Source organism: Amborella trichopoda, chromosome 3 (assembly GCF_054954075.1).
Source record: "Amborella trichopoda isolate Santa Cruz 75 chromosome 3, AtrichopodaSantaCruz75HAP2 v2.0, whole genome shotgun sequence".
NCBI classification, from domain to species: Eukaryota; Viridiplantae; Streptophyta; class Magnoliopsida; order Amborellales; family Amborellaceae; genus Amborella; species Amborella trichopoda.
In genome coordinates, this window is record NC_142338.1 from 55,005,380 (window position 1) to 55,076,409 (window position 71,030).

General features: G+C 34.9%; 6 protein-coding genes across 34 annotated transcripts in view; 3 read left to right on the top strand and 3 right to left on the bottom strand.

Annotated features, from left to right (window-relative positions):
- Positions 1-7,457: 7,457 nt before the first annotated feature.
- LOC18429429 (Eukaryotic aspartyl protease family protein) lies at positions 7,458-15,665 on the bottom strand. 4 transcript variants are annotated; one of them, XM_088861430.1, is made up of 11 exons: positions 15,368-15,665; positions 14,261-14,390; positions 13,677-13,924; positions 13,343-13,564; positions 12,687-12,786; positions 11,696-11,858; positions 11,247-11,320; positions 11,058-11,151; positions 10,860-10,926; positions 8,343-8,414; positions 7,458-7,957 (listed from the first exon to the last, which is right to left on the bottom strand). In XM_088861430.1, exons 5-11 carry the CDS (start codon positions 12,767-12,769, stop codon positions 7,782-7,784), a joined length of 729 nt encoding a protein of 242 aa, XP_088717556.1. In that variant the 5' UTR covers positions 12,770-12,786; positions 13,343-13,564; positions 13,677-13,924; positions 14,261-14,390; positions 15,368-15,665; the 3' UTR covers positions 7,458-7,781. The 4 variants fall into 4 exon arrangements, 3 of the variants coding, with proteins under 3 accessions (XP_088717556.1, XP_011621574.1, XP_088717555.1); XM_011623272.3 differs by lacking the exon at positions 12,687-12,786; XM_088861429.1 differs by lacking the exons at positions 7,458-7,957; positions 8,343-8,414; positions 12,687-12,786 and having other exon boundaries at positions 10,855-10,926.
- A 3,592-nt stretch (positions 15,666-19,257) lies between these two features.
- On the bottom strand, positions 19,258-37,767 carry LOC18429430 (ribosomal protein L30 family protein). Of its 19 annotated transcripts, none has more exons than XM_088861446.1 (7): positions 37,714-37,767; positions 35,780-35,873; positions 27,293-27,385; positions 27,017-27,204; positions 21,611-21,838; positions 21,175-21,333; positions 19,258-19,748 (listed from the first exon to the last, which is right to left on the bottom strand). In XM_088861446.1, the coding sequence occupies exons 5-6, from the start codon at positions 21,806-21,808 to the stop codon at positions 21,217-21,219; spliced, it is 315 nt and encodes a 104-aa protein (XP_088717572.1). In that variant the 5' UTR covers positions 21,809-21,838; positions 27,017-27,204; positions 27,293-27,385; positions 35,780-35,873; positions 37,714-37,767; the 3' UTR covers positions 19,258-19,748; positions 21,175-21,216. The 19 variants fall into 19 exon arrangements, with proteins under 19 accessions (XP_088717572.1, XP_088717557.1, XP_088717563.1 ...); XM_088861438.1 differs by lacking the exon at positions 19,258-19,748 and adding an exon at positions 20,568-21,033; XM_088861439.1 differs by lacking the exon at positions 19,258-19,748 and having other exon boundaries at positions 20,568-21,333; positions 27,017-27,196.
- An 11,827-nt stretch (positions 37,768-49,594) lies between these two features.
- Positions 49,595-52,609, bottom strand: LOC18429431 (serine carboxypeptidase-like 45). 2 transcript variants are annotated; one of them, XR_016051773.1, is made up of 10 exons: positions 52,277-52,609; positions 52,093-52,197; positions 51,915-52,010; positions 51,688-51,780; positions 51,240-51,325; positions 50,850-51,149; positions 50,604-50,702; positions 50,397-50,489; positions 50,181-50,298; positions 49,595-50,082 (listed from the first exon to the last, which is right to left on the bottom strand). XR_016051773.1 is itself a non-coding variant. In XM_006838717.4 (10 exons), the coding sequence occupies exons 1-10, from the start codon at positions 52,524-52,526 to the stop codon at positions 49,924-49,926; spliced, it is 1,437 nt and encodes a 478-aa protein (XP_006838780.1). In that variant the 5' UTR covers positions 52,527-52,609; the 3' UTR covers positions 49,595-49,923. The 2 variants fall into 2 exon arrangements, 1 of the variants encoding a protein (XP_006838780.1); XM_006838717.4 differs by having other exon boundaries at positions 50,604-50,740.
- Positions 52,610-56,152: 3,543 nt separating this feature from the next.
- LOC18429432 (protein MALE DISCOVERER 2) lies at positions 56,153-59,037 on the top strand. The gene is made up of 7 exons (XM_020664427.2): positions 56,153-56,606; positions 56,734-56,924; positions 57,194-57,267; positions 57,357-57,409; positions 57,780-57,931; positions 58,010-58,195; positions 58,448-59,037. The coding sequence occupies exons 1-7, from the start codon at positions 56,453-56,455 to the stop codon at positions 58,694-58,696; spliced, it is 1,059 nt and encodes a 352-aa protein (XP_020520086.1). The 5' UTR covers positions 56,153-56,452; the 3' UTR covers positions 58,697-59,037.
- A 2,376-nt stretch (positions 59,038-61,413) lies between these two features.
- On the top strand, positions 61,414-64,254 carry LOC18424716 (serine carboxypeptidase-like 45). Of its 4 annotated transcripts, XM_088861448.1 has the most exons (10): positions 61,414-61,833; positions 61,902-62,006; positions 62,096-62,191; positions 62,351-62,443; positions 62,622-62,707; positions 62,972-63,274; positions 63,371-63,504; positions 63,568-63,660; positions 63,756-63,873; positions 63,943-64,254. In XM_088861448.1, the coding sequence occupies exons 1-10, from the start codon at positions 61,599-61,601 to the stop codon at positions 64,114-64,116; spliced, it is 1,437 nt and encodes a 478-aa protein (XP_088717574.1). In that variant the 5' UTR covers positions 61,414-61,598; the 3' UTR covers positions 64,117-64,254. The 4 variants fall into 4 exon arrangements, with proteins under 4 accessions (XP_088717574.1, XP_088717573.1, XP_088717575.1 ...); XM_088861447.1 differs by having other exon boundaries at positions 61,452-61,833; positions 63,371-63,660; XM_088861449.1 differs by lacking the exon at positions 63,371-63,504 and having other exon boundaries at positions 61,454-61,833.
- A 2,500-nt stretch (positions 64,255-66,754) lies between these two features.
- The window catches only part of LOC18429433 (Regulator of chromosome condensation (RCC1) family protein), a 6,334-nt gene continuing 2,058 nt past the window's right edge, over positions 66,755-71,030 (top strand). For 2 of the 4 annotated variants that reach the window (XR_016051774.1, XM_006838719.4), the window contains exons 1-4: positions 66,761-67,323; positions 68,509-68,664; positions 69,794-69,952; positions 70,870-71,030. The exon at positions 70,870-71,030 is cut by the window's right edge and continues 10 nt beyond it. Coding sequence is in view for 3 of the 4 variants with exons in the window: in XM_006838719.4 (XP_006838782.1) it covers positions 67,149-67,323; positions 68,509-68,664; positions 69,794-69,952; positions 70,870-71,030 (651 nt within the window). In the remaining variant the exon portion in view is untranslated. Of the gene's footprint in view, positions 67,324-68,508; positions 68,665-69,793; positions 69,953-70,869 lie in introns of all 4 variants that reach the window. The other 2 variants (XM_088861452.1, XM_088861451.1) reach the window with 2 other exon arrangements.

Consider the following 71,030-nt stretch of genomic DNA (forward strand, 5'->3'; position numbering starts at 1 on the left):
AAATAATGTTCAAACATGATATTACTATTGAAGTCATCTCAGCTGTCCATTCAAATCGGATGGTTGGAACATAGAAAGGCCTTGCGTATACAAAACTTTTTCTTTAACAAATTATATGCATTGAATTATTAAACAGGTTCTTTTGAGAAGGGAAAAAAGTCTTACGCCCATTGCAATGCGCCCTATCTTCTTAAACCAACTTAATACAATCCAAAAAAAAAAAAAAATGCTTGGCTTAGAGCATGCCTTAGCTTTGAGATGCCTTTAAATAGTAAAACCAAACCATTGATATACTAAAAAAATAATAATCTAAGAATACTTCCAAAACCCTGTGAGCTTTGAACTATCATTTATTTCATTTTCCAATAAATATATCGTCTCCTCTCCCCTATGATATCTTATCATATTTCATTGTCGATGACTGTGAATTTGTGAAACATGAGCTCACTTAATTGACTTCATACTCCCTCATGCACTTCAAGGTATTTTCTTATGGTAATAAGAATTGAAATTGACATGTATTGTTGCAATCCTCAATTTATCAAACAATTAAGACCAAGCCCGTCTCTATAAAATATTTCTCTTTCTTTTATTTGATTTTTTAGATTAGTTTATTTTATTTGATTTTTTAGATTAGTTTACACTTGGTTCCGTATTCTTTATAGTGACGTACTGCTCTAATCATTTATCTTTATAGTTTTTGGAGTAGGTAGGCTAGGATTTCAACTTTGAACCTTGGTAACATTAGTAATAAGATATCTACAAAAACATACAAAAACAAAAAACGAGGAAGAGAAAGAGAGATTGTATTTATGAAGAATCATTTTATTATAAAAAATTAAAAATAATCATATATTTTATATTTTATGCTTAAGTACCACTTTTTGAGGGCATGTATTGTATTTTTAAATTTTAAATTCTCTATTCTATGCATCGGGTTGAGCTCAAATTTGAGGTGATACTCATCACTCTCACACTTTTGTAGAAATACTAAAAAATCTATGAAAATGAATAATGATCAAATACTGGTAAAATTTTGAAATTTTAGGGGTATTTTGGTCATTTCTATCAAGCTTAATCATATTTCCTTACCATTTATACTGAAAAAAGATATGGGGATTTATGGTCTCACTAAAGGTATGGTCTTTAATAGAGCAGAATGACGCATTAAAATTCGTATAATTGACTCTAATTAATTGAAAAAAAGCTTGAACGATGATGATGATAGTTTCTTATACTTTCATTTTTTATAATTTTTACATCTGCTTTATGATGAGAATTATGGATTTTTTCAAAATTTGAATTTAATCAGATATATAGAAAAATAAAATTGAAATACAATATCTGATATATATAAAAAAGTGAAACTAAAATATAATTGAAATATATGAGACTATTTTTTAACCTTTTTTTTTAACCCCTCTATTTCTTCCTCTTGTCTCTTTTTTTTTTTTTTTTTTTTAACATTAAAAAAAATATGCATAAAAAAGGAAATTTTTTGTAATTTCTAGAAAAAATCCACAAATATTATACCCAAATTAAAAAATGGAGGTATTTCATTTATGAAGGGGGGGGGGGGGGGGGGTAATCGGGAAACATTCTCCTTTTCTCTATTTACTAATAATATTTAAAACAAATGACATTGAAAGATTTGGAATTTAGAATTAGATTCGTGGTCCTCATGAGTGAGGAGTATCCAAGAAAAAATATTCAAAATGAGTATATCAAGAACGAAGCGGTTTCAAAACTCAAAAGCAAGTGGTGACCTGATGATGATCACTTTGCACATTCTATTCAATACTTTTGGTGCTCTTATTTCCTTACTTCTTTTCAATTTCAATTTATTACTTTTGGTGCTCTTATTTCCTTACTTCTTTTCAATTTCAATTTAGGGGACGGTACCTAGAAATATATTGTCAGTGAATTACATTACTAGTGTAATATATTATTTGGAAATAGATTGTTGTTATTTGGGTAGCATCTAGATTCAACCCCATAATACAGTGCTACTGTTTGGCTACGTCTAGAAGAAATCTAAAAAATGCATTATCATTATTTTGTCTTGAAAATACTGCATGAATGTTATCTATAGTAATGTGATTTTTTGTTTTACCGTTCCTTTTTTTCCCTTTTTTTAGGATAAAATATCAATTTAGTCTACTTTGTATTCAAACATGCGAAGGCAATATCCACATGGGTTTGGAGCCAAAGAGAAGAGAGAGAGGGAATGATGCATGATAAACTTTTCAAGATCCTTCATAATTCAAGTAAAGGAGTCTCTAGACAATATCGATCACAACCCGAAATAAGTACCGATAACAGCAATTGTACAAGTTCAGGAGATCTTTCTGAACATTACAATTATGAAGATGAAAAAGACGAGTACAACAACAACATTAGTTACACATAGGACAAACGAAATATGTCTCAATTGTTGAAAGTCAACAAGGCTAGATTGTTGTATTGGAAGTGGTTCTTGATTTATCGGTCCATGTTCTTGTGATTCTTGTGAGCAAGTCCACTGTGGTGCATTCCAGTGCGAAAGAAGAGTGAGCCCACTGGGGTGCAATCTGGCGCCTGAAATAGAAAGGTAAAAAATATTCTATTAGAGAATGTTTCCTTAAATTCATTCCTTTCAATATGAAAAACAAGGAGATCATTTGTCACAAGATATATCTCAACAGACAAAGAAGCCACACAGCCACCCTTAATAAGTCATATTGTCGCTTCAGATAAGCTCCATATATTCAGACATTATTTACAGCAATTGTTTTAGCAGGAAATCTAACATCCATTTTATAGTAATAGCCATTAAGAGTAAAACATCCATTTTTTTAAATCAGTCCTAGAAGGAAATCCAAATAATTTGCTATGCTGCTGAAACATTTTCCATACCAACAACTTCTACAACTGACCAGTATGATGGAGAGAAATGAAGCAAACAAGGGTGACCTTGAAGCAAAAAAGGATTGAAAGACTGATACGTGTGATTTAACATGAGTATATAATATATTTTTTCTTTGTTTTTCAATTCTTTTCTTTTCTTCACGGTCTAAATCTCTCACAAGAAGTCTTTTTACAATATAACAATTTCAAATAAAGCAAAAGAAAAGAATACAATAACATCTCAAAAACTTGAAGCCATTTAAAACCACACTTTTCATCAACATAGAAAAGACACAGCATATGTTTGAAAATAAAAGATATAATAAATAAATATGAAAGAAACAAAAGATGGTGCCGAAGATTCTGGGTTTCTTACACCCCACACTGAGTCACTACCTTCCGATGACGAGGGGTCTAATGGTAGACCTTTTTTAATTTGGAAAAGAAGTTTGGACAAGCTATACCAATGGAACATATACCCATTTGATCACAAAACTCAAACCTCAGATGAATCCCCTTAGCAACTTAGTTTGAAAGAGATGCTTCTATTTTTTACCATAACCCTACAGTTTAAAACCCCAAAGAGAGATGAGAGATCATGAGAAAGACATCATGAGAGAGATGACAACTCTCAATAGCCTAAACCCCTTAGGTTCTTTAACAATGTGGGAGAGAGAGAGATCTCGAAGATAAGAGAGTGGGGTGTACCCCCTTTGGGTTTTCATGAGAGAGAGAAAGAAACTTTCTTAAGAGATAAAGATATTCTAAGTGGGGTGTGCCCCTTTGGTAGGTTAAGAGAGAGAGATAGAAAGATAAAGTATAGAGATTTTGGGTAGAGACAATCCCGTTTTTATAGTGCTCGATCAAGATTGAGATTTTTTAGAGTTTTCATTGGCTTGCCACTCATGTGAGATTGAATATGCATAATTGATCTTGGGTGACTTGTGGGGTGAGAGATTTGAGCTCTTCATTCCATAGATGAGCAATCAACATTCATGCTAGACCATTATTTCTCGCTGTCTAACTATTTTCTCAATAATTAATTCAAATAAAAAATTAATATATCAAAAGATTATCTTTTCAATCTATTCTTATTTTATGCATAAGCTTTTTCATATATACCAAAATATCATTCAAAATTTCCTCAAGGCTTAAGCTTACTTAAAACGGCACAAAGTTATATCTCAATATTAAAGCTTCATTTCTGCAAAATAAAAGGTTGGTGGGGCGTGCCAACTATTTGGTCACATAATAGGTCCCCTCCCAGTATGCAATGGTGGGCCTACAAGAACATTTGGACTTCCCATGCAATTATAATATTTTTATAACTTTAGAAAAACAGAAAATCATTATTTGAATATTTAAATCATTATAAAATCAATATCTCCGTTTTTATAAATCCAACCACGAATTATGAACTACATATGCTTTCTCAAATCGACCCAGCATTGCCCATAGCTCACAGTCCATGCAGGATCATTAGTGGGTCACCAAAGTCTAGCCAATAGGCAAGGGATCGCAGTCCCAGTATATGCATTCTTTAGTGGTCGGCATGGCCACTAATCAGGCAGATTGGACAATAGCTTTTAGGCATGGGCCTGATTTTAGGCCGCCCTATTAGGCTTGTGGACCAAACTTGGGCGAGGTCGGTAATATGATTCTAGGTCCAAGCTCTATCCAAGCTGAGCTTGAGCTTACGTACAAGAACTCGTACCAGACCCGGACAAACACTAGACCGGTGTGAACTTAGCTTATTATATGGCTAGGAATTTACTCGGACCCGACTACTCAAACCAATCCAGGTACGAGTATTGGTTTAAGATTTGCACCAGGCGGGTCGGGTCTGGGTCTAGGTGGACCCACTCCGATTATTTTAAAATATTATATTATATTTTATATATAAAGTTATAAAGATTAATAGAGTAATATATACTTACTCTTTTATCTTCTTTCGGCACTCTTCTTTTTATAGACTTACCCACCCTATCTATATATATAAAAATATTTCAAGGATAAATTATAATGAAAATCCATTGTAATGAATAAAAATAAATAAATTGAAATAAGAAAACATATGAATCTTCAAGTCTAAACAATATGCTAACTGCTCCCTCCCTCTGACGCTTAACACAAAGAAGCAAAGCTAAATAAGAGTCATAGGCATTAGAACAACCTTAATACCAATCAGCAAAGGTAAATAAAAGTCATAGGCATTAGAACAACCTGAAAACCAATCAAACACGTCGAGTGATCCACTTGCACTAATTTTGCATTTACTAAAGATTCTTGTAAACCATTGGACAAAATAATTTCCAGGACAAAAAGAAAGGTAGATAGATATTGTTATTCACCAAAAGTTTGAATTGCAAGTAAAACAAAATAACTGCAGCTTCTACATAGCTGTAGAGACAATAGGGGCAACATTTGGAGGATTAAATTGGGGTAAAAAGTTTGGTTTGGTCATAGGGGGGAAAGTGTAGATGCCATTAACAAGGTCATCGTTGTCTCAAGCGACTCACTCCTCCCCTCACAAAAATTGTTGGTCCCTCGAGAAATCATCAAAATCTCTATACACCACGCTCATCCATAAACCACGTCCTCGTTATATACTGAAAACAAACCTATGGAAAGAGTGAAGGGGTGGGTGGAGAGAAATTCCAACAATGCTCCCATAACATAATGAAAACAACCTATAGAGAGAGAGAGAGAGAGCCAGCCCCATAGAACAGAGAGAGAGGTAGACCGAGAAAGAGAGGGGGAGAGAGGGCTGTAAAGAGAGAGCGAGAGACACTTGATATTGTGAGATTTCTGTGTCTCTGCTTTGCCATGGTCTTATTCTTGGGGCCCATGAAAGCTTGTTGGGGCTTGTGGGAGTGGTTTCAATGGAGGTGAGGGTGGGAGGAAGAAGAGGGTTGTAGATAGGGGGTGAGGAAGGGAAAACGAGCCAGCGTTGGGACGCCACCATACACTCTCTTTCGATATAAGCTATCAGAGCTTCTTCTCCTTTCCCTCATAATCAATCTTTCATGGTGCATAGAGAAGGCGCGAAAGTGGGAGACTGGATTTATGCGTTAAATTTGAATTCAAATTTTGAAACGATGTTTTAAATTTATGAGGAAATGAGCATTTTGGTATTAATCTGGGCTGTTGGATTAAATTTAATCTAATGGATGCTATTGTGCCAACACACGGTTTCATTACACTCTAATAAAACGGTTGCATTAGATCACATACCTTCATGTTTTTGGTAGGTTTTAGTAAGGGCAAGCTTTCTATGCTTCCCCTACAGCATAGAAGTTCTACCTTACCCCTTATCCAACCGTCCATTCTGAATGGAGGGCTAAGATTGCCACAATCACAATGTCATGTCTCTACATTATTTTATTTTTATTTTTATTTTTATTTTTTTCTATAAACTATTTTGATACTAAATTTTGGACATCCATTCCTCTATTAAACTCGCACTAGCGAAAAATATATATAAAAAAATATTTTCACTAAAATAAAATGACCAAAATACCCCTGATAATTTCAAGGGGTATTTTGGTCATTATATTTTATCAAAAACTTATTTTTAATATTTTTTTTATAGGTGTGCCCAAATGAAAAGATGACACGTACCAAATTTCATATTCATACAATTTGTATAAAAAACACCAAAAATCAAATACTTTGAGACGTCGGATCTAAAATCAAACGGTGAGTGGCTTTCTTAATCAAAGTTGGATGGCTGGATGGTAGAGGGAGGATAGAACTTCTATGCTGTAGGGGAAACATAAAAATATTTCCCTTTTAGTAATGTTTTGGTCTACATTTTAGGTAATTTTTATTTTTTCTATGTATAATCCATCATGTCCGAGTCCGGGTACGGATCCTCCAAATAATTTCCGGGTCCAGGTCCACGTACCCGACGTGTTCCCAGCCGTAGCTTATTAGCAGCCCTATATGTGAAGGGTTACAAACAAGCCAGACCGGTCCTGGGGACTGATACCATTCAGCACGAATTGTTCAATAAATTCGATAGTATTCCCAGGAACTGTCACAACATATACTGCTTAAAAGGCATTACGCAAATGCTTGGAAGATTCAGTAAACAGATATTGGACGTCACAGTATATGGTTGCGTGAGAGATAATTCTATTTCGTCATTCATCATTCAAAGCACGAAAAAAGAAAAAAGAGAATGAAGAAAAGAAAAGAAGAAGAAATAAAAAAAGAAAAGTTCACTTAATCTTAAGAAAATTCATATCAAAAGGGTTCTCCTTGGTGGTGGCAAATATCACAATTCTACAACATAGGTAGAGACCATATATATGTACTCGCACACACAAGGAAAACCTTGTGTGCATCATGGGAGTTTTTTATTCACGAAGCTCACCCACCAAGAGGTTCAGGTTGACCAAGGCAAGTTTTTAAGAGTTACCATTCATTGAATTTCTTTTAAGTATCAATGTTTTATGACGCAGTATCTCAATCCCCAATAATTTGGAAATCTCCACATCTATTTCCTGCGGGAAAACATGAAGCAAGTAGCTATTGTTTCCACATAGAGGTGCTTGGGAAACCACAGGGAAAATAACCTCACCAATTTCAAGTAATAAGTTTACATGGTCAATGACAAAATCTATACAAATCAATTAATTCTGTTCAATATGGAATAGAATATCACACAGCCTGCTTACAAAACATACTTTACATCATGTCAACCCCTCCACACCCCAACCCCAACCCCAACCCCAACCCCCCAACCCAGAGAGAGAGAGAGAGAGAGGAGGGAGGAATGGAGGTAGGGACAGAAAGAGGAGGGAGGAGGGGGGAGGTGGGGAGGGTCAATAAACAAAGTTGGAACCAGACCTCTATAAATACCAGGGGGCTTAAGAATAACAAATGAAGAATCAGATAATCAATATTTTTGTACACAAATGTAGAAAGGATAGACTAAGTAACAGATGTCCAAGGCAAACCAGAGGATTTATTGTTACAAGTGATGGGCTTCCATTCTTGCTAAGCTGCCCAGCATTGATGAACTCGTTCTTATGAGAAGATGATGAAACATTCACAGGAGACCCACCTGCTCGAAACCCAATTGAGTACACGTCAGTGAAGTTAAAAGTAATAACCGATCAAGTAGCAAGATCAATTGAACTAAGGATAGTAATTTGAGGTGGGAAGTACACCATAGTCCAGTGGATTAATATAAACCATGGTCAAAGGTTATATTTACTGTCTTTCCTGCTGATGGATGGTTGGAGGTTAACAGGAGTGGGGTCTTCACCCAAGATCAGTTAATGACCAACCATCAGTCAGGAGGAACAAACCTTGAATGCAGCCTTGGACTAATCCTTTCTCTGTCGATTGCATTAAATCTACTTTAGCTTTTTAGATTCCCAAGATTGAACTAACAATTAAAACAACCGTTAGCTTTACTCAAAAAGAAAAAAAAAAAAAATACGTACAGTTAAAATTGGTCCACCCTATACGTTGGTTCTCCAGATCATACACCAAGATCTTGTCTTTTAGAACAAGGTCTGCACAAAATGATGGAGATCTTCATCAGGATGTCTTACTAAACTAGGAAATGACCTGAACAGTCAGAAATAATTTATGCTAAATTAAGAAAGTGATTACCTTTTCTTCATGAGATATGAAATTAGACATCTATTATTCAATCAGTTATCTCTCCGAGGATTAGCAAGATTCATAACAGAAATTAACCAGTGATACAAAAAGCAAAGACTGAGGCTCAGACTCGCCCGAGTCACTAGGATCCAGCAGGATGCAGAGCCCAGTTCAGAAACCTGAGACTCAAGACGAGTCTCACCAGGTCAGGGACCCTACATTGTTATATCTTTCAGAGGCTTGGCCAAGTCAGACCGCTGATTTGGCCACAGGACCCAGGCAAGTCCCCACCCAAGTCCCAGTTTTTAAGCAACTGGCAATAGCACATCACCCATATTACCAAAGCAGTAATTTAATAGCCAAGGTAGGGCTAAGTACAAAAATGAAACTATGAGACATCCTGTGGACATACCAATAAGGATGCTGACAGTGTACATTGAGTGATGTATTTTCACTGTTTTCTATAGCTGGAAAATGTGGTGTATAATTAGCAAAATTGAAAGATTTGGAATGAACATGATGCGGGGAAGATGAGGGAAGAAATAATTAAAATAAAAATAAAGGGTGAGAGAATATATCCTCTCTCTGAGTCTGCAAGGGAATCCACCCTAAAAGATCTTTTCACAAGATCAACTCTTTACTAAATCACTAAATCTCATTTTATTAAGAGACTTCTTCCCTTTAAATACACAGAATAAATAAATAAACCCACAAAAAAAAACTCTCTCTCTAGAGCTCACGTCTCCCTCATCAAACCACTCTCCCTAAAACTCACGTCTCACTTATCAAACCATCTCAAGTAAGCCTTATCCTAACTAAATCTAATTAACATTCATCTATTTAAAACCAACTTCCTTTGCCTAATATTAAAACCAACCATATCTCCAAAACAACTCATGCACTACCATGTCCACTAAACAACTCACACACTACCCTATCAAAAACAAAAATTAATCCATTAAAATAAAATAAAATTTTTATGAACCCAATTTTTAATTGCATCAGAACTTTAGGTCTTCTTCCCAGATAACTGTGCGACAACATGATATAGAAATTTGAATAAATAGACCTCCAAGTCACTCTAATAGGAAATGCCAGAACTTATCATGAATATGGGTGACCACTAGCTCGCAATAATTCAAAATGCTATGGGATCATCAAACCCATTTTCAAATATCAGATATACCAAATCATCGAAAGAAGCATGAACCTCTCCATTTGCTCATGTGGTACCTCCATCTAGTCTCCCTGCTTCACTATGAAATGTAACCTTCCAATTTCCAAGGCATCTAAAGTACAAATTTGTAGCCTTTGTAAAGTGCTCTGAGCATCAAACGAGGATTTCTTTAAGTGACGTAATGTAAACAAACCACTCAGATGTTATTTCCCCATTCAGGGAAAAATCCCGATAATAATCATGTTAATGCACAAGGAATTATCTCAATTTATGCATTTAAAACAAGTTGTCCAATAGAAGGAGGCATCTTTAAGCACTAACACAAGTTAAAGAAATCCCCACATGCTAGGCAATGTAGTTCTCTGCATGAACCAAATTTGTACCTCTCCAAAGCATTTACTTGAACATTTAACTTAGAAATTTGTATTTTTCAATTGTGCATAAAAGTTTTGAAAATGAGAGTAACAATTACCCTTTATTTTTTGTAAAAGATAAAATTGTAAGTAGTGGCGACCCTAGCTTACACTTCCAATATCCATTAAATAATTGTTTCAGCAAAATAATTACATGAAAGAAAGAGCATATCATGTGAAGTTTATGCCTCGTGCAAACTTTCTGTGTGATCACACATCAAGTGTTGTATAAAACAAAGGGGAAAACCGAAAAACTACCCAATGGACAGGGCTGTCCGTTTCTACTGCAATGAAGGTCCCCCTCAATAACTAGGCTAGATGGATTTTTAGCAATTGATTTTTTATAAATAAATAGATCACCCCAAATAATTGGGATAAGCTTGGATGATGATGATAATGATTTTTTACAAATAGCTCTTGATTCACCTTGTGATCAGTTCATTAGAAAAACAACTCTCAAAACTGTAGATGCTATCACCAACAAAAGGACAGTCCAGAACGTAGTTTAAAGGAGGCCACCCTCCAAGATATTCTACAACTGTTAACATCCACAACCATTTGTGGTAACTTTATGAACTGTCTTCAGCTGCAGTATTATAGTCTTTAAAAAGAAATCACTGATGATGGATTGATACCCCACAAAGACAGTTCAATTACTTTCAAAAAAATACAAAACAAAATGAATATAGAAAATGATTTGAAAACTAATCCACAATGCAATGACCAAGAGAAATTCAAAGCTTCTCAAAGAAGTAAAAGCTAACCTCCTAAAATTGTCAGTGATTGACCCTGATTTTTCTGCCAGCCAATGCACCATATAATTGCATTATCCTGAAAAGGTAGGATGAACATTTCCTATTAGCAAATAGACAGGCAAGCCTTAACTACCTTGTCGATGAATGACCCCATATCCTAATTCTAAATGGTGTATGTAATCAATAGGTACATGAAGGAAAACTTACAACAGAACCCTGCTGAATGAGATAGTCTTCAGGGTTTAACTTCATAGATGCACCTTGAAAGTTCAATGTAACAGTAGGAAATATCCCATCCAAACTGGACACAAACCACAAATTCATGGGGTAATTAGATGAGAGACCAAATCAAACTTAACTTCTTGGAAATAATAGGGGACGGTTCCAAGATCACACCTACTGGCAGCCACAAAACACTGATTGTCTTTTACAGGAACGGTGCGTGCAGACTGTGAAACTGCAGCAGCAATCTGCACGGTACCATAAGATAGCGAACAGGATTCAACCATAAAAAAATTTCTTTAAAAAAGAATCAGCACTCCAATTAGATCCTACTACAGCATTGGTCATAATTGGTAAATATTTTTTCTAGCAAAAAAATAACAAAAGTATCAGTTCCCCACAGGAACTTAGAGAACGGCACGATGTCGCATCTTTTAAAAGTTTGCAGATGGATTATATATTAATGGTTTTTAAGATTTTCTTATTCTCACATGTATTATATTTTGAAAATCCACAAGGATTGAGTTGTTATTTCTAAGTACTGCAGTCCATCAATAGCCCTAGCAAATGTGGCTAAACTTAACTCAAGAGAAACTAACGACTGCTTGGAGAATCAAACTTACAGCATTGACAAATGGGTCGTAAGCTTCATCTGCAAGGTATGCCAATGTTGTTCCAGAATCAATTATGGTTCCTTGAGTGCTTGAGGTTGCAAACACTGACGAGTCAATTGACAATGTTTGCCCATTTACAGAAATACTCTGAAGATTCAAATTATAATGAGGCCTGAAGACACAAATTATCAAACAACCATATCTTGTTAGAAAAACAACACTTATTTGATGCTTGAATGAGTCGTATTCGATTCCACAGAAGTTAGCAAATCATGATCCTAAAATTCTTATAAGGTAAGCAAAGATGCCTACGTGAATTATATTCACCATAGCAGTAGAGTACAATCAAACAAACAATTAGAAGGTCCTACTAAATCAATAGAAAAATTATGAATTCATATAAATAGAACGCCCCAGAATTGATACAGGACAGGACTGAATCTGACCCATCCATACAATCACAACCACTGTTAATTAATACACCATTGGAGATAGGACAGGACTGGACTGCATCTATTCCAGCCCATTTATGATGATAAATGATGAGAAGCAGGAGGCGAATAACCCTATTTCTGCCAATTTGCGTGGAGTACAATAAAATTAAGTTTGAAATTTTATATCCATATCAGATTCTCAACCATATATGTTTACTTTAAACCTGTTTATAAATACAGATTCATTTGTATATCACCAAATACATTTCCACACATACATGATCAAACCTTCATTTTGATGTTCAATGAAATTCTGAACTCTTTAAATGAACTATTTCTCCTGGCAGATATTTTTCGATCATCAACATCGACTGAGTCACCAATGAAGACGTCGGAAAATAATAAATAAACAAAACTCAGCTCAAGAAGCTGTTTACTCTATTAATTTGTAGGAATTTGGATAAGAAAGAGAGAAACGATTACGACAAATTGCATGAGAAATGCAACCACAAGGAAGCAATCCAAGAAAAGAGGGAAAGAAATAGAAACAGGAAGGTCCATTGTACCATATCATTTCTGGTAGGCACAAACACTCCCTTTTCCCAGAGGTAACCATTTTTTCCACATTGAAGACATACCGATATTGCATGAAGCTTCCAAATTTCCCTAAAAATTTAAAAAGGGTACATCAATTAATAGAGCACTAAACCTCCACCCATTAGCTAAACCTCACTCTCTGATAAAAAGTAAATGAATGAGAGAGATAAAGCAAATGGCTTTCCCAACTCTGAACTTGGCTGTCTCCATTTCATTGAATGCCCCAAAATCGCAAATTCCAAATTACTATTTGGCTCAGGAGCCACTCAGTAGTCATCGTCCTTTGTTTTTTCTTGGCCGTTTGTAACTCAAAAATCAGAATATATATGAGACACCATCCATCACAATTATTTAATAGAAGCAAAATCGATAAACCTTTATAGAAAATTCTTATGTTCCTACCAGAAGCTCCATAGTTTTATCGATTTTGATCAATAATAAAATTCATGCATGCAACCTGTACATACAAAAGCTTAAACGATAATCCACATTATTTTGGTCCAAGAACAAGAGGGACAAATCTGCAGAAAATAAATGTTCAAACTGATGACAGACATTAATATCTTGAATGATGAATAAAACCTCAAATTCCATGTCATTAGTAAGAGGGTTAATTGAGATTTACAGTGATTGAATAATTGGTGTATAGACAATTCCAGGCTCCACAATCTCTCCCAAAACTAGTATTCCACCACCTCCTGCTCTCAAGCAGTGAGAGAAAACTTTTGGTGCTACCCCTTGGGATGACAGTTGAGAAATAATGGACAGATCACTTTGCCCCAATCCCAAGATCCCATCAACTGCCCTATCTGATTTTGTCAACCCGCCAGTTTGAGAGTCGCTACAACTGTTTCACCAAGCAATTAGATGAAGTCACATAAAATCCCCAATATAATCCCCAATATGAAATGCATTAATATATATATAAATGACTGTCTTATGTGACTTTAAGAGCTGACCCGAAAATGACAGAAGCTGAAGAATTTGATGTAGAATCATCTCCAACTACTGTTTGGAAGTGCATAGTGTCAGAGACGTAATGACCATTAGTCCCACTTCCATCACCATATTGAAAGGAATAATCACAACTCGATTTAGAGCTACATCCAGCTTCTGAAGATCGAGTTGCAGCGATGCATTTGGGATTCGTACAAGACATCATACTAGCTGTTGATGATTGTTGGGGATTAAAGAACTCTAGTGTAATCTACAATAAAAGATTTTTGAAAAGTCAAAGGCTTGATACATGCTTGGATATCATAATAAAGGTCATAACAAGGTCCAAGTTCTTTAAACTGAGATAAGCTGGAAGTAACAAAATAAAAATCAAGATCACATCAAACCATCATTTTACATGCATTGTAAAAATCATGTGAACCTAATGTTGTTATACTCTGCATGGATATCATGATCAACACCCAATAAGAAAGAATGAATGAAAATATGCATGAACCTAAGATAAAATTCCACGAGAATATACCTTGACTTGTGATATTGAAGGTACTAAATGTAATATCAAAAGGAACAGGAGAAAATCACTTACTCCTAGTCCACTGGTATTAGGACAACCCCTGCATGATGCACAGGTGACCCACAAAATATCGCTTCCTGTATCAATCTGTACATAAAATTCTTTTGGGGGATTGCCCAATTGCACTTTTGTGAAGTACAGCCTATACAAAACCAACCAAGGAAAATCAAAATATCAATCAGACTTCGTGAAATGCAAAAGTACGCCATTTCATACGCAATATATGGATAAGTCTTAAGTGAAAACACGGGTGCCTAGCTGTTTTATGAAGCTAAAGCTCACAATACAAAGAGTGACAATATATATATATATATATATATATATATATATATATATATAGAGAGAGAGAGAGAGAGAGAGAGAGAGAGATTCCGTAGACCATAACTCAAATACAGAACAATAATTTCCCATATCAATCTCAATTAAAAGTTCACATGAAGGGTAGCTCAATTAGTCTCTGTGCTACTAGAAAACTGTCAGATTGACTAAGAAGTAACATGAGCAAACACAAGCAAGGGAAAAATAAATACTGTACTTTTTGGGAAAATGAAAAACAAATAGACTTCCATTATCATGAACTATCATGAAAGAGACAAATGGAACAGAACAAACCTGCAATTCAAAACCCATTGTCACAAGCCAAATGTTAAGGACAAAATGAGATGAAAGTATCCAAAAAAGTAATGGAAAAAAAAAAACCAAGAAACCTTAGTGACCAGTTTACAGGGGCCAAATAGCAGAACAACGACAAAGACCAAAAAAAGAATAAGGGAATTCCAAAAATACTGATTTGAAATATTTATTTGAAAGACTTCCTGAATTCTCCATTCAATACACAGGAACAAGTGCTGCAAATTCAAATAATAAAAAATGGTACAAACCAATTTGTTAAAACACGGAAATGACATAAAAATGAACGAAAACAAATTACAAGAATAACCCACTTACAGAAACCAAACAAACCATACGAAAATGAACGAAAAACAATCCCAATTTTGGAGTTTCAAAACATTCTAAATTTGGAAAAGAAATGAAACCCAATTAAAGAACTCAGAGTAGAATTACCCAGAAACAACAAATACACAAAATCATGGAAAATAAGAGAAAGAAGACACCTACCCAAAAGTGAAAGGATCATAGGATCCATTAACAGGGAAATCTACAACGTTTTGTAGCAACCGGCCATGGCGTGCCCTGTCTCTTGCCCTCAATCCCTCCAATTCTAAAGAGTCAACATTTGGGGCAACCTTCTCAAGCTGAAAAGTCGCTGGAAAATCACAAAGAACAGGAAGAATCACAGAAAAACAAAGTACAAGGTACAAGGAGAAAGAAAACAGAGCTCCCCCATTTACCCGAATCATTTTCAGGGCCAGAAATGTACTAAAGATAAGAGTGAGAAAATCAAGGCATGGAGACTGTAATCGTTCTCAGAACAGGGGGATAAAAAGAAATGGAGGAGAGCGAAAGGGAGGAGAGAGAGAGAGAGAGAGGGGCAAGCGTGACGTTGTGAGTTTGAGGAAGTTACATGCGACGACATGGCCCAAGAGTTTAGAGAGAGGGAGAGAGATAAAAAAATAGAAAACGCAACGTCTCAAACTGAAGGTGAAAATTGCGAAAAAATAATGCTTAGAAATAAATAAAGTTCGAAATTTTTTGAGTACCGTATGTTTCACGCTTTAACGGAAATTAACCCCAAATTTACGAACTGTTTGTTTTCTTTATTTCTCTTTTCCGTTACTTTTTCCCGCGTAAAACACATGTGGAAAATTCCAAAGGTACCCCTGCCGGTCCTTTCCAGGCCATTGACCCGGTATCAAAAAGGACCCCGTTGCCGCCGCAACCGTCCGAGTTGTGTATGAATTTTGTATGGTGTATTATTATAAAATTTTTATTTAAATTAAAAATATTTATAGAAGGAGTCAATTTTAGGTTGAAGGATAACAATGCATCTCGAAAATCTATTAGAAAATGTCATCTTGACCATGAAAAATCTTCCAATAGACCATCTCAAACTCAAAATGTATAGATACGAAAAAAAAAAGAAGAGGGTTTTTGAGTTTTGAAAATATTGTATCTTACAGCACATTATTTAGATTACCCATTTTCATATTTTTGAGTATTTATAGATTTTTTTTATTTTTACTACTTTAGAACTTTAAATTTTATAATTAGAAGTAAAAATAGAGAATGCGCATCTTTTCAAATGTGATCTTGTAGTTTGAGAATGTGCATTACATTGATCGTTTAATGTGATCTCCTTATGTAAACTTTGCCTTTTTAATTATGGGTCGCAGAGATTAATCGAACCTATATTTTGAAAGTATTAGTGAGGCATCAATAAAAATGAAAATCACAACATGGTAATTAGGACGAGGACATGGGGATGCTACCACCACGACTTGAACCCTTTTCCCATTTATCGTAGTTATATTATCAATTACATCATTGGCATCTATGGTACCCAAGGATTAATATTGAAATCGCACGGCGGATGCATACAAGGTACATCATAAGAAAAATTGTAAGATAGGAGTTGTGTTTGGTATAACTTCAAAGAAATTTTCAAAAACCTGATTTTGATTTTGAAATTTAAGAGTAGTCCATTATATTTTATACTTTAAAGTTCAAACATAAACCCTGCTATTTTTTAAAGTATATAGTGTGTTTTAATTTTCCTAATATTTCAAATTACTTTAAATTCGGGCCGGCCATACTTCTCGCATCATATGCTTGTAAAAAATATAATAAAATAAATTTAATAGCAAATAACCAAAATATCCGTAGATGATTAGGGATATTTTAGTAATTTTATTTATTTCTGTATTTTCTTTTTTTAGTAAATATCTTTTTGTATTTTCTACATCTGTCTGATGCTGAGAAATATGCTTGAGCACTGATATATAAAAAGAAGAAAAAACGGCAACAAACTATACATTCTTAAAAAAAAAAAAGTGGCACTTGAGCATAAGCTACGAAATAGAGGTCCTATTTCCAAAAATACAATATGACTTTTCTGGAATGTAATTTTATTATGATGAAATAAAAGGTGGGGCCTAGATGATAATTTCGGAAATATGACGAATTGTTTGCGTGTCGTACACAAATGTTTGTGTCCATGATTTGTATAGGACTAATTTAGTGCCATGCTTTGATGACTCGTATAATATTAATTACTACTAAACCATGGATTATTAATAGCCTATTTTGGACGCATCCGTGTGGTACTTGGCATGCCAAAAACAAAGAGTTCGCTGTTTTTCTAGAACATATGATTGGTTAAAGCATTAATTAAAAAAAAATATACAAAATTTTCTTTCCTTTCTTTTTTTTTTTTTTTATCTGGAATTTTTTTTGGGTAAATACAACCGCTCAATAAAAAAAGAAAACTGAAATTTTTGACAATTGAAATCGAGGTTCATATTTTTCAAAGGAATCTCATAAACTTCTCTCTATGAATGTGTTAATATTTATTCTTGTTTATTTCAACAACCCTCAATGAAACAGAGACTGTGCAAGTCAATAGAGAGATAGAATTGCTTATTTTCATAAAGGAAATTCTTCCTTTATTAATTCGCACAAATAAAAGAGCTCTTCGGATCACAAAACAAATGATAATACTAATAACACCGTTGTTACTCCGTATATTGCCAAATCTAGAAAGTCTAATTTTGCAAGTTAATGCGACAATTGGTCAAAGTAGCAGAGGCAGCGTCCATTTACTTACCAAGGGAGGCGGCAGCGTGGTCGGTTCTCAGTGTCTACCAAGCTTGGTAGGTTCTCAATGTTTACCTAGTCTAATTGTTGAAGACGTGATGAGCACCAAAATTTCAATATATATATATATATATATATATATATATATATATATATATATATATATATATATATATATATATATATTTATTGAGAGAGAATAGGTATATAACTACATCAAAATCCCATTGACCCAACTTGTTTGAAGAGGTCATATTGTAAAACAATACCCTAATATTTATATAGGTATACACATTCTATCATACATACCTATATACATAAAGAATCTATAAAGCTTGAACTTTGATTCATCATCATCAGAGGTTTATTATAATTATTTAGAGTCGGCTACATGAATCATGTTCTATTATTTCATTCTATTAGATGTTACACCCTCAATCAAACCATAAGTCATCATATCTCTTCTCACTACTTTTTTTTATTCATGTCTTTTTTAGACTTTTTCATTGCCCTTTTAAAACTTTTTATTTGGACTGAATCACCCTTCCTAACTGGTGATGAGATAATATATATGCATAAATGTGTGCATGAGATAGACCTGCTGCCCTAGCAAGTGACATAGCATAATATTTTGAATTGGTCCAAAGTTAACATTAAAAAAAAACATGCGTGCATACAAGTACATCCAAAGAGCACATAAAAACGAGAACATAGAGACGTAGAACATACTAAATAAATGCAAATATATAATCTATACAAGTAAAACGTAATAAATATATACACCAAGGTAAAACACGCACATAATCGAGATTATTATCTATTAGACCAATGTGGAAGGTTTAGTCCAGATATTTTTGAAAGCGTGATGCACTGGGAAACCGCAAAACGTTACGCATCCTGTATAAGATGAGAGATGGACAGAATCAACAGTTTTCAAACAGGGGTAGGATAAGACAAATGAGAAGATGTGGTGGTTGCAGTGTCATGGAAAATTCAAATCCTCTTTGTAGCAACCGTTGGGAGTAGGTCTATTGCCAAACAGCTCCCAGTGGAAACACGGAAATATTTTGAGAGAGAAGCATATATTGCTAGCAGTGTAGTGAGAGAAAGAGAGGGAGGGAGGACCATATATTGATACAAGTCTCTTAATGGGATGGCGCTTGTGCAGGTATAAGGGTCAAGGGAGATCAGATGCAAGTAAAATACATATATATATATATATATATATTGGATTTTCAATGGGGAAGCCAAAGCCCTACTTTTTTTTATTTTTTTCAATAGATTAAAGAGTTAAATTTTGAAGGTGTTAATTGGGGGGTAGGAATAGAGGTGTAAGGACGCTATCAGTACGACCCAGCCCGTTTCCTAAGTTTTCAAGTGAAACATCCCTCTCTACAAATGTCGCTTGCACCAGACCGTCAACTCCTAAATGCCACACCCACTACAATAGCACCCACAAGTATTGGCCGTATTTTTCTCAAATTTGCAAAAGGCTTAGATTGATTTTAACACTCCACACCTATTGATAGAATAGACCTTTAAATTACACACTTGCGGTTATGTCAGAGAGAGAGAGTTGGCTAAAGAAAAACCCCAACTTTCTCAAAAGCCCCAAAAGGATAATATCACAAGATTTTGGGGTTATCTTGAAAAGCAATTCGGATAGCATTACGCAGGGAAAACGCAGAAACACGAGGAATATTACGGGAAGAGGGCCTTACTTTTGGGGGGACTTTTGCCTTTTGCCAGATGTCTGGGCCCCACATTGCTTAGCGACTTCGCCTTGCTGCATGTATACAAGTGGATATTACTTCGCCATTTTTCACAAATACTGTGCTACCCGTGGGAGCAAAATGTTACATATACTACCTCGCCAGAAATTCTACTCTGGAGGACTCTCTTGATCTAAAATTTTGGATGAGAATTTCAAACAAAAAATAGTTACTTCTGAAATTTGTACGTTTACGTTTTCCATATAAAAAAAAAAAAAAAGAAAAGATAATGCGTCTTCATTCCTAAAGCATGTTTTATTTTAGGCACTTCTAGATTGCATTTGCATTTGCATTTGCATTTCTTTTTCCAATATAGATCACTAAATCTCCAAATTTCAGGGTCCTAAAAATACTCCAAGCTAGGGCTTTACCTGACGGGGCAAGTGCACATTTTGCTCATGTGGGAGTCTAAAATCCTTTCAATTAAAAAGAATTAGGTGTCACTATTGTACTTTTAAGAGAGAGAGTAGTTAAACAACAAAGCTTATTAGCTTCCATCTTAACTGCAAACTGGTACTCTTTTAAGAGAATCGAGAGGAAACATTAAACTTGCTCAATCTATATAACAATAACGAGAAAAATAACAAATAAGGCTTATAATCAAAAGGCCCATGTAGTGACCCCATTCGATGGTCAGTTAGTTCAACAAGTTCGACTCAGAGATCACAAATTCACAATCAATAGTCAAATTAGAATTTGACAATGAAATCATAAATCGCTTTCATTTTTTTGTAAATTTCAAACCTGGTAAAAAAAAACTCACAATTGAATCCAACCTGTTTTTCTTTTCTCCATAGTGTAGAGCACATGTTGGACTTTCACAAACACAATGCTTCTTGTTAACCTTCTCCGTATTTCAACAATAATAAATATATCAAATGCATGAAAACAAAAGTTGTATAGAAAGCAATGGTCTATGCAAAAGATTTACAAATTGAGAAAGAAAAGATTTAATCATACAATAGCTAACAAGTTACCCTGCATTCACAAATATGCAAGCACACCATTCATTGTGTTTCTGTATGCAAAATCTAACACAACCTTCTCCATATTAGGTATAATAAGCCGCTCTACTATGGCCTCACTCCTCCCATGATTCTCTCTCAGGAAAGAAACAAATATCATCAACTAGAAAGCCCAGGCTTCAGAAATTGAGAACCACTTTAACAAACCAACCCATTTATATAACAGCAAAACCTCTGGCCACTTGTTTGATAGGACTTCTCATGCACAAACTCTAACCAAAATTCCTATCAAGCTGACCATGTACTTTGATTCGCCAGAGGCCTAAGACTCCTCCTATACTCGGAACAATTCACAAGGGAACAATAAATTAACAATGTCCTATGATGCAAGCCAGTGATAAACACCAAGAGAACAAAAAGGCCAAATCTAGAGGCACATGAATAAATATAAAATAATAATAACAATTTTACCAACCCTGTCTCCAAAAGGTGAGTGAAGACACTAAACCAAGAATGGTCAAGCTTGTTGTTGATGATTCACAACAATAGGTGGCCGGAAAGCTTGTTGTTCTGCTGCCTTTTGCTTTCTTGCATTATACATCTCTTCAGTCTCAACAACAACCAACCTCTTGACCTGAAACAAAAAGAAATTATATAAATAAAGCGGCATGAAATCGAGTTTGGAAAGAGAAACTATACCACAATCCAATGGAGCATGGAATCCAGTACTCCAAAGTTGTGTCAAGATTCATTTCTTGTGATGGCCACTGGAGAATAACTGTGCAGATGGAACCCCACTGATCAATCTCCGCTGTCCATCATCAGTAACAGATGCTAGATGCCTCTCGGATGTACATGCACAATACTCCACAGGATAAAAATCAAGTGATAGAAGAAGTGGAGTAACGCACCTGCTGAAGCATACCTCTCACAGTTGGGGTGTTCCACTTCATGACAGTACGATTACATTTGGTTAGGCGCAGGGCTTCCAATGTTCTCCTATGGAGCCTCCTGGTTCCAGGTATGCCCCTTACAAGTGTTATGTATAAGTGGGGGCTCCATGTTATGGGGACATTAGCTTTGAAAGCTTTGAAGGCATTCAAACTCATCTTTACCGATCCTCTGTTCCACAAATGTATCTGCAAGCAAATAGGAATTTGTGGAGTATGGTCAGATAAGTTTTGCCTTGACAGCAGAATTTGTCACCACTCTCAAAAAACCCAAGGGGAAGAGGAATTTCCCAACATATATATTCTATGCAACTTCTTATTCGAGATTCTTCAAAACATCCTAACACATTTAAAGAAGTGAAGTAGTGGCAAAGTTTAGTGGCACAGGGACAAGAACAAAAAACCCTTGCTCTACACGCATTTCTTTGACAACTTCCCATTCTTACACTTGATGAAGAATTACAAATGCAATTAAGATTCTTTCCTTCATAACACCTCCATACTAGCTGTTTACCCCAAGTCCAAAATTCCTTGATATACCAACCTTCCACTTCTAAACTATAGATATGAACAGTCTCTTAAATATTTCCCGAATAAGAGACTCGCTGCAAGAAATAAGAATAAATGCTCCAAACTCTCCAATCTGCCAGGGCCCAAGGAATTACGAGTGATTTCCTAGAAACCCCTAAAATTGTCCTTAAGCTAGTTTGGAAGCAACAATAAACAAAAAGCCACATTTCTTGCTAAAATGTTAAGAAGTACAGATAGACAGGTAGTTGAATCACTATCTAGTGTATCATATGTACATATAAGGCTTTACAGGACAGAATGTTAAGCGGTCAAGAAACAACATATCTACAGAATGAGTGTAGCTGAGATGGATAATGTTGAGATGGATGAGTGGCTAGACAAGAAATGATAGAATTCAGAATGAATACATCTGAAGGAACTTGGGGGTGACAAGCAAGAAAACAAATGCGAGTTAGCACAACGGCTTTCGCTCTATCCGTTGTTTATTGCAAGAAAACGGTTGTGTTGGCTCCAATAGGTGACAAGATGACATAAAGCAATTAGGTGGTCTGGCCATACACAACGTCAGCAAAGAATAGCACCAGTTAGGAGGAGTGATTTGGTTCAAATAGAAGGCTCCAATAGGGCAAGGGGAAGGCCCAAAAAGACATAGATAGAAGTAATGAGAAGAGATATGGTAACTTAGAAGCTATGGCCATTGATAGAACGGGATGGCAAAACAGGATTCGTGCTGCGAACTCCAAATAGTTGGGATAAGGTTCGAATGATGATGATGATGATATGTACATATAATGCATTCAAGAGGCAGTTCAGTTCTTATTTTGCTATAGAGCGTCAAGGCGGAAAATTGGCTGGTAAGCCATTCACAAGGGTCCGTCATCAACATTTTAGTAACATAACACACATCATATTTGCAGCTAGTTAAATATTGTTTGCTTGGTATCAGAGATCCATAGTTGCAGTGGCAGATTGTGGCAATTTGCAGGAAACAAATTCTGATGGAGATAACCTACTTCAGGTTGAATTGACTTTAGGTTACCACTTCACATTGTGTCCTTAAAAAGAAGTCAACAGAAAAGGTGAAAAGGACCACATTTATTCCCAAAAATAATAAGTAATGCAACTGGGAGGTCCTTGCAACAATAAGAATAGCTCAAAATTACCTAAACAAGTTCAAATACCCCTATAATCTACTGACGGCAACAGGATTGGTTGATTTTGAGTGCTTTTGAGGAGGAATTTGGTACCATCACCGAAAGATGCAAAGTCTATTTTACACATTTGAAAACTTGTAATGTGACGCTTGTTCAAATTTGCTCATATTATATTTTTGATAATTACCTTGCTCATAACATATTACTGCATTGCCATGAAACTTTTAAGAGCAATCAAATATGAAAATTCATGTATGAAAAATGACCCCACCTACAGTTATGGGTCTTCGACCAATATCAATTGGAACTGTTAGAGAGAACTGACTCCATGAAGAAAATACATCCACGCCCCTAGACTAACAGTGCACATTGATACAATATGTAATGGTCCAACTGATGTTGGGAGTCTAAATCATCACCTCCACAGCACTTTTACCTTATATTCTGCTGAAAAAAAAAATCATAAAATCCAACCTTTCACGTGATCAAATCATCAAAGAACTAATTGGAAATGATCTATCTATCTATATATATATATATATATATATATATATATATATATATATATATATATATATATATATATGTTTTGTGTGTCTTGAAAAATTTATCCCATCCCAATTCTCTAGAGTCCAAAGTAGGTCACACCCACCAAAAATGGGCTTCTCCCAATTTCCAATAACATGGCTAAAGGGCCTTAAAGTATTTAGACTACAGAAATTCATGCCCTCAAATTCCCCAACCATCTGTCCCATCGTTATCAACTCCTTATCTATAATCTAGAACTCTCTTTCCATGTATTCCATGACCCAACTTCATTTTTAAAGTCCTTGAACTCTTAATTTGTAATTATGATGTGGTTTTTGAGTTCAATTGAGCCATTGCTCTGAACCAATATTCAGGTCCATATTCATATAACATTTAGTAATAGTTACAAGAGCTTTGAACCAAGGAAAATTAAATCATGCTTATCCAAATCAACCAAAAAGTCGAGAGAGAGAGAGAGAGAGAGAGCTAAGCAGCGGGATATCACAACAATCCCCACTTACAAGAGACAATGATTGTTCCCACTATCTAATAAACTAGAACATTTTTTACGGTTACGCATGTCTAAATTGTTGATGATAAAATAAGTGTCAACAAGGCACTCCTGTTTCTTAACAATGAACAGAGATAGAAATCAATGTGATCCTATAGAAACAATTCTATACTCTAGAGAGAGAGAGAGAATCTGATGCAGCCATGCCCCTTCGTTACTGGGCCAAAGAAAGGTCGCAGAACCCAAGAGGGAAAAAAAGGCCAATGACGTAATAAGGAAAAATTAATAGGGTTATTTATTAGGATTATTTTAATTATTCTTTTGTTTAGGGAGTGCACAAGGATAATTAGCAAGGTGGCTTTAGAGTTTATATTGTGTTTATCTTATATTGATTGGGTTAATTTGAGGGATATAATTAAGATAAGGGTAAATTTAGAAGAGAGTTTATCTTTATTAACAATAACCAACTTGGGAGGTTTTTTTTGGGTAAAACAAGAGAGGAAAAACGTGGCTATCTAGAAGCCCATGAATATGAGAGAGAGAAAATAGGGATAGGTGTAGAGAGAAGTTTTTTATTAGTTATCTTATTTTAGTCTATTTAAAGGGACATCTCCTATCCTTGTAAAGCAGTCTATGAATTGAATAAAAATTGATCTCTTGAAAGAGATAATTTTGGGGGTGGATTCCCTTGCAGACTTTTGAGAGAGAGGGTATTTTTCTCTTAACCTTCCTTCTTTTTATTGTCAATTTTCTAGTTTTATTCTCTCCCTGCATCAATTGAAATCAGAGCGAGGTTTCGATGGCTTCACAGGAGACACCCCTTGATGGATTAAAAGTATTGACTGGATTAGTTCAAGGCCTAGCAGAGAGAGTAGACCAATTCATGCATGTAGCCGCGAAAGTCGATGAGCTTGCACAAAGGTTCGCTCAGCTTCAGGATGGAAGGAATCCAGATACTGGCGTTGGAACTCAAGGCAACAGAGATGAAAGAGGTATGCACCAACCTCGGGTGGCCCCGACTAATAACGAATTCAATGAACGAATTCTTCGGTTGTTGGAAAGAGAAAGAGAACCTGGAATAAAAATTGATATTCCAAACTTCCATGGTCGATTGCATGCAGATGATTTTCTTGATTGGCTAAGTAAAGTAGAGAAAGTGTTTGAGTACAAAGATATTGCAGATCACAAAAAAGTAAAATTAGTAGCCATAAAATTTTCTGGTCATGCATTGGTTTGGTGGGATGATTTGCAACAGGATCGTCTTGGACAAGGCAAGGAAAAGATTAATTCGTGGGAAAAGATGAAGACGAAGATGCGCCGAAAATTTTTACCAGTAAATTATGCCCGAACTTTGTACCGAATGTGTCAAAACCTCAAGCAAGGTGAAAAGTCGGTAAGTGACTATACTGAAGAGTTTTATATTTTGACATCTAGGGTAAATTTACAAGAGTATGAAGATCAAAAAATAAGTCGTTACTTGAATGGGCTAAATCAAGGCATTCAGATTGAATTGGTTCAAAGATGTCTATAAGATGTCTGATGCCTATACTTTAACCCTCAAAGCAGAAGAAATAGTCAATCTTGGCCTTGGGAGAAATAGCTCAGTGACAAGAGGCTCTACTTCAATACAGGGGTAGCAAGCTTTAACCTTTAGAAGACCACCTATAGGGCGCGGAAACCAAACCTCTCAGAATTTTCCAACTAGGCCAAACCCTAATATGGGGAGAGGTGGTGTTGGGAGATTGTTGGGAGTACCTAAAACACTTCATGATAATACACAAATAGTGTGTTTCAAGTGCTAACAGCCTGGACATATGGCATTTAATTGCCCCTCACGTCAACCCCTTGTCAAAGTTAATTTGGCTGAAAAAAATTATGAAGAAGAAGTTGATGAAGGATACACCTATGAAGGCCAAGGTGATATTGGGACGAGCCAGTCTTATGAAGGGACTTGGCCTTTCAAAGGTGAAGTTGAGGATTTGTATGGAGATGAAGAGGGTGAAGTATTAGTTGTCCAGCGAACTATGTTATCAACCCCAATACCTAACGAGGATGAGAAGTGGCTGCGACATAATATTTTTCGAACAATCTACACATCAGGAGGCAAGTTATGTACAGTACTAATTAATGGTGGGAGCAGTGAAAACATTGTGTCTAAAAAGATGGTGGCTAAACTTCAATTGAAGGAACATAAGCACCCACGCCCATATCACATCCAGTGGTTCAAGAAAGGAAGTGAGGTACCAGTTCTTACTCGTTTTTTAATCTCTTTTTCCGTTGGTGCTAATTATAAAGATAAAGAAGTGTGGTGTGATGTAGCACCGATGGATGTATGCCACATATTACTTGGTAGACCATGGCTTTATGATCATGATATGGTGCATAAAACTAGGTCAAACACTTATTCTTTTGTTAAGGATGGTATTAATATAATACTCCACCCTTTGAAGCAACTTCCTACACCCAAATCCACTAAAGAGGAGGGTTCAAAGTTGCTTAATGTTCAAAAATTAAAAAGGGACAACAAGGATATGGATATGATTTATGTATTGGTTGCAAAAGAAAATTCTGCACCGACTGCAATTCTTAAGTCTCTTGAACCTCTACTTGATAAGTATAAAGATTTGATGCTTGAAGAATTACCTGATGGTCCTCCTCCAATGAGAAATATTCAGCATCACATTGACTTGGTGCCCGAATCTACCGTACCAAATTTGGCCCATTATCGAATGAGCCCCATGGAATATGAGGGGTTGCACAAACAAGTTGTTGCTTTGCTTAAGAAGGGATTGCTTCGAGAAAGAATGTCACCATGTGTCGTCCCTGCATTACTGACTCCAAAAAAAGATGGGTCATAGAGGATGTGTGTGGACAGTCGGGCAATCCACAAAATCACAATCAAGTACCGATTTCCCATACCTAGACTCGATGATATGTTAGATATGCTTAATGGAGCCAAGATTTTCTCAAAGATTGATTTAAGGAGTGGGTACCATCAAATTCGGATTCGTCCTGCAAATGAATGGAAAACCGCATTCAAAACTCGAGATAAACTATATGAGTGGCTTGTGATGCCATTCGGCCTTTCTAATGCACCAAGTACATTCATGTGCCTAATGACTGAGGTACTTCGTCCTTTTATTGGCAAATTTGTTGTGGTTTACTTTGATGATATCTTGGTTTTTAGAGCTAACCCACATGATCATCTTAACCACTTGGAACAAGTTTTTGATGTGCTAAGGAATAAATCGCTTATTGTGAATTTGAAAAAATGCTCATTTATGACAAACAATGTCATCTTTCTGGGGTATGTTGTTTCACCTGGGGAATTAAGGTAGATCAAGAAAAAGTGAAAGCCATAGCTGAGTGGCCGGCCCCAAAGTCACTCACTGAGGTACGTTCTTTTCATGGCCTGACGACCTTTTATTGTCGATTTATCAGAAATTTTAGCACTCTAATAGCATCAATGACTGATTTTATGAGGCCAAGAAAGTTTTCATGGAGTCCCGCTGCTAAAAAGAGCTTCACTCTAATTAAACAAAAGATGATGCAAGCACCAGTACTTGCCTTACCATATTTTTCTAAGGTGTTTGAGATTGAAACTGATGCATCAAATGTTGGCATAGGGGCAGTTCTAAGTCAAGAGGGACGACCATTGGCCTTCTTTAGTGAGAAATTGAATGATGCACGTAAGAAGTATTCGGTTTATGACCTCGAGTTTTATGCAGTGCTGCAAGCCTTACGCTACTGGAGGCACTACCTGATTCATAGATAGTTTGTTCTATACTCAGATAATGAAGCACTCCGGTATTTGAGTTCCCATAAAAAGTTGAATGCGCGACATGCTAAGTGGATGGCCTTCCTTCAAGAATACACATTCCTATTAAAGCACAAGGCTGGAACCCAAAATAAGGCAGCTGATGCTTTAAGTAGAAGGGTAGCGTTTCTTAGAACTTTGTCTATGGAAGTGTTGGGGTTTGAAGTGATAAAATATCAATATAAAGTTGATCCAATTTTCAGCAAGGTCCTTGAAAGGTGTGTTGATGGGCGAGACCCTATGGTGAGTATCTCGTGCATGATGTTTGTTTATTTAAAGGTGTGAGGTTATGTATACCTAATTGCTCCCTAACGGAGAAGATAATCATGGAGCTTCATGGTGGGGGCTTGGGTGGACACTTTGAGAATGACAAAACTATGGCTATGGTTGGAGAAAAATATTTTTGGCCACGTATGCAACGAGATGTTGATCGATTTGTGACCCGATGTCAAACTTGCCAAGTATCTAAAGGTCACACACAAAATACAGGTCTTTATACTCCTCTTCCTGTTCCAGATGCCCCATGGGTTGATATTTTTATAGACTTTGTACTTGGACTTCCACGTACCACACGAGGTATGGACTCTATTTTTTGTTGTTGTTGATCGATTTTTCAATATGGCACATTTTATTCCTTGTAGAAGAACTATGGATGCTACACATATCATGAATCTCTTTTTCAAAGATATTGTAAGGCTACATGGTGTTCCTAAGTCTATTACATCTGATCGGGATACAAAATTTTTAAGTCATTTTTTGCACACTTTATGAAAGTGAATGGGAACCAAACTTCAATTTTCTAGTGCATAACATCCTCAAACAGATGGGCAGACCGAAGTAGTGAATAGGAGCCTTGGTAACCTCTTGAGGAGTATTGTTGGTGATTACATATCTCAGTAGGACCTCACTTTGCCTCAGGCTGAGTTTGCTTACAACAGTTCAATAAATCGATCTACAGGAAAATCACCATTTGCTATTGTTAATGGGCGGATGCCTAATCATGTGTTGGACCTAGTGCCATTACCCATGCGAGGCAAGATAAGTGATGATACCAATGCTTTTGCTGAGCATATTCAAGATTTGCAAGCGCAAATCAAGAAGAAAATTGAGAAGAGCAATGCAAAGTATCAAAAAGCCTCAAATGAGCATAGAAGAGAGAAGATTTTCAAGGAGGGTGACTTAGTAATGGCGTATTTGCGAAATGAAAGGTTTCCGTTGGGAACCTATAATAAACTCAAATCCAAGAAAGTGGGTCCTTGCCACATCTTGAAGCAATATGGGAACAATGCATATAAGGTAGAATTACCAAAGGCATTGGATATCTCCCCAATATATAATGTTGTTGACTTAATTGAGTTTCATGGAGACCCTCTAGAAGTCGCAGAAGATGTAGTAGCTATGAGGAAAAAATTACAAAGGAAGAAAGCGGATGAAATTGAGCAATTTTTGAAGATTGAAAGCTTTCAAACTCGAAAGGATTCCTATCGCTAATTTCTAGTCAAATGGAAGGGCAGGCCATACTCTGATAGCACGTGGATTTCTGAGCCAGAGTTCAAAAGAGTGGATCCAAACTTATATCGCATATATACTGAAGTTAACTCGCCGGAGTCGAGTTCCTTCACCTTGGGGGGGAATTATGCAGCCATGCCCCTTCGTGAATGGGCCAAAGAAGGGTCGCAGAACCCAAGAGGGAAAGAAAGGACAATGACGTAATAAGGAAAAATTAATAAGGTTATTTATTAGGATTATTTTAATTATTCTTTTGTTTAGGGAGTGCACAAGGATAATTAGCAAGGCGACTTTAGAGTTTATATTGTGTTTATCTTATATCGATTGGATTAGTTTGAGGGATATAATTAGGATAATGGTAAATTTAGAAGAGTTTATCTTTATTAACAATAACCACCTTGGGAGGTTTTTTTTGGGTAAAACATGAGAGAGAAAACGTGGCTATCTAGAAGCCAATGAATATGAGAGAGAGAAAATAAGGTTAGGTGTAGAGAGAAGTTTTTTATTAGTTATCTTATTTTAGTCTATTTAAAGGGACATCTCCTATCCTTGTAAAGCAGTCTATGAATTGAATAAAAATTGATCTCTTGAAAGAGATTATTTTGGGAGTGGATTCCCTTGCAGACCTTTGAGAGAGAGGGTATTTTGCTCTTAACCTTCCTTCTTTTTATTGTCAATTTTCTGGTTTTATTCTCTCCCAACATCAGAATCTTACCTCACTGCTTGAACGCAGCTGCTCGACAAGGATAAAGGTAGTGAAAGAAATGTTTTTTATCGGTTTGCCATTATTTTTCCATCAAATATTAAGAAGTGAGTTTGGAAAATTACAGCACAATATTTATGTCCTGACTCCTAATATAGAATGCCATAAGGTGTCATCACAATCCAATCTATAAATTGGACTGTGATGGAAATAGTGTTGGAAATTAGAAACAATTATGTTTGTTTTATTTTTTTTTAAATGTTCACTATATTTACTGTATTATCAAGTACTAAATTCTTTAGACTCTTGAAAGTTGTCTATCCAGTTGATTCTATCATGTTGGTAAGTATCTAGATTAAAAAGAGTAACAAGAACCCTAATAACATATCAAGCCTGTTGGACAACTGGAAGGTGGAATTTCCTTGGAAACTAGAATTTCTAGAATCTGGAAACTGGAATGTTGATACATGGAACTGGAAAATACTGTGTTTGATAACCTATCTGGAATTCTAAGGGAATCTAGAGACCTGCGTTTAATTAGATCTGGAAGTTTCGGAATTTGGAGATCTTGAAATAAGCATGTTTTAATCAGTCGTTGAAGTTTTCATTAATGAGAGAAGGATATTTGTTCAATGGAAGGATTTTTAAATCATTGCTCATCAACAATAGGTTCTAACAAAATGGCCGGTTCAGATCATAAAGAAAAATCCCATCTTTAGTAAGTTCACAACATAGACTCCTAAATAGAAAACTGATCTCATTGGAGGTGAAGACGTTCAAGAAAGTTCATAAAAGTTCTAGTACCAGAAAACTTGTTAGTGTACATGCAATAGCCTAAAGTAACATCAGTGTTTGCAACTTACCCTTTTTTGACATACATAATATCCTCATCATATGTTTAGCTTACACGAGGGAAATGGACCTATCACACATATCATATGAAAAGAAAGATGCATCTTCCACATTCGAAAGCATCTAGAGATTTGATTATTCTTATGGACATATAAAAAGAAATAAACATAACTTTTGTTCTACTTTCATGTGCCTGAGCCCAAAAAGAACAACCCAGCTAGATAACAAATGAAATGTTTAGCGGTTATATTTCAGACCCAAAAGGCAAAATTCCAATGGAAATTTATGTCGGGAAGCTAAAACTGGCAGGCATTCTAGGCTAGTTAAAATGCAGTGTCCTCTGAGAATCTGTAACTAGAATGAACCACAAGCAATCAACCAGAAATTTCTTCAATACTTCTCAAGGAAAAAGAATAAAGAGAGAAATCAACAATAAGAGAGGCCAAATTAGATGAATGCTAGAGTGCACCTACCTGTCTCAATTGGTTCACATAAAACCAAGCTAATATTGCAAGCCACATTTCATTTTCTTGCAATAAGAAAACATTGGCGCATGGATCCAGGTGGCTTTATGCCCTGTTTTAAAAAATTAAGAAACTCACATGATGACTGAAGTAAACAAATATTGACGAGAAACTAGGATCAGATTTTTTCAAATGCCCCGATAAGTGCAAAGTTGCCCAACTTTGACTCTTTAGCATCATAAGACATGATCATCTTCGAAAACATGATTCCAACATACAAAAAATTCAATAGTTTCATGCGAGGAGCATCATTTCAAATACTACAGACTTTGTGCCACCCCTGAAATGAGATGGTGATACTCAAATAGTTTTCTGCAAGGAGCATCGTTTCAAATACTTTAGAATAGACTTAGTGACACCCATAGTTAGCAAATCGCCGGTTATTCGGTGTTTTTATGTAAAACGTTTTAAACGGTGACTTTTTGAAAAAGTTCGGAGAAAAGCGTGTAGTTTTCATAAAAACGTTTAAAACGCGTTTTTTCATAATACGATTTATATCAGGCCAAAAAATCGTATCCTTTTTTACCCTTACCAATAATTTTTTTTTTTTTGAAATATATATATATATATATATATATATATATATATATACATGTTTCCTATTTTCTGTATTAGAGCCATTGCTATGTCATGCTTTTGAAAAAAAATATTATTCAAAAAAAAAAACCTAAAATATAAATTTTTATCCCTTGTTCTTCAATGCCAGTTGCAGATTGAAGGTATGCTTTTTTTTTCCTTTTTTAAAAAAAACTTAAAAAACTAGATGTAGATTTCAGTTGTTATTATGGAAAATCATTGTGTAAATGAAATACTGTTTATAGCAAATCATTTTTTAAAAGTAAATCATTGTGTAAAGAAAATCATTTACATGCAGACTTCTGTGATTATGTGTGATAATTGTTTTTATGAAAACAATGTTTATGGCACAAATTAGAGCTCAAAACATAGTCTTTTACTGATGACAGAAATTAGAGCTCAAAACATAGTCTTTTACTGATGAATGAGAAGCAGAGAGTGTGACTAAGGACCATGTAATCAATATTTTGAACTGTAAACTTACAGGAGCAAGCAAATGTACATACAGTATTAGTTCCCCAAACCTAATCCGTCAGCTCTGCTTCTTGTTTCCCCAAGAAAATGAAAAACCCTCTTCCTTTTCTCCCTCTAAAAATCAGTTAGGGCTTCTTCACAAATTCTTCACAAATTTAGGGCTTTTTCTCAAACAACATCCCCAATCAAAGAGAAAAACCCTCTTCAAACTATCCCAAATCAGTATCCCATTTTCCTTTTCTCTCTATAACAATCAGTTAAGGCGTCTTCCATTAGGGTTTGTGAAGCTTCTTCCTTCTTCTCTCTATAAACCCTAATGGCAAGCTTCTTCGTTCTTCTCTCTGTAAACCCTAAAGGCAGGGTTTGTGAAGCTTCTTCCTTTTTATTCCTTCTTCTCTCTATAAACCCTAATGGCAGGGTTTGTGAAGCTTCTTCGTTCTTCTATCTGCAAACCCTGATGGCAGGGTTTGTGAAGCTTCTCCTTTCTTCTCTCTTTAAACCCTTCTCTCTATAAACCCTAATGGGAGCCAAATCCTATTTTCTTCTCTTCCTTCTTCCTTCTTCGTTCTTCCTTCTTCCTTCTTCTCTCTCTAAACCGTAAACACAGAGATGTAAAACCCAAATTTGTACGAGCCTCTTTTTAATTAATGAAAGTTATAAAACTTTAACCATAGTTATGGAGTGACCATAGTTACCATACTACAGTTAAATTATTGTAATGAGAAAACAAAAATCGTGTTTTTTTTTACCAACTAAGTAACTAAGTAGGTGTGATGTTTAATAATAAATTTATATAAGTATATTTGTCACCATACCATAGTTAAAATATTTAATGAATAAATTTATATAGTAAATTTGTTTTTGGTATATGATAAATAGGTGACGTTTAATAATCAATTTATATAAGTATATTTGTCACCATACCATAGTTAAAATATTTAATGAATAAATTTATATAGTAAATTTGTTTTCGGTATATGATAAATAGGTGTGATGTTTCTTAAAGTATTTAATAGGTAGATTTATATGGTACATTTTTTTGGGTATATAGTAGTTAATTATATATTTAATATTGGATGATTGGATAAGAGTCACGAGACATCTAAATTAATAGACTTAATTATATTAGTTTAATAGAGTTTTTATGGATGAATTAGTTATCGATGGCATTGACATAATTTTTATTTTTTAGAATTTCAAATTTTCTAATATTATAAACTTATCCGATTTTTTGACTACAATTTTTTTAGCCTAATCCGATATATTAGTGATATCTTTATATGAAGTATTTTTGCCGATCCGTATTTTTTACCCGATTTTTTCATTCGATTTTTTTAAATAAAAACAATTTGTTTCCGATTTTATGGTGAGCCGATTTATTGATAGTACCCGACTTGCTAACTATAGTGATACCCCTGAAATGAGATGGTGATGTCATCAAATCACAAGAGCAAGGATGTGAATGAAGTATACTAGAGGTAAAAAAAAAAAGTGCATAGTCTTCAATAAAAGCATTACTAATATTTGTCTCCCTGGACTTGAAACCCGCTGAAATAAAAACTTTCAAAGTGCCAAAATAAGGAAGTGGGGTACACTGAAGATTGAAAGAAATACATACTGCATCCCTAGATAAGAAATCCGCAGCAATAAAAACATTATTATTGAACCGGTCATAACATATGGAAGCAACCACAGTCTTACAAAACATTAGCTTGTTTTCTTTATGAAAATTCTTTCTTTCTATAAACAACAAAAGTATGCTAGGCCAGGATACCGTTTAGAGACTCTGTTAATCTCTTTAGAAGTCCGATTGGGTAATCAACAAAATTCAGACCATGGCCTCCAAATATTGAACCGACTTAGATGTGTTTGGCATAAGTTACTGTAATGGCTTGTACACACTATTATTCGTTTGTGATTGTTCAGCCAACTTGAATCTTGAGTGAAAGCAAACACGAATTGTATGAGCTAGTCTCTGTCCCCACATGTTCAAGACTAACTACCAAACATATCCGAGGGAATACGATAAGAGAATGTACACACAGCTAGTAATACAGAATAATAAAGCAAAACATCGATATTCAAATACTAACACTGATGACCAATAACTTTATCAAAAAAGGAAAAAAAACTGATGACCAATAATAAAAGGTGGAAAGTACATTTAGAAGCCATTTCATTGATAATTAATTACTCTATGAACATAATTTACAACAGAAGGATGGGCATGAATGGAGGGTTAACATTTGGATCATTTTCACCTGTTTTTTAATGGACAAGAGATCAATGAAAGACTACCTGTCTGCAAATCATTTGTGTTAGAAACTTACAATAATCAGAACAGTTATATAAACTAGATGGAGCATTTAGTAACTTATCCACAAACTTAGCAAAACGTATACTTTTGTGGACACACATTCTAGGTTTCATCTTACAAGAGCAAATAAGGGCCTGCAATGGATCAAAAGATACCAAAAAAGCTTCGATTTCATTTCTCTTAGGAGACCTTTTGTTTGATTTGCCCTGGCCAGAATCAGCTGCTTTCCGTGCACTCTTTATAACTCGTTTCTTTTCTCCCTTTCAGATTTGGACTTCGAAGGGGAAGCATCAATAATGGATACTAGAACATAATTACATTTCTTTATAATGAAAAGGTATAAAGCGAATTTACTCAAGGATCAAGAACTATGCTCAGTAAACAAACATACATTTAAACAGCCCCATAACGAAAATAGTTTCTACATAGTCAAGAACTAAGCATACAACAATAGAGAGAGAGAGGGAGAGGGAGAGATAAATTTCTCCATGAGCCAGTATAAACCACAAATATGCAGAACTAACACAACTGAAACATCTAGTGATAAAAACGTCAAGAGAAAGAGAAAGCAGAGGAAACAAGTACTCATGAACTTAGAACAATAATATTGGTTTGAAATGATAGGAAGACATACCCAATCAGCTTGGGATGTCAATGTGTGCCTCCAGAATGGTGTAAGGATATACTTTTGCTTGGGAATACCCTTTGATAGCATCAAAACTTCCAAACTGCATAGAGAGAGAGAAAGAGAGAGAGGCGGGGGGCAGGGTGAGGTTAGAATGGAGTCAGCAGAGAGAGAGAGAGAGAGGTTAGGGAAGGGAGAGTAGAGAGAGGCTTGGCATGGACGGGGCAGTAGGGCTTTGGCCATCGGAACCAGCGATTCGGCGAACAACGATATATTGCCAAACCAAAGATCGGGGAAAAAAATGCCCAGCTAAAATCAGATGTAAAAAATCGGGAATGGATGTCGAGTAAGATTAGGGTGGCATTTGATAACTTTCACTACAATCTCCCTAAGAATCACCCATGTTGCTGACTTTCTTGGATTTGGGATGCAGGTGAAAATTGGTAGGATGACCGCTGGAAACCCTGTTTGGTAAACTATGGTACTGATAATTTCACTTATTTGGCAATGGAAAAGATGACTGCCTACAATATTGTTCATTATGTATTTCATTGATATGATGTACAAACTTCCTTCCATTCATCCAATATAATACCAAACATGTAAATATATTCAAGGAATACTTTATTGTGCTTGGAGATTGCATAAAAGTATGAACCCCCTCTGATGTTACCAATACTATTTACATAAATAAGAAACAAAATTGATTTTATTAATATCAAAATTTCACTCAATGCACAGGTAGCCTTCAAGAGCAAACATATTCCAGTTATTTAAGAAATAGATATTTAAAATTTCAAAGCTAACCATTCCATTTTGCCACCACACCAGTGTATTACAAAAGATAAGTTTGTCTCCTTTGGAATAGTAACATGAAAGCAATCACTTGAATAGAGAGATAATGAGAGAGAGAGAGAGGTACAATTTGATCATGTTTCTGAGATTTAATTTGTGTAGATTACACTAGAAATATAGTTTATTGTGTACAAAGTTGTTGTAGGGCCTAAAGCAGCATAGAAGCACTCCAAAGCCTAAATATCACAAATGTAATAAAACATACTTGAGGTTACTTTCCTGTTTTCCAAGCTACAGGGATTTAAAGTAATTGATAGTTAAAAGAACATTAAAAGAAAAAATGCATTTTCAGTGTTTCAGTGTATTCTAGGTATCATTGCATTACAAATACTTGAAACAACAACATTCATAAGAAATATGCAATATTCTATACAAATTGCAAAATTTCACAAAGAAAATCAATTATCCGAATTGAAGTGTGAAGCTCCAAATTACCTGACCAACATTTCCCCAATATGTTGGTGGTGCAACACTCTTTAGGGTCTCATTTTCTTTACTGACGAAAATCACAAAATTTTCCCAATTCTACTGTGAGGTAGGTTTCATGTCCTATTTCATTCCAGATTTGTGCACGAGGATGAAAGATGCATTCCAATTCACACTATGGACAACAAACTATTATAACATCTAGCCATTTATTTTTCAAATTAATAACCTCTACCCAATGAAAGAAAACACACTCAATAAGCATATGAAATATGCAAATAAATTTGCTAAAATAAATACTCAAATTTTTTAACTGATGAACTCACAAGAACGGCAAGAATGAAGCAGAACCACAGTAAACAGTTAACAATTTCTCAAAAAACAAAAACACAAGAGCAAGCCAGGGTTTCTGTAGGGTTTATCAAAATACCTTTCCACGAGGAGAATAAAGCCTCAATAAGGCAAATAAATTTGCAAATTTTTTACGGATGAACTCACGAGAATGGCAAGAATGAAGTATTACTACGGCAAGAATGAAGTGGAACCACAGTAACAGTTAACAATTTCTCAAAAAACAAAAGAAAGCCAGGGTTTCATCAAAATACCTTACCACAAGGAGAATAAAGCCTCAATAAACAGTAGAAAAATGTGAAGGTACTCACTAATTTTCGATTGATCGTGGCTACAGAGGTGACAGGGCAAAGAGACAACGCAGTTGATCGAGCGGCTAGCGGGCACTCCCAGATGCTAAGCGGGTGAAGGTACTCGGGTTTGTTTTAGGGTCTAGTAATGATGTAATTTTCACTGAGAGCACCCATACAAGGGAACAGTGCCCTGGAAAAAGTTGTGTTCCTACTTTCCCCGTTTTCTTCTTCCCAAACGGTTGGAAACTACACGAATGGGGAAAGTGGGGTACTTCCTGCTCTTTATCAAACGCCGCCTGCTGTTTCATGTGGGCTAGACCGCATTTCTAACTATGCGTCCCAGAAAAGTGTAAACGATGGATGGAAGTAGGTTTTACAATGAAAACTAACCGTCTAAATGTTTTATTACTAGAATTATTATTTTTATTTTTTAAAATTTGTTTATTTTTCATATTCATGATCTCCATTGTTAGAGATTACAAGTCCTTAAAATTTGTCTTAAAATCTAGAGATTACATATTACATGTTACATGTTAGATATTACATGTTACATATTACATGTAATTAAAAACATATTAGATGTTACATATTATATATTATATATTACATATTACATATTAATATGTAACCTCTACATATGTAGTATGTAATATGTAATATGTAGAGGTTACATATTACATGTAATATTATATATAATATGTAGTATGTAGTATGTAATATGTAATATGTAGTATGTAATATATAGTATATAAATACTACATACATATTACATATTACATACGTAATACGTATGTAATATATGTAATATTACATACATCTTATGTAATATCTATGTAATATTACATATATTACACTTTATGTCAATAAGTGAAGATGAAAGGCACCAAAATGAAGATGATAGTGCAGGAGTGCTTCCATCACTCAATTAATTCTAAGGCCGGTACGACTCCATTATCCTAGGACACGTGGCCAAATACTTTTATCCTATAGCTAAAATCTTGCCAACAGAATCTACCTTTCCACTTAGCAAGCACCACCAACATTTACCTTTCCACGTGGTGAGCACCACCGACATCCACGTTCAAGAAAAGCGGAATATATGAAATCTGAAGTCTGAGACTATAAATAAGGGACCTCTCCTTAGAAGAAGGCATCTCTCATAATTTACTTGAGTTTGTTTGGCTTTCTTTCCTCTTTATACTATCTCTCTCTCTAAAAGATTGTAAAGTTTTAGAGTGTGCCGGTGTGCTGTGTGCTAAAAAGAGTTTTTATGCAAGTATTTTATTCCAAGATTGTAACTTGTATTTTGTACTTTTTATAATTAGTTGATTGATGTTTTGTCTCTGATTTTAATTTTATTTGTTTCATTTTATGTTATTTTGATTCCGCTTAACGTACTCTTGATATGGTATCAGAGCCTTTCTGATCCTATCTTATTCAACATTTTTTTATCAGAACTTTGTCCAAGTCCTAATAAAATACTGTTCATCACAGTCGTAATAGTAATAAGCTATCATAAGTCGCTAAAGTCGTGAACCGTGTCGAAGACAGACTATTAATTCATTGACTCGGTTGACTCATGTGCGTAATTACATTATTGACTCGATAGCAGGATTTTTTAGACTTGGTTCTCAGAGGTCTGATACTGAAGCCAGTTCATCTGGTAGGTCAATTAGGGATTCTAAAGAAATTGCTATTGCCAACATAGAAAAGGACTTAAACAACTGGAATATTCTTAAGGTCTTTACTTCTGAAATATACATTAAGGGAACTTTTGAATTCATTAGTGATTATGCAATTAAAATTGAAAAAGAAACTAAATCTGTCTTAAATGCTGAGACCACCATAAATTTGTTAAACAAAGACCACATTGAAGAATTTAGAAGAAGAAAATATAATTATCTATACATTGGTCTTGTTCAAGTTGGTATTAGACCCTTAAATAGGGCTGGGCTTCAAACTGCTATCCTCTTATGTTTAAGATATAGTATGCATAGACGGTTTATGGACTCCTTATTATGAGCTATTGAATCTAGTCTCAATGAGGGAACAGTTTATTTTAACTGCTTCCCAGGATTCTCTATTTCCTTAACTGACCCTCATATTTTGAAAGTCCTTACTCTCAACCTCTTAACCAATGGTTTCGACATGGATGCTGGGTCACCAAATATAACGGTTACCTATAGTGTCTGCTATAAGGTTATGACCACTATCTGTCCCAATGTTAGAAGAATTGACTCTAAGGGTCAGACTACCCTTTTTCAGACTAATGTTGAAAAATATAATTTAATCATCCCTAGAACTATTTCATGGGATCAGGTGAATCTACCTGAAAGATGGACCTTACCCGGTGCTGTCCCTCCTAAGCCTGTACAAAATCAGGAAATCAGCCAAATAACCCAGTATGTTGAAAGAAAGGTAGAAATTCAATTCTCTCATCTCCTTAGAACTTTCCTTAATCAAAATAGGAACCCTATACAGCCTCCAAGAATGTCCTTCAGTTCTGAATCATCTAAGAAGCCTGAACCCCCTAGAATCTCTTTCTTCTCTGTGCCACAGACAAAAGTTGAAAAAGAGAAGGGTCATAATAGTAAAGATGTAGTCATAGAAGGGCTTGATCAGCTTAAAAATCAACAAGTTGTCCAACCGATCTATAAGGTAGAAAATCCTTCAACATAGAATGATAAATATTCTGATGGCTCCCATGGACCAACTTTTTCTAACATGGGATACAATGGGATACAGTTCTAATATCTCTGAAGGATCTGTTAATATGCTTGAAGTTGAAAATTTTGAAATTAACTAACAAACTCTTAAGGCAAGATTTTTACTCAGAAGAAAATAGGGAAATAAAAGAATGGTTTCTTAAACATAGCAAACCCCTTAAGAAATTCTTTGATGATGAATATATCAGGACCATGATAAAAAACAAAATCAATATAAAGTTCTTTACCTGGTTGAAATATTATATCATATATTACGTACATATTATGTATTATATATGTAATATATGTATGTATGTATGCAGTATGACATATATATATATGTATGTAGTATGTAATATGTATGTAATATATGTATTGCATATATAATATATATGTAATATGTAGTATGTAATATTTAGTATGTAGTATGTAATATGTAGTATGTAATATGTAATCTGTAGTATGTAGTATGTAATATGTAGTATGTAGTATGTAATATGTAATCTGTAGTATGTAGTATGTAATATGTAGTATGTAGTATGTAGTATGTAATATGTAGTATGTAATATGTAGTATGTAGTATGTAGTATGTAGTATGTAATATGTAATATGTAGTATGTAATATGTACTATTATATATATATATATATATATATATATATATATATATATATATATAGTATGTAATATGTAATATGTAGTATATAATATGTAGTATGTAATATGTAGTATGTAATATGCAATATGTAATATGTTAATATGTAATACATATTACATATTTTAAAAAAAATATGTAATATGTAATATTAAAAAAAATATGTAATATTACATATTTAAAAAATATATATATAATATTACATATGCAGTAGTTTTAAAAAAAAAATCATATTTATGATATCCATGTTAAATATTATATATTATCTAAAACTTAGGATCAAATTATATTTAAAAAATATATTTATTGCGTAGCCTGCATGTCTACATTATGCATGTTGACCTCATGCTAACCACGTCCAGAAGAAAAGCTTTAAATAATTAAGGTATGGTTTGTATAAGGTGTCAACTTTAAACAATTCCAACTCAAAAGCTCATTGAAAGATGTAATTTTGGTGTTAAAATTTTTAATGATGATATGAAAAACTACTTCACATTAAATTATGACATTTAAAACTAAAAAGATGTACAAATCGAGTAGAACCACAAACACTTAAAAATCTTGAAAATTAACAGCTTAGACAATGTACTACAAGATGTACCATTTTTACTACTTTAAATCTTTTTTTTTTTTTACATCCGTATATCTCGAAGTAGAGATGATCACAGATGGTTTTTCACTATCAAACCAACCGTTTTCAATTAAATTTGTAGGCATGCATTTTTTCTATAGTTTAAAGTTGCAATCTTATATAAACTTTTAGGTGAGATTTGTATAGGACCTCAATATCAAAGAATCAAAGTAAGGCACATCACCAAAACGGATTGAAAGATGCAGTTTTACTAAAATTCATGTGATAATGTAAAAATTAATTTTCACCCTTAATTATGAAATTTAAAATTACATAACTAGTTCAAATTGAGGAAATTTATAAATATTTAAAAATCATAAAAAATGATGGTCCAGATAATATATAACAAGATGCACTTAAAAATCAAATTTTTTTTTTTTTTCCATATACCTATATTTTGCATCAAGCAATATATGTAAGCAAAATCATACGTTAAGAACACACGGATAACTCTTAAGTGCCCTTCTTATTGCAATAATTAAAATATTGTATTCAGAGAGAGTAACATAATCCTGGTTTGCACCGAGCAATATATGTAAGCAAAACCATACATTAAGGGCCGTTTGGATACCTGAAAATATGTTGTCTGTGAAATATATTATCGGCATATATATTACTTGCAAATAGATTGTCACTGTTTGGGTAGTATTTAGATGCAAATTGGGAAATACATTTCTAGCGTTTGGCTATCTCTCAAAGAAATATTGGAAATACATTACCAACCAAATATGAAAAATATAGCTATGTTTGGCTAACATGATTAGACTTTGCTTTCAATATGATAAGTCATTGGAATAATATGATTAGAATAACATGATTTTATTGTCATAAGTTTTATTTTAATTTATTTTTTATATAAGTCTTTCAAATGTCTATCTATATATAATTTCAAATAAGCAATAAATTTATGATACCAAAATCAAAATGTTTATGGTATAAGTTAAAAAATGGGAAGAAGTTTGATTAGTAAATTAGAAGGTTTAGTAATTGCAGTATAAAATTTTGAAGCATTGGAAGAAACTAAAGAGGTATCTTATTTCAATTGAGCTTTTACTAATCTCTTATGATGATTATGTTGTGCGAAATTTTTTATTATGATTGTATTGTGTAATTTCTCATCAATTATCAATTATTATTTTTATTATTTTTATATGAGCTGATGGCGTCAAATGAGAGCTACAACCCAAATTGGGGATAGAGGGATGCAGAAATTTTTTTATAGAAAATTGTCTCTCGTCCAGTTCTACACCTATTCAAATCAATTTAGATTTTCCCTATTTTCACTTACCCATTATTTAGATTTCCCCTATTTTCACTTACCCATTATTAAAAAAAATTGTAATTTTTTTTCATTTTTATATGAGAGTTAGATGAGGGCTACAATCCAAATTGGGAATCGAGGGATGTAGAATTTTTTTTATTATAATTGCAGTAGAAAATTCTTCCTCATTAAGTTTTGTATACCTATTCAAATCAATTTAGATTATCCTTTGCATATCCCTAATTTCACTTTCTACTCACCTTAATAATTATACAATACAACATAGACTAGGAAAATATTTTTTTCTATTTACCTTAATAATTATTCAATACAAAGACTAGGGAAATATTTTTCTTAAGCAATATAGGGCAGATAGATGCACACAAAAGATTTCAAAAGATTACCTGTCAAACGCGTAATAGATTGATTTTTCACCCCTCACCGTGCATAATGGATTTAATGATTTTTGGGAAAATCTCGGGTAATCTCTCGCAATCTCTTTTCATTTTCTTATTATTAAAGTGTATCCAAACAGAGTAAATGTCGTATTTCTTCGTAATATATTATCACGTGATATATTTCCAGATACCCAAACGGCCCCTAAGAACACATAGATAACTCTTTAGTGCCTTTTTTATTGCAATAATGCTCTTCATTCAAAGAAAAAGATTTTTCATTGGATTACTCATTAGCCAAAACTCTACAACAATTTTTTGAGTATATGTTGGTGCAAATTATTTGAATTTTTGGAAAATGTTTATTGAATATCACTTCAGTAAGCTTATTTTAAAATCACAATTGAAAATTTCAAATCGGTGAAGAGAATAGAAGCTCTAAAATTGAACAATGAGAACCACAGTTGGAAAAACCAGGCGATCTAACCGCTAACCGCTCGGTTAGATTGGAACAGGGCGGTTCCGGTTTTGGGCGGTTCCGGTGATCGACTGGTATTTAAAATAAATTAAAATATATATATAAATTTCAAAAAATAAGGAATTTAGTTTGTAATGTATTTTTTTAATATTCTTTACATTATGGTAAATATTAAAAAAAAATTGGTCATTAATACTCAATTTTATTCAAAACTCGATTTGTTAAAATCTATTTTTTTCATAAATTTTCAACTTCATTTGAATGTGTTTTGTTTTAATCATTTTTTATATGCTTTTCATAGTTTAGTAGTTTTTTTTTGTTTCTTTTCTATTTTTTCAATACTTTTTTGACCGCCCGGGGCTTGCTTGTTTATAATGGTTGAATCGGCCGATTTACTGGCTAGACCGGTTAAACCACTATTGGGCCCATATCCGGTTGACTATTCTGGTTCGAGTTTACAAACACTGATGAAAACATTAAAATAAGGAATAATTTTTCTATAAAGTTAATGGAAAAAATATTACTCCCCCAATCTATTGAAAAAATGGGTAGAGGCTTGTCTTTCCCACTGAATTACACAAAAAAAAAAAAAAAAAAAAAAGGAAAAAAACAAAATATATGTTTATTCCGGCTCCATAAATCGAGAGTTTTAATCAAAGGATCGCTCACTATGACTAGGACGATCATATGTTGAGAATCATGTAGCTCCCTCACATGGATGGAGGGTGTCGCGCTTTCCGAATCTTTGTTTCCACAGAGAGGGTTGGAAGTGGCAATATCCTATTTTTCGGAAGACGGAAGGTTGGAAGTGGCAATATCCTATTTTTCGGAAGACGGAAGTTCTAAAACACAAATATATTGATTCTGTGGAAGTATGCGACTGTGTAGCGATCAATGTCAGGTGAATGACCATGGATGCTTGATCTTTAGTGATAACAGAATTGTGGATTAGACGAGAGGCTCGGTAACAGACTCAGAATTTCTCGATCGTGGTTGATGTGGTGGAAGCTCGTCGTAATGGTGTTCGAATTGTCCAAAGATCGAGGTGGTGAGAGAGAAAGAGTGCTGAAATTTCCAACTATGAGGTGATCAATGTTAGGCGATTGACTACGGACGATCAGAAGAGGCTCGGCAATAAATAGATTCGATCGTACAAGAATGGATATAGTTAAGACAAATCTGGCTTTGATACCATGTGAAAACTTGTATTTTTGTATATTTGGGACTTAAACTCCCATGGAGATGTATTATTGAGCTTATATAATATGTGAACAAGAGCTCCAATTTATAGGGTAACAAAGATATGAACTACTAAAAAAACTAATATATGTAATGAATTACTTTCTTAATATGGGTACACATAAAAAAAAAAATATTGTTCCGAAAATTAAGTGCATGTTTCTATATTTCTACATATTCTAATTCTAAATGTTGTCCTTCTAAGAACTGCAATTTAGCTGATTTTAACTATTTATTACGGTGATGTTCATGAAATGAATGAAATTTCGAAAGCATAACTCATCCACTGCAGGTTCTAACATAATGGACGGTCTAGATCACCAAAAAAACTTTTTAGATGACTTGAAAGCACGTTTAAGTATTTCAATTTTTTTTTTTCTACCACACATTTGATTCAGCTAAACTTTTAGGCGCCTATACTTCGCACCCTCACGCACGTGTAAAAAGTCTATAATAACAATTTAAAAAAGATGAGGTTTCCATAAGGCTGCAGCTTTAAACAATCCATTTAAGGCACACCTTCAAATTTTATCATAACATATAATTTTGATGTAAAATACTCTTAAGATTATATCAAATTTTATTTTTAAATCTAATTATAAAATTTTAACTTAAAAAATGATTAAAATCAAGTAGATCTATAAATATATAAAAAATCTTGAAAATGGACATTCTATATAATATGTTGTCAAATGCACCATTTCTGAGACTCAAAAACGATTTTTTTTTCATAGTCATACATATCGATATCTAGATGATCAGTTAGAGGGTTTTTCAATGTTGAAACAACTTTTACTAATGGATTTTTGAAGTGCATCCATAGTTCTACATTTTAAGGTTGCAACATTATATAAACTTTTTCCTTTAAAAAATGAAATGACCCAAAATAACCTAAAAGATCCACATTATAGTTCACTTAAAATACAATTGATATCAACATCATATCTTAATTGGACAATCGAGAGTATGTTTGAGGATTTCATAGTCAAATGTACGAAAATTGCTTTAAAGGTTTTTTTCACTTTATGTTTCATGAAATGAGATTGGTTAGGCATGGAATGTTAAACCAACCTCCGGGAAAAATATCAAACAAAAAAAAAAGCATTAAACTCGTTGGAGAGTGAGAGGCATTTTCATCGAAAGTAGCCAAAAATTTGAGCTAGGGATGTCGATACATAGGAAACCATTAAGTGAATACCAAGGTTTTGGGTGTAATAACACAACTTGTAAGGTGCCTACATGTAGAAACTTTAATGCAGCGGGTTATCTATGGTTTATTTCTTACGATACCCTTGCAAATAATTTTTCACCGCTACTGACAATTTGGAACTTACAAAATGACGCAAATCTATTGGAACAGTGAACGCGTAAAATTGATGGTCAAAATAATATTTTGGAAGATAGACTATTTTTAGGACTTGAACTATATATATATATATATATATATATATATATATATATATATATGAAAGATACTATAAACTACTTATAGGCGAAAATAAATAGTGATTTCGCCTACCTTCATCACCATCCAAATTTCATCGCACGGTCACATTTGTCCGATAGTGTTTCAGTTTTTCATTTTTATTTTACTAATCGGAATAATCTGAAATTTGAAAATTTCGGGGGTATTTTGGTTAATTTATATTTTGTGAGTTATTTTTTTCATATTTTTATTAAGTACGTCTCACTAAGATGTACACATGCTCCAAATTTCAAGTAATTTGAATATGTAAAAATAAAAATAAAAATTGAAACACTACCGGACAACTATGACCGTGCGATAAATTTGGATGGTGATGAGGGTAGGTGAAATCGCTGTTTATTTTCGCCTATAGGCCTTGGGAAGAGTTTTCTTATATGCATGGAAGTTACTACGTTGGGAAGAGTTTTCCTATATATATATAGAAGATACTGCAAAACGCTTACATGCGAAAATGAGCAGTGATTTCGCCTACCCTCATCACCATCCAAACTGCATCGCACTGTAACAGTTGTCCGGTAGTATTTCGATTTTCATTTTTTTTTTACTAATCGAAATGATCTGAAAATTAGAGTGTGTGTACATCTTGGTGAGACGCACCTAATGAAAATATGAAAAAAAAATAATTCATAAAATATAAATTAACCAAAATATTCCTTAAAATTTTCGAAAGTATTTTGGTCAATTTATATATGTATATTAAATCCATAATTGTTGTGGTCTAAAAATGCCTTATTTGAAAGAACTCTTGATGCCCAAACTGTATTTTTCGGTCAGATACGAAATGCCGTTTACAAAGACAACCATACAATTTGTTTTCCCATTCGCTCTCTTCATTTTTATCTTACAACGAGTTTAAAGAACTGACTCCAAGATGATTTATTATCGTTCAATTTATAATTTGAAGGCAAAACATCATTCAGAGGATCAAATCGAAATCATTAAGGTGGTTGAATGATCCAATTTAATGTTATGTTGATTACTTTTTGACCTTTAATTTTATTCAGGTACCTCCTTTAATAATAGGTTGTGTTGTTTATAAGGTTGCAATATTAAACAATCCAAATTAAGGTGCACTCTTAACATGTAATTTTAGTAAAAAAATTAAGGAAACTTACGTAAATATCTGTTTTAATTTTCGTTATTAGTAAAATACCAAATATTTTCCGTTATTATTGATACGTTCGTTTTTTTTAACTTCATAACAAATTTTTTTAAAAAAGATGAAACTACCCATTTTCAGTTATTCAAAAACTAAAATCAAACCAATTGCGATTGTTGAGGAACCAAAAATTTAAAATTTTCAAATTTTTTGTCGCTTGTGGCCCTCTGTGTATTCTCTCTCTACCTCTCTCTCTCTATTTATATGGGTAAAATTGTTTTTTTGTTTTTTAACTCTCTCTCCTTCACCCATAGTCTTTTTTTTGGGTAAGTTTCCGGTAATTTGGGCTGGTCTGGATATTCCCATAGTTCAAAGAGCTTCACCCATAGTCTTTTTTTTTGGGAAAGTTTCACCCAGCTTGAGAGAGGAATTTGGCTTGGTCTGGATATTCCTATAGCTCAAAGAGCTTGAATTAAAGAAAGATCTTTTATCTGGATATTCCCATAGCTCAAAGAACTTGAATTAAAGAGATCTCTTCTTGAAAATAGGACATCATGGGCTGAGTCATCAACTTTCCATTCTCCTATGATGTAGGGATCAAACTAGTTGCTGCCTTTGATTTTATGAGATAACTATGACGTCAGAGAGGTCCTTTGATTTTATGAGATAACTATGTCAGAGAGGTAGAGAGAGAATAGGCCACAAAAGAGAGAAAACGCCACAAGCGAGGTAGAGAGAGAATACGCCACAAGATTTTTCTTAATCTTTTAGTCTCATAATCCCTGATATTTTTCTTAAATTAAGGGGCTCAAACTAATTGTTCCCCTTGATTTTATAGGATAACCATGACTGACTTCAGAGAGGTACAGAGAGAATACACCACAATATTTTTTCTAATCTTCTAATCTCATAATCCTTGATATTTCTCCTAAATTTAGGGTCAGAGAGGTACAGAGAGAATACACCACAATATTTTTTCTAATCTTCTAATCTCATAATCCTTGATATTTCTCCTAAATTTAGGGGATCAAAGTAGTTGTTTCTCATTGATTTTATCGGATAACTATGACTTCAAAACGACAGAGAGAATATAGTGAAAATATTTTTTCGTTCTTAAAGATTAAATTTTCAGTTTTTCAAAAAACTGGTTTGATTTCGGTTTTCGAAAAACCAAAAATAAGTAGTTACGCCTTTTTTTAAAAAAATTGTTATGAAGTCTAAAAAACGAACATATTAGTAATAACGGAAACTAAAACGAACATTTACATAACTTTTCGAAAAAATGATTAGGATTATCTCAAAATCTATTTTCATATCTAATTATAAAATTTTAAACTCGAAAAATAGTTAAAATCAAGTAGATCTATAACATATGAAAATCTTGAAAATAGTCGGTCTAGATAATGTATTGCAAGATGCACTATTTCTGGGGCTCAAAATCTTTTTATTTTTTTTCATATTCATACATCGAGATGATCAATTAATGGTTTTGTCAACATTAAAACAACATTTTCCGATGGATTTTTGAGGTACATATGTAATTGTACATTTTAAGGTTGCAACCTTATATAAACTTTATTTTACATTTTAAGGTTGCAACCTTATATAAACTTTCTCCTTAATTAATATAGTAAGAAAATATCAAATTATAACTTATTCTCGATTGAAACCTTGACTAAGCTGACAGGTAATTTATCTGTCCAGACAAATGGGAATAATGCTTCTAGTAGTTTCGGATTAAGAATACTTAACTATGGTATACAATTAAAAAACCACGTGTTACTAACCACGAACCACTAGAAGCATTATCATCATTTAACGGTTTATTGTTGCTAATCCTAAACAATAAGGAGTACTATTGTCCTTTGGCCCTCTTTGGCTCGACCCATAATCGAGCCAAATTATCAACATGATTCTACTTAATCAGGTTCTCAATCATGAAAAGAGACAATTTGATCATGTTTTAACATATCTCTTGATATATACTTTTCGAAGAAACACCCGATTAAAAAGAAAATAAAAAAATAACCAGTGCACACCGAATCATTTGACACCCTAACTACTTCATGAGGCGATTGACCCTTGAATTAAAAATCACGTATTCAATCCTAGAGAAAACCATCCATAGGTATAACAAGCAGCCCAAAGCTAACTGTCCTCTAAGACGTATTAGGAAAAGAACACGATCGTGGGAATGTTGAAAAGGAGGTTTATCTTCCTTTACTTGTTGAAGGTAGTTTCATTCATGGAAAACTGAGAGAAAAGGCTGTAAAATGATGGCTATGAAGTGGGCAGAGGTGATCCGGTGATGAAAGCTCGAAATAAGGTGAGAGCTTGAGATGGGGAAGTGAATGGGACCTCGTGTGCTGCACCCCTCACCGTTGCAAACGTCAGGAGAGTGCGGTTCCCTCTCCCAAATGCTTGAACCCATCCTCCAACCTTCACACCAATGCATACATATTAGAATTGAAACTAAACTCCAGATATTGTTGATCGAGCGAACAGAACCCAGGGATTGTTAAGAGAGAGAGTATTACCTGTTTCTTATCATACCAAGGAGCATACTTGGTTATGGGGGAAAGCTTTAATCTTTTGGCCAGTTGATTGGCAATGATCCTTGTTTGGGTCAAGGGGATCTTTGAATCTTGGTCCCCACTAATCACAAATTTCCCATTTAAAAACAGAAAATAAAGACATGCCCCGTATTAATGAATGCATTACACTAAGCTATTTATGGGTTGGCTTGATCAAACCTGTACAGAAAGATGGGTATATCCTCCTTAAGAAGGCTAAGTATAAGTGGTCTAATGTCGATCTCAGAATTGTCATCTTGGTATACCAGAGGCCTGAATCACAGCACAATTTCCCATGAGAGAGAGAGAGAGGGAGAGAGAGAGAGCAAACAAAAGTCCCAATGAAGAAAGATACTCAAAATATGAAATGAGAGAGAGAGGAGTCACCCAGAACAACTGTCCCAATTATAAGGCAGCCCAGTGGCATTGGCATGAAATGCCCTCTGAACATCTGCCCTGTTCAGGTACTTGAATATTCTCTCCCAGCTGCACAAATCACCACTACCCATTCTACTCAAAGAGATCTGCCAATCCCAAGTAAAGGAATTCAACCATTCTCTTTATTCAACAAACCAAATCACACTCTTAAAAAGAAGAAAAACACAGCCACAAAAACCACAAATTTTCCCCTACCTTTGCATGAATCTTTCCATTAAGTCCCCTGGAAACTGCTTGCATTGAAGGCACTGAAGTTAGGCACTTAGGCAAGAGGATGTCTCCTTCATCTACATTGACCCCCATCTCCTCAGCCACCATCTTGAATGTGTAGATGCAGGGCTCTGAATATTCTCCACGATAAAAGGCCCTCATGTAACTCGAATCATTGCATAGTGTCTTCTCGAGCTCGAATGTCTGATCGGAGATGAGTCCATGTGCCCACAAGTACTCCCCACTGTTCACACTTATATCCATGTCCACAAATGGATTACCAAGCTGTCAAAGTTAAATACCACAAGTAAGTTTAAGAGGATTATAGGCTCCTTAAAGAAAAAGCTAATCAGTACTAATTTTTTTAAGGCATACAGCAATGGCCTTGAGCTTGATGGCTCCTGTCGTGTGTTTCTTGTTGTAGGCCATCAAGAGCGCTGCAAGCTGTGGTATGTAGTGCCCTGTTGAAGCAACAAGCTGTTTGATGCTATATTTGCTATATACAAAATGAAATTACTTGAACTTCAAAACAGTCTCTTTGGATTTCAATCCAAAAACTTCTCTTTTGCACATTTCAAGCCCTTAGTAAGAAAAAATTATGTAATCCAAACACTGATTTTGAAAATAACTACCTTGTCTGAAAACTAAAAGTTTTGTAATTCAAACACTGATTTTGAAAATAATTACCTTGTCTAAAAAATAAAAATTTTGTAATTCAAAGTTTCAAACACTGATTTTGATAATAAATACCTTGTCTGAAGTTTTTTAATAAATGCCTTTTTTCTATTAGTAATAGTTTGTTGAGGCATGCTTGGTGAGTTACCTGCATAGCTCTCCCCTGTCAAGTAAAGATCAGAGCCTCTGTAGGCTGGAAACTTCTCAAACCAGTTTATGAGGAATCTCAGGTTGTCCTCGGCTGAAATTCAAAAACAAGAGAGATGATGCTGTACAAGTCCTCTTGAATTTGAGATTATTTCTTCTTCTTTTTAAGTCTTAATAAACTAAGGTAACAACAGGGAACCCAAGGTGGAGAAGGTTAGTTGGTCATACCAGTTTTAGTGTCATTCCAATTGATATAATCAGAGCTTGTATTTGAATAAGAAAACCCAACTCCAATTGGGCTCTCCACATATAGCATATTAGACGCTGTCCACAACAGATAACATGAAAGTTTCAATCGCTAGAGCATCCTCAAATCTTATATATGAGTACTTATTAAGAAACTCACCCAAATTCCATGAATATTTGTTGTTAACCAAGCTAGAATTATCATGAACAAGATAGGGGCCATGTTCCATGAGTGCTCCAATTCCAAGAGATGAACATCCAGGGCCTGTACAGCGCAAGTTCTCAACTTAAAGCCAAATGGAGAGAGAGAGAGAGAGAGAGAGAGAGAGAGAGAGAGAGAGAACCTCCATTGAGCCAGAGTGTTAATGGTCGAGAGGCCCTGTGATGGGTGTCGGCCTCGACAAAATAGTAGAAGAGGGCTCTACCATGGTGAGTATCTGTGACAATGTAACCCGAATACTGATTGAAAGAAGGGTTGGGGGGTTGGCCCGGTAATCTCTTTATGAGGTCAGGATGGAGAGAGAATACAGTAAGAGGAAAGAGTGAGAGCAGAAAGAAGAATGGAGTGATCCATGAAGCCATCAATTTCAACATGTTACAGTACAGTGAAGAGGAGGGTGAATGGAATAGAAGAAGAAATTGTGCAGATCAGCTAAAAGTATAGAGCAAGAAATTGTGCAGATGAATCTCTTGTTTGCTTGTTATATCCTTTGAATGCAAAAACAAGTCAGTAACAGGTCAATAACCACAGAAAGATGACAAATCGTAATAAAAAGACTTATGCATATTTTTCCAATGAGCAATTGGAGTTATCGGCCAGCCGCCAAGTTTGACGTGATTCAGCCCCACGATGATGTGAAATAAAATGGAGCACTTAAATTTTAGAGAGATAAATTGGAATGTACTAGAGACAGAAAAAGAGAGAAATTTGAGGCATCTTAGAGAGAGAATTAGGGAGCCCACTAGAGAATGAGGACTAAGAATGGACACTACCTGGGATTAAAAAAATGTACGGAATCGCCCCATCCGACTTTCGGTTCCGAGTCTAGAGAGAACGGAGGTTCCATACGTTAAAATGGCATTATGGAGCACCAATTCACCTACTCGTTTCGGATCGGTTTTTGACCTGTTTATTGTTTTTTTCACGTGTTTTTTCGTCGGTTCACTATTTTTTTGGTAAAGCAAAATGATAATCCAGACTGTTGATTCACCAATCCATACCGATTTTTGAATTGTCCGATCCAGTTCACCAATCTAATTTTTTAAATCACAGGACAATACGTAATCTACTGCTTAAAAATTGAAGAGAGAGATCTTTACGAGACAGTACGTACTAGATACAATTCAGGCCAACCAAACATTTCAGATTAGTAAACAACAATTAGATCAAATTCCAAATGGCTAGAAGTACTATTTAAAAGTTAAGCACTCTGTGACCAAATTTAGGGTAAGTGCAATAATCCAACAAACCATCTATTGAAAGTCATCAAAATACACAGGAACATGTATATAACATCTTAGTACTGGTAAAATGGGAGGTCTGCGCCCCTTTATTCACTGGAATAATGATATAGTCTTCAAAGTATGACTTTTGCACTTGGATATTGATGACTAGAAAGAGGGCAAAGGTGATGCATTGATGAAAGCTCGAAAAATGGCTAGGGCCTGAGATGGAGAAGTAAATGGGACCATGTGTGCTGCACCCCTCAAAGTTGCAAAAGTTGTATACGTGCGGTTCTCTCCCCCTCTTTCAAATCGTATGAGCAAATCTTGATTGTCAATGTAAACAGATTTATGGGATGAGAGATGAGAGTCATCCATTCTTTAGATCCACTATCATGATGCTAATGAAAGTGTTATAACCTTATCTTCTCTTTCCTAAACCTACATCCATCAAATAAGTTAAAAAAATATTTTTTTACTTTCTCTAATAGTAAACATTCTCCTTGTTTCTCAATCAAACCTACTTTATTCTCAAGATTTTCTAAAACTATATATTTCATTTTTTTATTGCAAGTAGGTTTTTCTCTACAAAAAGAAAGCCAACTAACAAGGGATACATCTCACCATATTTAGCAAGAAAAGGCAATCCCTTATGGGTGGGGCGTGTTACCCTTTGGTGGCCACACATGGACCCCACCCAATTGTCCTATGTGATTTAAATAGCCATACAATAATTATGGAAGGTCCCACATATTTTAAAAATAATAAAATTTGATTTTTAGATTTTTCAAACCTCTTAGTTTATTTTAAAACTGTAGATATGAATTTCTCTTGATTTATAAATCCAAATGACAAAATTAAAATATAAGAATATTCATAAAAATTCAAATAAACATTCTAAACATCAAATAACATAAAATTAATTAAATTAAATTAATTTTGATAATAATCTGATCTGAATAGGTCTAAGATTTAATCAACGCATATGAGCACGTTACCTTCAACTCTAGACCACGATCCACACTAGCTTTCTCCAACTGACCATGCAGTTCTCATGACCCACAGTCTATTGCAGGGACACATGATTGGATGGACAAAGTCAATCAATGGGCTAAGGGACGTAATCCCAGTATGTGGACTCCAGGTTATCCCTTAGAGACAAACCATGATCCGCCATATCATAATGCAACTATGACTCTATGGTGCATAGAGGTAATCTCTCACACATATACACGTTTCACCTTCAATGATGGATTACTATCTCAGTACAACTATATATGTACATGTCGTGTGATGATACAACGATGAGGTTTTAGTCCTGTCTCTGTAGACTATTCATCATACATAAGGGTCACACAGTCCCTCGGCTTTCATCCAGGCATACTCCGACCTCATCAAAGGCTATCCCACTAAATCCCCATTGGTTATATCTCTATGCCCAAGTACCTTGATTTTCTAACTCGGTTGAGCTAGCACGTCAAGCCTAATCTGAGTATCGGTAAATTAAATTTACCTAGTATGATCCACAAGAGGACCACACTCCTACTGAGTTTATGATTTATTACGTACAATGCTTATACAAGCTCTCATAACACCTTTAAAAATCATATAAACCCAACAAAACACGATATAGAAACTATCTTGTGGTGGCTCTCGAGGATTACAACCACGAAGCCCAGCACCATATCAAAGATCCAATTCCCAAATTGAAATTTTCCTTCTCTAGTGATTAATCATATAAAATTTCTCCTTTTTCTAATTTTCAAACACTTGTAGCAAGTTGATGGGATGTATTTCCCATCAACGTTCAAAAGATGTTGAATTACAACCAATGAGAAAGGAAATTCACATGCTTGCTCGCACGCGTACACAAATTCATTCAAGTGGACTAATCCTACTACCTCCTTTCCTCATGGTCCCTTTTCACCTTGTGGTGGCCCCCAGCTCTGCTTTACATGTTCACTAATCAATACGTCCACTAGTAGAAATGCCAATTACAAGGTTGCGCCCCTCTTAATTTTGTCACAAAAACAGGCAAATCAGGAAAAGCTATTTATAATACATCAACCTTATATCGAGCACCTCAATGGCTTATTGGCAAAGGTTATCCTTATTGATGCTAGAAACTATTCAATCGATTATCATGATCTTGAGATGTCTTAATGTGAGAGAAAAAAATATATTTCAAGTCCTTAAAGTAATGCACCAAAAAAAAGGTGTAAAAGTAGTGCATAATCTAACATATTATCTTGACCGTCTATTTTTAAGATTCTAAATGTTCCTAAATTTGTTCAATTAATACCAGTTTTTGGATTACAAGTTCTACTTTGAGCCTAGCCAACATTATTATATTGAGGCCCAAGCCCGAATGTTATTCGCGTCTAGCTTGCCCCCCCATTGCCCAGCCCAAAGGTCTTGAAGTTAGGCCTAGACCTGATTTGGATCAAGGCTCAAAACTTGACCTGGCCCGGTTGACAGTCCTAATCTTGTTGGTTCACTTTGTGTTATAATCCAGCTAACATTAGCTTGGACTGCAATCATTTTCAACAGATGCTAAAGCCTAACAAGGACCACTAACTCTGGGCTAAACTGCCATTTAAATTGACAAAGCAATTCTTTCTTATGTTATCATAAAGATTAAGACATTGTATAAGGCTATAAGCCAACCCCTGCTATACCTTTAATCAGCATTTGAAAGGCACTTGATTACATTACAAACGCCATGGCCCATGTTTGTTGGATTTAAAGACTATGCCCATGGTTTCTCTCTTTCACTCAGCACCCAACTCTAAAGTCTGAACAACCCAAATCCCCATAAAGAATAAACCCTGCAATTCAAAATTCAGCATAAATTTTGCTTCGGTCAAAAGCTTTTTCTGATCACGGACTGATCAAAAGCAGTGTTTGCAAAACCAATAAAGCTCAACAATTTGCAAAACCAATAAAGCCCAACAAAACCGGTATTGCAGGCTGAGAGAGAGAGAGAGAGAGAGAGAGAGAGAGAGAGGATTCTTGGCTTAGTCTCTCTCTTCATCCCTGTCATTAAGAGTCCTTGGTTCTAGAGATTCTTCTTGAATATGGATTCTTGGATGTTGGGTTTGATTGGAGCTGCCTCATTGCTTGCTCTGATACTCCTGATTTTCTTAACTCTACATCTTATTCTGGTCACAAGATTATTCAATGGCAGAAAGGTCTCCCTTTTCGATAAACAGTTCCAGGCTCATCCTAATGGTAAGCTAACCCATGAACCCAATTCTCTATAAATGTAATTCTGGGTCCTATTGCCTTTTCTTTCTTTTCATTTCCTTACTGTTGGTAAAAAGTTTAAACGTTAAGAGAATGGTTTCTGGTGTTTCAGATGGTCGACTCCCAGTTTATAGCTTCAAAAAAATTCACAAGTTCAGTGAAGGATTCAGTAACAAAGTTGGGGTGGGATCAACCCACTTAGTGTTTAAGGGGATATTGCCTGATGGAACAGAGATAGCTATCAAAAAGCCTATTCTGGAAGCTCCTCATAATTCTGATGTAGATGCATGGTCTAAATCTCAGGCATGGTGACATAAATTTCTTCTTAGAATAATTTCTCCTAAACTTGATTGTTATTTGAGAATGATTGAATTTTGGATGCCTTTTTTTTTCTCTCTTGGTTGCTTGAATGTGCAATGTCAAGCTTCTGTAGTGCTTACTATACTTTGATAAGTTTTCTATGACAGAATTCAGTCACCAGAACCTCAATACATGTCTTACTAATCACAGATTGAATATGCATGGACTGATCTCTCTCTCTCTCTCTCTCTCTCTCTCAACATACATGGCAGCTTGAGCTCTTGTCATGCATTTGGCACCAGCATTTGGTGAACCTCATTGGAAGTTGTAAGAATGCTGGTTATAGGTAAGAGACACACAAATTCACCAAATATCTCTTCTTTGTGCATGATGAAAACTGAATCTCTTTGAGCAATATGTTTCATTCTCTTGCAGAATATTAGTCTTCCAATATGCATCAAATGGGACACTGCATGAGCATTTACATGGTATGTGAATTCTGTCTGATCCCCACTCTCAATCTCCGTTGACCAATATTTGTAAACCCTTTCAACATTTCAAGGAGCAAATCAGAATGTTTTGAGTTATGTACATTTTTAAAGTGATGTATATCTCAGTAGCTGCTTTGTTGGGTTTTGTATATTCATCTAATTCAACCAGAAAATCCTTTAATTAATGGCTACTTGGTTTTGGGCTATGCATGTTCAATTAAATGAATGAGCGAGTCCATTAATTGATGACCATTCGACATAATTTAAAAAATATTGCTCAAAAGAAAAAAAGTTATACAAATTTTAAATAAAATATCGATGTACTCTTAGTTTTTGCTCCTGCATTCACCCCTCAATTATGATACAGGACATGAACACCTGACATGGAAGCAGAGGATGAAAATTATAGCTGGGGTAGCTTATGGCCTATCATTTCTACACCATTCCTGTGATCCTCCTATAAGTCACGGCAATCTCACTTCACGTAACATTCTCCTAACAGAGGATTATGCAGCAAAGGTATCATTTGAAACTCTCATTCCTGCGTTCCAATCATATATTAGGTGGTTTCTCTTAAGAGATGTTCTGTTGCTACAGATAGGAGGTCTTGGTAAGATGCCAGTCTTAGGCAGCTCAGAATTCGTAATGGCAAGAAAACCAGGTGCTTCTGAGAAGAGGCTATGCCGTCGAGCCGATGATGTATATTCATTTGGGATTTTGGTACTCGAAATCGTATCAGGGAGGCTTGCTTTTAGTGAGAAGACTGGTTTCCTGGTTAAATGGGTCAGTCTCCACCTAACCATGTAGAGCTGTAATATTTCTAAACATACCCAAAAAAAGCATAACTCTACTTTGTCCTTTTAGTGAGAAAACTATTTCCTTGGTGAGTTAGTCTGTAAGCGGACATGTTTGATTTTCATCATTCTAAACTAACACTGAAAAAGAAATTATAATCCAACAATGTTATTTTGACTGGTTTTTGCTATATATAGCAGTCTTGACAGCTTCTTGTTTCTTTGCTTTGATGTTCTTTAGGCAATGGACATTTTGGTGAGCCAAGAGAGGTCAATGGAGCTGTTAGATGAGGCGGTTGGTGATGTGGTGAAGGAGGAGGTTTATGTGATTGCAGAGGTGGTGAGGATGTGCTTGTTGAGAGAGGCAGTGAGAAGACCGTTCATGAGAGAAGTGGCAGAAATGTTAAGGAATGGTTTGGGAATTACCATGGAAATGGCTGCACCAGTGAGCAGTCCCGTGAGTCTAAGAGGCTTATTTGACATATTGTAAAAAGAAGAAAAGCCAATTCCACCCTGCCCGTCCCCCCCCCTCCTTCTGTCTTTATATATACATTATTCTCTTTGTTTCATTACTTCATTGTAACCTCAAAATGGTGGACCCCCCTCCACATATGGCCTGGTGCTTTGGTTCTCTCTTCCAACCCCATCTCCTCTATTGTCTTTTTCTCATCGATTTATTGTAGCCTCCAAATAGTGGAATCCCCTCCCTCTATCTCTACTTTCTTTGTGTTTGGTTGAGTTTGTTGCCAAGTAAGAGGCCACCAAAAAATTGGGAATGATTTTCTTATCTTCCGAACTAATTTTCAGTGAACAAAATAACCTCTTCTTTCAGATACAAGCTGTTTACTGTGATGAGTAGATGCAAATATGCGAATTAACGCTTCAAGAGGACTAGAAGATTCTCCATAATCTCTTTTCCAATGTCCATGCATCTCCACGCGCACACACAGTTACGCATAAGAACAGATGAGGCAATGTACCATCTCATAAATAATAAATGCAAAAAACGTTTAACAGGAGTAAAATTTGACAGCAATGAGAGGACCACTTGTCTGAGCTCATATCAAGAGCCTCACAATATGGTTTAGAGTTATGATGCCTTTTATTTATCTTTTACCATTAATCACCAAGTTATGAATTTTGAATTATTGTGGTTATCACTATTTAATGGACAGGTCAAACCAGTGTTTAAAAAAACGTCGAGTCGAACTGGACTCGTCCGGTTCGACTCGGGAATCGTCATGGACGGATCGAATCGGCAAAAAAAAGGCGAATCGTTCGGTTCTCTCTAGAACCGGACGATTATGCACAGTGAATCGCCGATTCACTGTACGGAATCGAGGAGTCCCGTACAGTGAATCGGCGAGTCCCGTACGGAATTTTTTTTTTTTTGTTTTTTGTTTTTTGTTTTTTTTTTTTGTAATCCATGATAGATTTTTTTGTAATACTTGATCGATTTTTTTGTAATCCATGAGCGAATTTTTTTTTTTTTTTTTGTAATTCATGATCGAATTTTTTGTTTTTTGTTTTTTTTTTTGTAACCCATAATAGAATTTTTTGTAATTCATGATCGAATGTTTTGTAATCCATGATCGAAATGTTTGTTTTTTTTTTGTAATCCATGATCGAAATGCTTGTTTTTTTTTTTGTAATCCATGATCGAATTTTTTGTTTTTTGTTTTTTTTGTAACCCATGATAGAGTTTTTTGTAATCCATGATTGAATTTTTTGTAATCCATGATCGAATTGTTTTTTTCTTTTTTTGTAATCCACGATCGAATTTTTTGTTTTTTTTTGTAATCCATGATCGAATTTTATGTAATCCATGATCGAATTTTATGTAATCCATGATCGAATTTTTTGTAATCCATGATAGAATTTTTTGTAATCCATTATCGAATTTTGTAATCCATGATCGAAATGTTTGTTTTTTTTTCTTGTAATCCATGATCGAATTTTTTGTTTTTTGTAACCCATAATAGAATTTTTTGTAATCCATGATTGAATTTTTTGTAATCCATGATCAAATTGTTTTTTTCTTTTTTTGTAATCCACGATGGATTTTTTTGTTTTTTTATGTTTTTTTTTTTTGTAATCCATGATCGAATTTTATGTAATCCATGATCGAATTTTATGTAATCCATGATCGAATTTTTTGAAATCCATGATCGAATTTTTTGTAATCCATGATTGAATTTTTTGAAAATTTGTGATTTTTTTTTTAATCCATGATCGAATTTTTTTTTGTAATCCATGATAGAATTTTTTGAAAATTTGTGATTTTTTTTTTTTAATCCATGATTGCTTTTTTGAAAATCTGTTAATTTTTTTTTTAATCCCTATTATTCAAAGAGAAAATGGGAGAGATGATGATTCTGAGGCCACCCTATCCCAGCCATATTATTCGCATATCAAGTCCCAACAGCAACATTGTAGAGATGAGCACGACAGTGCAGGTGAGCATGAAGGATGGACAAGCTTCATGGATTTTAGATTGGGAACACAACAAAACACTAACACTCAGGGATTTGGGAATAGTCAGACGCCTGCTAATATCGATGATTCGTTTTTAGATTGAATCAATAAATTGTTAAACGAATTCAATCAATGGCACTAGCGTGACCAAGAAGAACAATAACGTCGTCTATCATTTTATTTTTAGAACATATATTACTAATTTTATGCTTTATTGTAGTCCATGTATGTTGATATACTTATTCCATGATAATTCTATGTTTATCCTTTTGTGTGATGTAAATTAAATGCTGAATGGCGGTTCATGCAAGGAAAGAACATATCAATATTCGCATATTCATTCAAAAACATGAAAATTCTTAATGGAGTACCCTCATTTCTTATTGAATTCCTAAAAAACAGTATTTATAATGAATTTTAATAATTTTTTCGAATTTTTTTTAAACTTTATTCTGACCGATTCACCCGATTCCCGATCCGGATCGCCAATTCATCGATCCGGATCGGATTTTTGGATCCCCTATCCGGGTCACCGATCCGTTTTTTAAACCATTGGGTCAAACCAATGGAGTATCTAGATGTTGTTCCCTTTGCTTAGAGCGAGCCTGAATCCAACCTGCCCTTCATTGTAGTTTCCACTTTTAACAGTTTTTCACACCTTTTTTCATGTTATTTTTCCTCTTACCCACCCATAGAGAAAGACCATAGGAAAAATAATTCTCTCTTTCTCTTGTGCTTAACGGTTGGAGTGAAAAGAAGTGAGCAGTCTCATTGGTGCGTGGTCAAAGACGAGCACAAAAAGAAAAAGCACTGCATTGATGTGAACGACACAAACAACCTTCACATTCACTATTGTTTCATATGGGTTTAAATAGGCTTCCTCTTCTTGTCTCAGCTTCTTTAATGAAGCTTCAATCATGGCTCCATGGGTCTCCCAATTAATTCTCCTTCTACTCTTCCCTCTCACTGTAATCCCTTTCAATTCAGACCTCATAACACAACTACCAGGCCAACCCCCGAACTCTTCTTTCAAGCAGTATTCAGGTTACGTCCTTACAGATACTAACCATGGTAGAGCCCTCTTCTACTATTTTGTCGAGGCCGATGCCCATGACTCCATCTCCCGCCCATTAACGCTTTGGCTCAATGGAGGTTCTCTCTCTCTCTCTCTCTCTCTCTCCCATGTTTTTGGCTATTGTTAAGAACTGCGAATTGCACAGGCCCTGGATGTTCATCACTTGGATTTGGCGCATTCATGGAACATGGTCCTTTTCAGCCTGGTGATAACTTTACCTTAATTCACAACAAATATTCATGGAATTTGGGTACGTCTCTCTACAAAAAACACCAGAAAGTGTATCAGGGTTGGCATAACAATGATATTGTTATGCTTTATGCTTTGTGTAATGAACAGAGTCCAATGTGTTGTATGTGGAGAGCCCAATCGGAGTTGGTTTTTCCTATTCAAATACAAGCTCGGATTACATCCATTGGAATGACACTACAACTGGTACGATCAACTATCCTCACACACCTTGGTTTTCTCTGCTATCTACCTTACCATACGACTAAAGTATAAAAATCATATTTTGAGAAAATGATGAAATTGAAATGATCTCCAATCAATGAGGACGTTTCAATCTTTGTTCCTCTTGTTTATGAATTGCAGCCAAGGACAACCTGAGATTCCTCATCAACTGGTTCGAAAAGTTTCCGGCTTATAGAGACTCTGACCTTTACTTAACAGGGGAGAGCTATGCAGGTATTAAACCAGTTCCGCATTACCAACAATAGTTAAATCAATCAAAACTATCAAGCAGTGTTTCAAATCAAATCTTAAATCCCAATGCGTAGAGCACAATTTTGGCAATTTCAACCAATTTCACTCATGGTATTCTCAGTAAAGTACTGGAACTGAAGAAGAGATTTTGCATAAACAGGACATTATATACCACAGCTTGCAACCCTCTTGGTGGATTACAACAAACAACCCAACATAAGACCCATCAAGCTCAAGGCAATCGCTGTAATAATTCTATGACTTTAAACACTTCTACTGCAGCTACTTAAAGAAGCTGAGACAAGAAAAATCTTCAATGAGTCAAAAATTCATCAAGCTACAAAAACATTCTGAGACAGCTAAATGAGTCAAAATTCATCAAGCTTTTTCATTTGTCCACCACTTGTTTGATTTTGAAAAATCTCCGAAATCAGAAAAACTTGTACAAGGATATAGAGTCTATTTCAATGCATAATGCATCAATGGAAGTTTTGTTTTTAATCATGGCAGCTTGGGAATCCACTTTTGGACTTGGACATAAGTGTGAATTCAGAGGACTTCCTATGGGCACATGGAGTCATTTCTGATTCTGCACTGAAGCTCCAAAAAACAGTGTGTAACATTTCGACGTATCTTCGATTTTATGTCCACGACCAATATTCGCAAGCTTGCAATGATGTGTTCAACATAGTGAATGATGAGCTGGGACCAGATACAGATAGAGGGGACATCCTCTTACCCATTTGCTTAAGTAATGGGTCTTCATTACAAGGAGTCTTCCCTAAAGGGATTCATGGAAAGATTCAAGCAAAGGTGGGAACTAGCGTTTGTGTTTTTAGTGGATTTTAGAGATTGGTGTGAAATTTCATTTGTTTAAGAGATTTTGGATCTTTTGTTTGAGGTTGACAGAGATCTTTGAGTATAAGAAGTGGTGACCCATGTCTTGGAGATAGGGTGTTTGCCTACTTGAACAAGCCGGAAGTCCAAAAAGCACTTCATGCCAACATCACTCATCTGCCCTTTCACTGGGACTTTTGCTCAGGGTCTCTCTCTCTCTCTTATAAAAAAAGCTTACCAGGAGAATTGATTTTCCTTTCGAAATTCAGGCCTCTAGTCTATCAAGAAGACAATTTGGACATGGACGTAATGCCACTCATGGTTCACCTTCTCAACGAGAATATACCAGTCTTGCTCTACAGGTTGGAACTTCCAACTACATAAAATTAGGCAGTGTCATATTTTAACAAGTTCTAGCGTCTGATTTTCTCCTTTTCTTTGGGAAATTTGTGATTAGTGGGGACCAAGATGCAAAGATCCCCTTGACCCAAACAAGGATCATTGCCAATCAACTGGCCAACACATTGAAGCTTTTCTCCATAACCAAGTATGCTCCTTGGTATGATAAGAAACAGGTAATACTCTCTCTCTCTCTCTCCTCCCCCCCCATCTCTGTCTCTCAAGGGTATAAGGTTGGTGTGCAGGTAGGAGGATGGGCACAGGCATTTGGGAAGAGTGTAGGGGGAAAGAACCAGACTTACTTGACATATGCAACTGTGAAGGGTGGAGCACACGAGGTGCCATTCACGTCACCATCTCAAGCCCTTACCATGTTTAGATCCTTCATTAATGGATCCCCTTTGCCCACTTCTTCCTAGGACGTCACATTGTCCTGCCTTTTTTCCCTTGTATTCCAATGCTACAAGTTAATCGGTATTAACATTTCATTTTCATCGTGTTCTTAGGACATTGTTTTAAGGGAAAAGTTTATATAAGGTAGCAACCTTAAAAATGCATAACCACGGATGCACTTCAATCCATCGAAAAAAGTTACTTTAATGTTGAAAACTCTTCTAATTGATCATCTCACCTCGACATTGAGATATATGATTATGAAAAAAAAAAAAATTTTGAGTCCCAAAAATAGTGTATCCTGCAACATATTATATAGACCGCCTATTTTCAAGATTTTCATATGATTACAGTTCTACTTGATTTTAATTACTTTTCGAGTTTAAAATTTTATAATTTGATATAAAAATAGATTTTCAGATAATTATAAGAATGTTTTACATCAAAATTACATGTTATGATAAAATTTGAAGGTGCTTCTATTGGATTGTTTAAGGTTGCATATAGAAACCACACTCTTATTTTAAAAGTACTTTTTTATCTAAAAAATATAGAATGAGACCTGACTTTTGGTACAAGGTATTCACATTCAATCACTATTGGATGTGTTATTGGGAGGTTGCATTTATTAAGCTTAAACTTCAAAATAATTTTTTTTGTTTTTGACAAATGTAATTTCAAACTAATTTTTTTGGAACTCCGTAACATATCCAATCTATCAAAATTCACATCAGATGGTTGTAAGTAAGAAAAAAGTTTATATAAGGATGCTAACCCTTTGATTGATCATCTCGACATCAAGATTGTATGATTATGAAAAATAAAAAGATTTTAAATCGTATATTTTACAATATATTATCTATACAATCTATTTTCAAGATTTTCATATGCTTATAGATCTACTTGATTTTAACTATTTTTGAAATTTAAAATTTTATAATTAGATATAAAAATAGATTTTAAAAATATTTTACATTAAAATTACATATTATGATAAAATTTGAAGGGCCGTACCTCTACACCTATGGAGGCGTCCGTATGGGATGTATAATTGGGAGCCCCTTTTATAAAAAATAAATGATCTCATTGGATACAACCCACGCGCGTGATAGAGTAGCTAAGCGGAGAGAGAGTGCGAGAAAAGAAATGAGAGAGAGAAAGAGAAAGAGAGGGCTCCCCCTGGCATACGATCGTCCAGCGAACGGCTCCAATCGGAGGGCTCTCTCGCCTAAGCGACATCCAAAGATTTCCACACGAACAAACTAGGGCGCATCCCTTCACCCCTTTTCAGTAGGGGACACCTAATCGAAATAAGGAAAACTTATTTTAGATAAGTTCGGGTTAGCATGCGGTCAAGCCCCCACGTGTATAAATTTCGGCTTGGCAATAAATATATATTTTAAATATAATTTGATTTTAATTTATAGATAATATATGACTCTCTTCCATCCATGTGTGCAAGATTTCAATAGATTACTATTAAATTTGATATGGATCTATAGAAAAGCCAAGTCTTATACCTATGTAATAACTTTTCTGGATATCCGTGCTAATTTTAATAGTAATCATTTGGAGTCCTACACACATAGGTATGGGAGGGTCCTATAGGATCACTACCCGTAAAAATCATGAAAAATAAAAATAAATAACTTTTGAAAATTAAAAATAATAATTATACCAAAAACATTTAGAATGTTAGTTACAATTGTTTTTAGATGGACCACTTATTTGCATCCATCTTTAAGATGGATGTTTTATACCTCTAGACCGCATATTGTACAATTGTGGTATGGGCACATGAAACAATTGTTTTTTAGATAAATGAGAAATAACTGAAATACCCATTTATGTTACATGTGCATTTTGGTCATTTTTTATTAGGACATGTTTTTATGAGTCCAAGGACTCACATGTAGAAATGTGGACCCCTTAATACTTTGTTTTTAAAATAATATTTAATTCTATTTTTTAGGAAATATATACTTTTAAAATGTAAATTATTAATATGTATAAATAAATAAATTTTAAAAATTAGAAATGATGTTTTTTAGATATGAACCGTTGGGTTTCTTTTTCTTTGAAAGACTATTGTTTATGGTGAGCATCTACCCTTTCTTTGATGGATGGAGTAGATCTCCAAGCCTGCATAGTATCAAGTGCGGGCTTGGACGCACCAAATAATTCTCTTTTTTATTAAGGATTGTCTATAAAGCAATTATTTATCTTTTGTATGTAGAGGTCACAAGCCGATTTCAAGTAATTGGGAAAAGGCTGAAATGATGAATGCTGATATATTATAGAGGTCCCAATCATTCTTACCCATAATACATTTTTTTTAAAAAAATTATATTAGGGTGCTCACATTACTGTCACAACCCATGCAGATATTGTCATACCCCTCTCAATGACAAAAAATACTCCAGGTATTAAATAAAGATATGTAAGTGTCCAAATTTTTTATCACATTAATCTTGATCATTGGATGTGACATTGGGTGGCTACAATTGTTCTATTGACCAAGCTCAAACTTCAAAAGAAATTTTTTTTGAAGTTAGCGACACATCCAAACTATCAAATTTCAAATCAAATAGTTATAAGGAATTGTGACCACCTTGCCACAGCTAAATGGCCCCATTTTATACTTTCTCAATAATAAAATGCTCTAGAAGCACCTAGCGTAACACTTTAAAAAATTTCATCGAAGTACATTAAAATGTAACAATCCTTTTAAAACTAGTTCGTTTCTTCTGTAAATTTTCCTAAGTATTTTTATTCGCACTTAAGCGTTCCGGGACTCGTTGATTCGGAAGGTCCGAGTCCGGTTTTGTGTTTGGTTCCGACGAGAGAGATATGGAGAGAGAGGGGAGTGGTTCATTGCTCCTGAGAGAGGGAGAGATCGGAGAGAGATAGAGGATATTGGTTAATTGCCAGGAGAAAGAGAGAGAGTGTTTGTTAATTGCCAAGGAAACGTCAGTGTTTTGGTAAAACCAGGCCTGGGTTCTTATCAAAAGACTGGGAAGTTGGCTTTTCTCCAGTGCTTTAATATTGTTTTATAGCCATGGAAGAGGAGGAGGAGGAAGGAAGGCAAGTGTGGAGCTGGGGTGCTGGTACAGAGGGTCAGCTGGCCACTGGAAACCTCCAGGATGAACTCTTCCCTTCAAACGTTTCTCACTATTTTTCTCTCCCAATCTCTCACATAGCCTGTGGTGGCGCCCATGCCATAGCCCTTACAAGTAACTATCTCTCATCTCCTTCAACCCACCATTTTCTCTGCTTTCTCTCTCTCTCTTGCCCTCTCTATCTCATAATACCACTCTTATGGAAAAGGGAAGTCCATTTTGGTCCCGTTCTTCTTGATCAACTTAATAATGGAGGCAGCCCTAGCAAAATCCTATTACTCTGTGCTACTTTCCTGTAATATGGTTTCGTATTTGCTGAAGTACATGTATGTAATTGTGAGAACATAATTTTTTTTTTTTTCTGAATGTTAACTGTGAGAAGATACTTTTTTGCTATTATAGCATCATGAACAAATTAGTTGACGTTGTTCTGGTATCGCACAACCAAGAAGAGTGAAGCCTGGTTGGCAAGAATGACCTTCTGGAAAAATGCTTGTACGGTGTTTACATAAAATTACCTTAGCTGTGGTATGGAATATGGATGTTAATTACCGTAGTTGTAGTATGGAATATGGATGTTCTAGTTTAAATAATTTCCTAGTGTTTTCGTGTTATATTGAGATTCCCCATATTAACCCAACATACTGATGCCCATATTATGTACCCACTTTGATGCTAAGTTCTCCATTGAATCATCCTCATGGTAGGGTTTTCCCAACTATTTGGGTCTGGCTATTATGAATCTTGGTCTGCCTAGTCTTCTTTTCTGCTATCAAATCTTCAGTGAGGCTAAAGTCACCATATTTTTTCTTAGTACTTCTAGCAATATCCTTTTGGGCCTCCCCTTGCCCATTTTGAGTCTTATCCAACTCGCACCTCTTGCTGTATTGTCTGTGTTACACAAGGCCAGCCCACTTAAGTCTACTTTCTCTCATCTTATCACCTATTGGATTGACACTTAAGTTCTCTTGAATGTATAAGTTCTCCATTGAATATATAAGTAAAATCTAAAATTGATTATCTACCAGTCTCAAATGATTTGTAGAAGATACAATCTTTTCTTTTTCTTCTTCTTTTTTTTTTTTAAAATGATACATTGTATAGTTTTGCTGGGATTCTGTTTTGATTATACACATGCTTAATCATCTTCTGTTATGTATGTGGTTCCATATTAGAATGTCAAAAATGCATCTTACACATATTTGATTTTATTCACTTCTGTATCATTTTATATTAGTAGTTTTTTTTTTTTTTGGGATGAATTGGTTAGTTATGTCTTTTCATGCTCTGTTATTTTAGGAGATGGCAAGGTAATGACATGGGGTCGAGGAAAATCTGGTCAGCTTGGTCATGGGAACTGGGAGAATAGTGCACACCCGAAGCATGTAAAATTTTTAGAAAATTTTGTTATATGTAATGCTGCTGCTGGTTGGAATCACTCTGGATTTGTTTCAGGTATTTCCTGTCCGCTTTATGTTCTTTGTTTTTCTTTTGGGTGTTCAACGAACCTTTTAAGCCCAATGTACTGTTTAAACTTCAGTTCCTTTCTTTTAATTTTTGTTACATAACATTGCTGACCTCTCTTGGTGATTTCTTGTATTTTGTATATGTGTTCATGACCAACATCTTTCTGAATACTACAAATCAATAAAGAAAAAGAGCCATCTCTCAGGGTCCTTCTTGTCACTTTATCTGTATTGGCTGCTATACTTAAGCTTATTATCTCTTCACATTCTGGTTCCATATGGTAGCTTTGTCATATTCTGTGTTCTGTGTTACCACAGCCATATCTTGATAGAAAATTATCATCTACGGTCATCTAATGAATCTCTTCGGTTTATATACAAGTGACTTGGGGCCAAACAATGCAAATATCAAATAATTAGAGGAATAGAACATCATGATTGTCGCTATGTTTTCAGTGTGCAAATGATTAGATAGCATATTTAAAACATAATTGCAGACAAGACTACCACTGCATCTAATTATTATTGATTAAAAATTCTGACACACTAGTCTCTAGTTTGCTATCAACTTATTAGTCCAAGTTTTAACTCAGGGAAATTTTGTAATTAGATGTAATATTGACCGTACAAAATATGCGAAATAGTTACTTGCATTAAATTCAAGAATATGTTACCAGGAAAAAGCAAAGTTCGTAAAATTTTTGTAATATGTCTTATCAGTCTAAAATCATCATCGGCAGGCAAGAATAAGGGGTCATGACATGAAATAATTTTTTTGAAAAGAATGAAGATCCAAAAATGTTGTGATAAATTGTACAATCTAGAGTAAAATTTCAGTTTTCCTGTAATGAGATTACCATCCCCTTTTTCCCTTCTTTCTGGGATTCCCCAATTATTACATTTCCATAGCATTTGACTCTAGGTTCCACACTGTTGGGGGCTTTCGTGAGGTATTCCAAAGTCAAAACACCAAAAGATAGGGAATCATTATAGATTACTTAAGCCTGGATATTTAGAATTTATGGATCAATATCTTAGATGTTGTAAGAGCATGGAGTTAATATGTTCATTAGAAGAAATGGGAGTAATAGCCATCTTTATGTGTTCTGTTCTTACAGATACTGGATTGCTCTTCACATGTGGAGATGGATCATTTGGCCAGCTTGGGCATGGTGATTATAACTCGCAGTGCTTCCCCGTTGAGGTTAAGTTTTTTGGCTCCAGGCATGTTCTGAAAATCTCATGTGGGATGCGCCATTCACTGGTTCTATTGAAAGGTATGATTTGACTAAAGATATTAAGATATCCTTTTTGTTGATAATTTACAAGGCAAACGGAAAATTGAAAAGGCTTTATGAATTCATGATGCTTCAAGTTTGGTTAAAGGGTCGTATTTTATGGTTCTCATTTTAATTGGCACTTTGGGTGTGGCCCTTAATAGAGCAGAATGGGGGACACCAATTAGTTGGTCAAAAGCTTTGAAGATGATGATGATGATTTTAATTGGCACTTTGTAAATTCTCTAGCTTTTAAGTCATCACAGGAATGAGTGTTAGCATCCAACATGGATGTCAAAATTTCCAACCGTAAAACTTGGCCTTTTAGGCACAACACATTACAACATTGAGAAAGGAAGGAGGAGGAGGAGGAGGAGGAGGAGGAGGAGGAGGGGGGGGGGGGGATTTGAGCCACTTTAAGTACTTTATTAGTGATGCAACTAAAAATATTGTATTGATATTCCAAGTAAGAAAAGGTAAATAATAATAATAATAATAAAACTTTCTATAAGTATCGGACAAGCATTTCATGTCCTTGAGTGTCAATACTCAATACATGCCAATATCCATGGGCACACATGTCCAAGTTAGATAGTCTTTGACCTATCCAATCCTGATAACTAAAGGAATCCATCCAATTTTGAGACAGCTTGAGGAATCATGGCATTAACCATCAAATTTACATGGATAATGCTGATATATTAGTTACTTCGTGTTTTTTTAAAATATATTTACCAAATTGTATCGGACTGCGACATTTAGCAGTGGTGGTGGCATGTTTGGACTTTAGCTCATTTGAGTAGTGTTCGAACCCCTCTTAATGGAGTTGGAGTCAGTTCAGAAATTTGGTTCTGAAATTGTACAATGATAGAGTTTAATATTTTTCTTTTTTTATCCCTTTGAAATTTAAAAGACAGGCCAGGCAATGGACCCATTATATGGATTTGGATCAGTAAAACACGCCCAGTTAGGAAATGTGGTTGGAAGGAGCACAAAATCCTTCAGTCTTCCACAACTAATTCATGGATTTGAAGATTTGAATATTTCAACTATGACTGCAAATGGTGATCAAAGTGCC

Coding starts and splice junctions, on each gene's coding strand:
- LOC18424716 (XM_088861447.1), top strand. CDS start 61,599: ATGGCTCCATGGGTCTCCCAATTAATTCTCCTTCTACTCTTCCCTCTC. Junction 61,834..61,901: donor AACGCTTTGGCTCAATGGAG/GTTCTCTCTCTC, acceptor CGAATTGCACAG/GCCCTGGATGTTCATCACTT. Junction 63,874..63,942: donor CTTGGTATGATAAGAAACAG/GTAATACTCTCT, acceptor GTTGGTGTGCAG/GTAGGAGGATGGGCACAGGC.
- LOC18429431 (XM_006838717.4), bottom strand. CDS start 52,526: ATGTTGAAATTGATGGCTTCATGGATCACTCCATTCTTCTTTCTGCTC. Junction 50,741..50,849: donor ATGGAAAGATTCATGCAAAG/GTAGGGGAAAAT, acceptor TGGGATTGGCAG/ATCTCTTTGAGTAGAATGGG. Junction 50,299..50,396: donor ATACCCATCTTTCTGTACAG/GTTTGATCAAGC, acceptor ATTTGTGATTAG/TGGGGACCAAGATTCAAAGA.
- LOC18429430 (XM_088861431.1), bottom strand. CDS start 35,860: ATGCTATCAAAGGGTATTCCCAAGCAAAAGTATATCCTTACACCATTC. Junction 21,839..35,779: donor TGACATCCCAAGCTGATTGG/GTATGTCTTCCT, acceptor ATTTGCTTGCAG/ATACATTTGTGGAACAGAGG. Junction 21,334..21,610: donor TGAGAGGTATGCTTCAGCAG/GTGCGTTACTCC, acceptor TTTTTGTTTCAG/GTCAAGAGGTTGGTTGTTGT.
- LOC18429429 (XM_011623272.3), bottom strand. CDS start 15,609: ATGATTCGGGTAAATGGGGGAGCTCTGTTTTCTTTCTCCTTGTACCTT. Junction 13,925..14,260: donor CTAATACCAGTGGACTAGGA/GTAAGTGATTTT, acceptor CTTTTATTGTAG/ATTACACTAGAGTTCTTTAA. Junction 11,152..11,246: donor TGTTTTGTGGCTGCCAGTAG/GTGTGATCTTGG, acceptor GTTTGTGTCCAG/TTTGGATGGGATATTTCCTA.
- LOC18429432 (XM_020664427.2), top strand. CDS start 56,453: ATGGATTCTTGGATGTTGGGTTTGATTGGAGCTGCCTCATTGCTTGCT. Junction 56,607..56,733: donor GTTCCAGGCTCATCCTAATG/GTAAGCTAACCC, acceptor CTGGTGTTTCAG/ATGGTCGACTCCCAGTTTAT. Junction 57,268..57,356: donor TGTAAGAATGCTGGTTATAG/GTAAGAGACACA, acceptor ATTCTCTTGCAG/AATATTAGTCTTCCAATATG.